This window comes from Phaethon aethereus, assembly GCF_964289735.1.
Source record: "Phaethon aethereus genome assembly, chromosome: 1".
Lineage (NCBI taxonomy): Eukaryota > Metazoa > Chordata > Aves > Phaethontiformes > Phaethontidae > Phaethon > Phaethon aethereus.
Genome location: NC_138575.1, coordinates 52248399 through 52320487, shown reverse-complemented (window position 1 = coordinate 52320487; position 72089 = coordinate 52248399). Strand labels below are relative to the sequence as shown.

The 72089-nt window shown below is 40.2% G+C and overlaps 1 protein-coding gene across 1 annotated transcript; it reads left to right on the top strand.

The window, feature by feature from the left end:
• Positions 1 to 20825: 20825 nt before the first annotated feature.
• On the top strand, positions 20826 to 67441 carry TMCC3 (transmembrane and coiled-coil domain family 3; the record flags this gene model as incomplete). Its single annotated transcript, XM_081997717.1, has 4 exons — positions 20826 to 20903; positions 61906 to 62804; positions 64313 to 64448; positions 66875 to 67441. 4 exons carry the CDS (start codon positions 20826 to 20828, stop codon positions 67175 to 67177), a joined length of 1416 nt encoding a protein of 471 aa, XP_081853843.1. The 3' UTR covers positions 67178 to 67441.
• Positions 67442 to 72089: the final 4648 nt, after the last annotated feature.

Sequence of the window (72089 nt, the reverse complement as noted above, 5' to 3'; positions counted from 1 at the left end):
TATTTACATAATTTTAACCAGTGAGTACTGACACAGATTTTTAATGCCAGTGTTGAGAGAAATGTGACATTTTTATCATTAGCATTATTTTAATGCACAACAAAAAAAGCTACAGTAATATAGTCACAAAATAAAGAATTCTCTCAGTGAACTGGAAAGATAAAAAGTTGGGCGTATCCAAAATAAAACAACAACATTGTCCATGGATGAAGGGCCAAGTTCTAACCTGAAATTGCTCTTTCAAGATGAACTCGTGGTGCCGATGAGTTACAGCAATATCCGGGTAGCGTAACCATACCTGTACAGCTTTGAGGGCAGCCGAGGGAGAAGGTGTGCCGTCAGCATGAGCAGCAGCACAAGGGACCCTGTCAAGGTTGGCAGTTGATGGGCTGGTGCACTCTGGGTTTCAGCTACACTCAGGACAGACCTCAGGCATCTTACACGTGGGCTGCAGCAGCCTGGGATTGCCACAAAATACTCTGGGAGGTGTGACTGGCACCAGGTCTGCTGGAACCGGAGCAGCATTCGTGTGGGTTGCGCGATACTTTTGCAATGCACTCCTTGAGTAGGATCACAGCTAATTCAGTTGGTGATTGCACTATGATGCACTGGATTTATTGCTGCAATGGTTTAAGACCAACTAGGATTGCAGAAGTATTGCAAACAACCGCACAGGTAGAAAGTAATAAACAGTTCTTAATCTACAGTCTATATCAGTATTTCTTCTGCATCATTATTACTTGGTGGGCTTTTTCAATGCCTACCAAAAATTAAGTAAGACCTTACTTTGCATTAGATGAGGAAATGAATAGAAAAATCTAAGTTCTATTTATGGCCCATTATCTGTGGTGGCATTTTTGTTAAATTCCACAGAATGGGGAAGCAACACATTCACTCAAAATTCTAGTTGCCACTAGAATAACTATTTGTCCGGAATACTATTTTCTGGGGGAGTCTAATTTATGCATTCCAAGTACTTTGCTGACAGATAGTAGTTCAAAATAAAGAACATCTTTTGCAGAAATTTAATCATTACCTTCAGCTGTGAATGCCCATTGCTCAGAGAAAATTGTCCCTGTAATTGTGCTACCATTTTAACTGTCACTTTAATTAAAGCTCTTCTGCTTATTGGTGTAAAACCAGGGACCATTTGTTGCGCACCTGAATCCACTGACTAAAATTAAGAAGTTGGAGAAATAAACTCCATGCAAAATGTCGGAGATGTATTTGAAATAGTAGTTGCAAGTGCCAGACTAACATGTGAAATCAAAGCCAAAGAGCCTGTTATGTCTCTGGGAGCAGCAGGTGAGGTGGTGACTCTGTGACCTACTTTGCTGCGCTGATTTATTGGCATTAGTCATCTCAGTAGCCGAAACCCAAAATTCCACATCTGTTGATATTGTTATCCAGACGTTTGTAAAGAAAATTTCATGATGGTGGTTTCAAGCATGGCTGTGATTTATCTCTCTAATTCACTATACCTGACTAGACTTGTTGTCCTACAAGGTTAGTATGTTGTTCTCCTTGACATGTTTTATCCCTCTTTTTTCAATTCTTTTTGCTCTGCAGCTTCAAATAGTCCAGACCTTTAAGAAAACTTTTATGGTAGTGAAATTCAGCAGTCAAATGTCAGGAAAAATATAGCTAAGACTAAGCTTGCAACTGGTGTGTGTGGGTCTTGTATTTAATTATTGATCCTAAATTATTTGAACTACCGTGTACCATATGCCTGCTTTCTTGGCAGTCTTAGAGTTTAGCCTTGTGAAGGAACAACGTTACAGCCTCCAAAGGTTAAGAAAAATGAGCAGCCAACACACATTAGAGGAGTTTTATAACAGTAGTGGTGGGTGGAAACGAGGTTGAAAACCTTTCTGTGCACCAAAGATGAAACACGGGTTTCTGTTGTCAGGGCTGGGAACTTAGTTAAAGACTGATTACCTCAGCTAAACTTAATTATCTTGTTGTATAATGATCATAAAAAGGGAAAGGCTTAGAAATACTGCCTTCACTGTCCTTGTATAAATGCTGGGCAAAGAATTACTGGCTAACATAGAAGTTGGCGTTTTTGTGTGTGTTTTTAAAAAGATTGTGAGAGAATTTAAATCTTGACTTGCCCTTACACATGTTATTTAACTGCTGAGGAATCTGGGGGCCACACAACCCGTGATGATTGTGCTAGGCAGTATAGATAAATCATTTACAGACTAGCAGTAACGTTCTAAAAATACTTTGCAGCTTATCAGTTTTATGACATGGGCAGACCCATAAGCTACAGGGTTCATATTGGATATGAAAACACCTTCCAGCAAGTTAGAGACTTCTGTGTTTCCTATGTTGCCATTTTCCAACTCACCATTGTCCTGTCCTGCAGCAGCCCTCAGAGAGATGGTCCATCCTGGGCTGTGGTGGTGACGGGGCTGAGGAAGAGAACACCTGGAGGTATTGCGTTCAGCTTGCTTTCTTCTGCCCTGCTCCAGATTACTAAAGGGAAGCATCAGGGGATGATTTATGTCTGACAAGAGGGATGGTGCAGTCCTCTGGGCCTCTTACAGTGGCAGAGCTAACTAGCCTCTCACGTGGCCATTTAGCTCCCATCTCTCTACTTGACACCTCCTCCAAGTACAGTGGTATACAGCTAATGGACCCTACAACCTGCCCTAGACCTCTGTTGGCTGGTGTGGGACTTGCGCAGCCCACTGCATCCCCCCCCGGAGGCTGGGGACTTTGCAGGTCGGCGAGAAGTCACGCTTGGTGTTGCTGTGCGCTCCTATGCTGCGTGTGCCAGGTGGTGCTGCCGTGTCCCACTGGCTCCTCTCCGCAGTTAGCATCTTCCCTGGGGAACGAAGAGCAAGGGTGATGGTGTATTAAAAACAAACATGCTTGTTGCTCTGAAAAATGCAAGCATATAGCCACTGGTCAAGTTTTCTCAGGCTCTTCTCTTGCTCTTCCCAGACTGCTGCTTCCTCCCCTGTGCTATTCCATGTCCTATCACTTTCTCCTCCCCATATGCCCAGATGATGGTGCAACGCATAGGTCAAAAGTAAGACTTTTGAATGAGAACCATGTTTACTGTAACAGCAGACAAGGGGAAAAAAATCAATAGAAATGGTTTTCTGGTTCACAGTTTCATTAATGTCTTCAGCTTTAAAGGGATTTGAGATTTTTGTGAGGTAAATGACCCATTGCAGGCTAAACAGACATATCAAGTTATATAAAATTTTCAAGGCATAATAAAATCTTCATGCACAGTCCTGCTCCTGGGGCTTTGAAAGATTACTGCATATTTCCTTTCCTGTTGCTATGTATTTTATTTTCATTCTTGGGAAGCATAGATGAAGGCAAAGGTACCAGCTGTTTTGGGAGGCTACCCATGAAGCAGGAAGGTTTTGTCAAAGTGTTCTAGATACCTCCTTCCATTATTGTTCTATCTTGCACAAGAGCAGACGCCAGGTACCATGTGCTCTCCTATTTTGTCTGTCAGTTTCTTATATAGGATTCATCTCTGCTTCTTGTGTAAAGGCCTCAAAGTAAGCCTCAGCTGCTAAACCTGTTCCCCTGTCCCCATCCCCGTCTCCATTTTGTAAAAATCATAGAATAGTTTGGGTTGGAAGGCATCTTTAAAGGTCATGTAGTCCAAAGCCCCTGCAAGGACATCTTCAACTAGAGAAGGATGCTCAGAGCCTCATCCAACCTGACCTTGAATGTTTCCAGGGATGGGGCATCTACCACCTCTCTGAGCAACCTGTGCCAGTGTTTCACCACCCTCATTGCAAAATGTTTCTTCCTTAGATCTAGCCTAAATCCTCCCTCTTTTGGTTTAAAACCATTACCCCTTGTCCTATCGCTACAGGCCCTGCTAAAAAGTCTGTCCCCATCTTTCTTATAAGCCCACTTTAAGTACTGGGAGGCTGCAATAAGGTCTCCCCGGAGCCTTCTCTTCTCCAGGCTGAACAACCCCAACTCTCTCAGCCTTTCCTCATAGGAGAGGTGTTCCATCCCTCTGATCATTTTTGTGTCCCTCCTCTTGATTCCTCTGAGGTCTTCCTCTGGTGCAACAGGCTCAGGGGCCTCACTTGCACCTCATCCCTCTAGCCTTGGCACGTCATCCCACAGCTTGTCGTGGGTAAGTCTGATATTATCCCCCTCCCACTTCAAATGCACCTGGAGGATTACAACATTCTATGTGCCCCATTAACTTCCCATGACAGACCCAGGGGTCCTGTACAAGCAGTGTAGCATCTGAAAATATTTGAAAACATAGCAACAGAAGGACGGAGCTGACGATGGTCCACTTCTTTTCCTCCTCAGATGAACTGGTGCGAATCAGGCCTTGCTGGTCATTTATCCAGGGTAACTGACATTAGTAATTAAGGCCACAGACAGATTTTAGCAGAAAAAAAAACGCTTAAGAATTTATCATACCATGTCAGCAGAGGCAACAATATCCCTTGGCAGAGTTTCCACCCACCCCATGAGTGGACAGAGTAGGACGCACGCCTGCATGCCAGCTCCTCGAGGACACGGTAGGTGACACCTACCACCCCAGCCCTCTCTTCTGCTTTTGCTGGAGGAAGGATCAGATGTGTAACTCCATGGCAAATGAAGCAATGTCAGACTGAAAGTGCTCGCTGTCCTCCGCCTGGGACAATAAAACACTTTTTTTGCTGGAGCTGCAGCTAAAACGTGTACACTGCACACTGGTTTTATCTTTTTTAGGCTTCCAGTGATCAATATACATTGAGAGATAAATGTTGACAAATACAAGCAGATTGTTTACATTAAGTTTTCTCACCTCAGGGCAAATTTAAAACATGGTACCACTGGATTACAGCTCACCAACAGATGCAGTAGATTGTTTCAGGCAAGCTTTCATGTGTCTTGCAGTATCACCTACGCAGCAGACTGCTGAGTTTTGTTGCTCTGCTTAGTATCAGTTATAACTTTCTCAGTGCCCACTTGCTTTTAACTTCCCTTGAAAACTGGCTGCTGCCACAAAAGAACCCAATTTCTGTTGTTGTTATAATATTTAAATGACATAGCATGGTCAAAACAAACCATCTGTGCTGACAAGAATTTCCATCAGTACACAGCTGAGGCATCAGTCTTCAGCAGCAGAAGTGACCCAGTTAACATCATCTATCTTCCTTACGATTTATTTCAAATTCATCTAAGGCATCCATCCCCTGTCTTCCATTTTTCAGAGAGGCTGACAGAAATGAGATTACTTGGAAACTGAGGGGTAAAATTTATCCTGTGCTGATAGTGCGAAAACACATGACAATACCCTTGATGGTGGTATGGAGCCCAACGGATTGCTCAGAAGGTTCCGTTCTGGGAACAGTGTCATCTCTGATTTGCTTAGCAGTATTTGTTTGTGTTATATTAAAGCGCAACTGCTCTAATTTTTGTATTTACATATAAAATAAAAAATATCCTTCACACTGATATTTGAAAGATGCCTGTATGTATCAAGTCTTTCAAGTAAGTTACAAAATCAAAGGATGCAGAAAGGTCAAGATTGAATATTAATAAAACGTTGCAGTAGGAGGTCTTTCAAACTCCCTGTTTAGCAGTGTTAAGTGCTGTGGCCGTATTGGAAAGTTAACTCTGGGTTTTTTTTCTGTTGTTTTGTTAGCACTTCACCTTGATACTCTCAACATCTCTCTTAAGGAAAGACAGGTTAAAAATGAAGTAAAAAGACCAAGTGGATTATCCAGGGAAAGTTAAGTTTTAATAAATGATGTATGTACTGTAGTCCTGAGTGACAGATAATTCAGTAAAACATCAGTGTGCCTTTGAAATAACCTTATGGAAGAGCTGTTGGACATAAATTAAGTCAATAACTTGTACATGCACATTTTTAAAATCTGGAAAATAGTTTCCGTGTTCTCTCACAGGTGCCATATGATCTGACAAGGTCAGCATATTCTTCAAAGTACTTGCATGAATAACTCGGTGTCTTTGCAAAACTATGTGAAATTCCAAGTACAAAGAATTAGTCCTGAGTATCCATTGCAGCAGGTATCTCACCTACGTGGTACTGACAGCATGATCTACAAGGTCTAGCTAAATTGTGATGTCTCATGTGTAGGAATCCCCATATGGCTAAGCAGCAGCACTATATGCTGATCAAATCCTTGATGATCAAAATCAGTTTAATTACTATCATTAGATTTGAATCAGAGAGGTAACATACATGCAGAAACCTAGAGACATACTTCAGAAATTTCTTATGGGGAGCAAACCATCATCATGTATATGGCTGTTAGGTAGCTTTTCTGCACTCATTCAATGAAATCCTAGTAAATAGAATTAGGAAAAACCAGCTAGAACAAATTATGTATTTCTTTCCTCCTCCTGAGACGCTCTCCTGGTGGAAGTGCACCTTGCAGCCCACCTATTAACATGGAAATGCTGCAGCTGCTCAGTATTAAAGCTGCAAGTTTTCATACAGATTCTCATACTTGTGATTCAGGAAATGATGGTATTGCATATTCTCTATTCTATAAGTGTGTCTATATCTATCTATAAACGTATGTATTTAGGTAAATAAATATAATTTACATATATAAATTCTGGCTTGAAATAGCTAGACAGACACAAGTAAGTGTGACTGAGGGCTCCACATCTGACTTTCAAAGGTATCCAAGTGCCACAGAATTTGTGGTGAAAAGAATTTCAAACTTACTAGTGGCTGAAAGCAAGATTTTATTGCACACCTCCAGCAGGACTATAGTAAACTACAGACACTGGTATTGCATCTTGCTTGAACGGTTCAGCAGAACATGAGAAGAACTTGCTCACTCCAATTACAGAACTGATTTTTTCCCTACTTTAAAGGCTGTCCACTATTTATTGAACTAAAACTCATCGGCAATAACAGAAGCTGTTGAAAATTGGTAATGCTCACAGAAGTTGAAAGGTTTGTCCCAATTTAGGACATTTTAAAATCTGTTGCAAGAAGTGATTACTAAAAATCAGCTCAGAAACCTCTCCAATCAACCTGTAACCTGCAAAAAGGTTCACTATTTTTTTCTTCTTGGGTCAAAAATGTCCTCCTAAAGACTGGTATATCCCTTCTCAAAGAAAACCCAACTGCCTGTTAACTTTCTTCCTGCTGATCTATTTTACTATTTATTCTCCATCCAACACAGTGACCAGTTGAAAACTGCTCAGGCTTTTGGCAGGCTGAAGTCAAGAAGGCACAATGTGAGTCTTCCTCCTACACACACTGCAGTGCCACGTGTAAACTGCTCACTCTGCCTATAAAATGCTGTAAGCACCGGGGAGGCATAAATTAATAACATCTATTTATACATATGCATGTCTGTGGAATACCTAATGAACAAAAAGTAGATAGCTTGAGCAATATACTTTTAACCTCAAAGTTTTCTGTCTAGTGTTTTTCTTATTTCTGAGATTACAGGGCAGTATAAAGACACAATGAAAATAGTAGGGATTCGTTTGCTGGAAGTGTCAATCACAGTTACTGAGGAATATTGGAAAACTATGGAGGGGGAAATGCTCCTGTACATTTATTTACCAACACATGTTTGTATGTGTGTGGATCCAGAAGCTACAAAAGGAAATGAGGGCTGTGTCAAGAAGTTTTGGGGGAATCAAGTCAAAAACAGGTTTGTCACAATGCAAACAAGTTGCAGGGAGTTTAGCTCAGTGCATGCAAAGAGGAAAGAAAAAGGTATCCATAAATAGAAAACATGCCTTGTAGGGGGGAAACCTGATGATTTGGGGTCTGTTAATCTCTTCTGTTTTGAAATCGCTGTATGATTTTCATAGATGGGCTGAAAATGTCTTGCTGAGAGCAGTTATGAAACATTTGTTTGTTTTTATTCTCATCTTAAGAGGAGGATTCACTTTAAGCTATTTAAATGCTTAGGGACATTGTTTAACTTTTAAATGTTTACTCTGCTGTCTGTCTCCATTCGCTACAGGGGAATGCAAGAATTCCCTGCTGATTTAGTTGAGCTTATTTACTTTTTTTCTGCATCAGTGAAGCTGACTTGTGTACAAATGCATCCTTATTTCTTACTATTGGATACCTTAGAAAAATAAATATGTTACCGTTTTGGGGACTGACCAGACAAAGTCCAAGATAACTAAAGGAAATTTTGTTAGCAGTAGCAAGAGGAAAGTTTATACAGATTTAGTGAAGCATCCCCTGGAGATGACATATTCTTAGAGAAAACAAGAGCATAGCTTTCCTGATGGGTCACTTATTTTAGCTACATATAAAGGTTTTTTTTCCCTTTTCTAGGAAACCAGATGATAGTTTGCATACCTCAGATGCTTTATCTCCACAGATGTTCTAATGCCACATTTGCATTGTTCTTGGTCCTTCAGGCGTTCCTTTTAGTTTTCACCTTTCCCTCACCATAATTTCAGCAGCTGCTATTATGACACTCATGTAATTGCTGATCTCAACTTCACCAGAAGATTCACTATGAAGCTTCCCGCTAGGTTTTTGCTTGGATGAAGCTTTTTGTTATTTTTCCAAGGCCTGAATGAATCATACTGTTGAAGTTCTGCTAGAAAATGAGAAAATAGTTCATTTTAAAGGTTTAATAGTTCATTTTGGGGTGTCCATGCTTTTACAGATTTCCATAAATGTTAGATGGCTTAGCATTTGACTGTATCCTCACTCCATGTCTTTCACAAAGATAATTAACTGTTATAAAGATCCACAGTATATTGATGTTAAGGGTCTTTGGATACAAATGTACCCAAGGTGCTATGACGCAATTAAACCCTTGGCAGCTAAGGATGGGATTGCACCATCAACTTCAGTCCTTACTTCTGACTTCTGCTAGGTTCTGCCTTCTGCCCTCAGGCATGATTCCCTGCCCACTTTCCTGAGTCAAGGCCACAGCTTGAGGAGCTGTGCAGCCAGTCAGATGAGGGAGCATATAAACCTAGTACATATGTATTTTTGCAATCCAGTAATTTATTTTGTTTTGACAGAGGTACTTTTCACCTGGTTCAGCTCTCTGAGCAGCCCACCATTGTTGCATCCTCATTACAACCCATCCTCAAAGATAAGATACGAGAGCAAACACAGGCATCGGAGGTAGGTGTCTCTGCCCTGATAATACATGCACATGTGGCATTACAGGCTGCCAGTCACCAACTCTCCACACGAACTGACGCAGTGACATCCAAGCAGCCAGTGGTTTTTCTTGCAGCTTAAGTACGTAGTATAAATAGGCCTCTGCCTACGTCACTGCCTGTGGGCAGCTTGCAGGGGTTGCTTCCAGGTCAGTGTCAGTAACTGGCCATTTCTGCTTATGGTCCTGGGCCCTCCGATACCTTCCCCTGGCCGTAGTTTCAAGGCTGCTGCTATCAGCCGGTGGCTGTGCTGTCGGGAGGCCCCACCTGTAGCTGGGATGGTTCTTTATCTACGCCCCAGGGGCAGAGAGAGGGAGAGAGAGAGAGCGCGCCCTTCTGCGGCTGAGCGAGCGCGCCCTTTTGCGGCTCCTTGCTATTGCTCTCCGTGCAGTTGCAGAGCTACGGGTATGTGACCAGAGCGACTTTGCTCACCAGCCAAGGCAGAGCTATGCTTTTCACCTTAAGAAAATCCTCAAACCATGCCTAGAGTTTCTGCGACACGAAACAGAACTGCTGGAAAATGATAGGCTATTTTCAGGAAAATAGCTCTTAAGAGTTTTTTCCTGTTAAGTTTTCAAATGGTGAAAGGTTTGTGATATGTTGTTTTAAAAGATAGAAAAACTATCTAGAAAAAAGATAATTGAAAGAAATGCAAGGGTTTGGTGAGTGTTAATGAAGAATATGCTTCATCGTTTTGTAATTGTATCACTGGAATTGGTGAGCATCAGGGCGAGTTGCAAGGCAGGAGCTTTCCCTTCATGTCCTACGTCTTTGCGGTAACACTGGTTTCTGAAGGGTTTGTCTTCATCTGTGTAAGATGACTTCTCCTCAGCTGAGTTACTTTGTCATAACTTTTATATGCCTAGGCCCTAGAACCTGTAATTAGTTATGATATACACCATGTTGCTATAAGAGTTTTTATGTTGCTATTAGAGCTTATATATTGCTCCAATGCTTTCTACTGAGACTCCTAATTACAAGTGTTTCAAAACCCATGTGTCATAATTAATCTTTATTAGCAGAATAGGAAACCTGGAACATTCAATCTCTCTTATAATACTTTAAATAAAATTGTTTATAAGGCTGTGTATGTGTGTGAGATAGATACACATAGAAATACAAGTAAATTTAAGGGAATATTGTAAAAGAGCAGTTTTACTAGTAAGTTTGTAATTATTATAGTTTTTTCCTCTGTTGTGGTTTGTAAGCATGTACCTGTGAGATTCTTGTTGATAATGTCATGCCTTTATACTGGGCTCGAAAAAATCTGTCTGACATCTCTAGAATTGTTGACTTGAAGCAGTAACAAAAAAAAAAAAGCGGGGAGCTGCTCGTAGCTCAAGCAGAGGCAATTACTTGCCGAGCTTCCAGATCAGACCAACCCAAGCCCTGCTGCCAAAATTTTTTTTTTTAGGCAGGAAGAGGGACAGCTTCATCTTTCAGTGACACTTGAGGCTAGCTGGTGATGGGCAGGGCTGAGTACACGATGGGCACTGGAAGGGCAGAGGGGTTTCAGTTTCTTCCAGCCACAGAGCTGGCTGGCTGCTGCAGGGTGTCTTCTGCAGCGCTGTCAGGCGTCTGTGGACACTGAGGTTCTCTGCGCTTCTGTGGCCTTCAGATTGCTTTACATATATATGCTTTATCAGCACCGCTGTATTAGTTAAGAAGGTAAGGAAAAAGAAATCCTACTCTTCATGGATATAACTTTAGTAAGAAAAGCTGAGCTACAATTATGCTGGGACAAAAGGTATTCATTTTGTTACAGATTATTATATTCCTATATAGCATAATTGGAACTTTTATTGACAAATGTCGTGTCTTGCCATTGCATTTTCTAGTGATCTCATGCTGTAACATTTTCCATTCATTGAGGTTCAGGGGGAAACTCCCCTGAAACGCTAGGAATCTAGCTTGTGTTGCTACAGTTTCCAAAAACATTGCAAAATAAGCTGCTTCTCATATATTCCTGCTAAAACTCAGGTCCCTGGTGTAAAAAATCATACTGTATGCTCTCTCATACATTTCACTGGTTGTATAAGAACAAAGCAGAAGACTTCAATCTTTCAAAAATTGTCCCCCAAATTTCATAATCAATAATAGCTTATGAAATTACAATTTTAAAAGGCCCAAAAGGGTGAGTATATCTTAAAAATTCAGACTTATTTTTTCTGCTTAAAAATCTGTATTCTCTCACAGACTATTCTGAAGCATCTGACAGCACCAAGATAGTTAAAAATAGGAATCATGTTCTATCTTATTACTTGCCTCTGTGGTCAACTAGTGGCATGTCTAAACTCACTAAATATAAATTGCCATCTAAATCATGATTCCAATAGTCATAATTTTAAGTTCTGATGCAGGAATGTATGCATACAGATGCTGCAGTTTGATATTGTTAAGAATGAATACTTACATGCAGGAAGTTATGAAGCTCTGCCCCTATTTTTGAGACATCAGTAGTGAGTGAATTTGCTGTGGAATATGCAGAAACATGTGATAAAGGACTTGTATATTGAAGCAATTGGCAAAACTTTAATCAATGGACTTGTATTTTTTTTCATAAAATACCTTATAAAATGAAAGTAAAATGAATGTAATACCTGTCAGCAAAACAGCGACAAAGCACATACAGCAAATACTTTATTCAGTAAAACTATCCTGTAGAATTATATACTAAAACACAGTAACAACCAAGAACAGGCTCCTTGATAAATTACTATATTTAGATGAGTGCTGCTAGAAAGCTATAACCTAGTTGCCATTACAGAAACTGGGTGGACAAATCCCATCACTGGGGTGCAGCTATCGAAGGCTACAGGCTGTTCAAATGGGACAGGCGAGGAAGGAGTGGTGGAGGCATTGCCCTTGACGTCAAGAAATGGATAGAGTGCTAAGAGCTGTCTCTGAGAAATAGCCACAAGCCAGCTGAAAGCTTACAGGTAAGAATCAGAGACCGAGGCAATAAAGGGAACCTTGTGTTTGGTGTCTACTACAGGCCACCCAATCAAAGGGGTTCTACTGATGAAGCATTCTCACTCCGGCTACAGGAGGCATCGCACTCGCAGGCTCTCGTCCTGCTGGGGGACTTCAACTACCCCGACATCTGCTGGAAAAGTAGCGCGGCAAGCTGTAGGCAATCCAGGAGACTCCTGGAGTGTGTGGAGGAAAAATTCCTATGACAGGTAACAGACAGCCCTGCCGGAGGGGGATCCTGGACCCGTTGGTCACCAACGCATGTGAGCTAATTGGTGATGTCAAGACGGGAGGCAGCCTGGGCTGCAGTGATCAGGCACTGGTGGAGTTCACGGTCCTGAGGGATATGGAGGCAGGCAAAGAGTAAAGTCCAGTCCCTGAATTTTAGGAAAGCAAACTTCCAGCTCTTCAGGGACTTAGTCAATAGGATCCCCTGGGAAACTGCCCTCGGGGACAAGGGAGCAGAATGGAGCTGGCGGATCTTTAAGGACACTTTCTGTAGATCACAAGAGCTCTTGATCCCCAGGTGTAAGAAATCAGGGAAGGAAGGCAAGAGACTGGCATGGCTGAGGGGAGACCTGCTGGGCGAACTAGAGGGCGAGAAGGAAATGCACAGGCAGTGGAAGCAGGCACAGGTATCCTGTGAAGAGTACAGGGATGCTGCCTGGTTCAGTAGGGATGGGGTCAGGAGGGCCAAGGCGCAGCTGGAACTGAACTTGGCAAGGGACGCAAAGAATAATAAGAAGGGCTTCTACAGGTATGTCAGCCAGAAAAGGAAGGCCAAAGAAAGCGTTCCTCCCTTGATGAGCAAGGCTGGCAGACTGGTAGCAACAGACAAGGAGAAGGCTGAGGTACTCAATGACTTTTTAGCCTCAGTCTTCACTGGCAATGTCTCTTCCCACACCTCTCAAGGGGATGGATTGCAAGATGGGGACTGGAGGAGCAAAGTCCCTCCCACTGTAAGAGAAGATCAGATTCAAGACCACCTGAGGAACCTGAGCATACAGAAGTCTATGGGACCTGACGAGACGCATCCTGGAGTCCTGAGGGAATTGGCTCATATAGTTGCCAAGCCACTCTCCATGATATTTGAAAAGTTCTGGCAGTCAGATGAAGTCCCTGGAGACTGGAAAAAGGGAAACATTGCACCCATTTTTAAAAAAGTATCAAGTAGGAACCTGGGAACTACTGACCTGTCAGCCACACCCCTGTGCCTGGGAAGATCATGGAACAGATCGTCTTAGAAGCTATGCTAAGGCACATGGAGGTGATTTGAGACAGCCAGCATGGCTTCACCAAGGGCAAGTCCTGCCTGACCAACCTAGAGGCCTTCTATGATGGCGTGACTACATCAGTGGACAAGGGAAGAGCTACCAATGTCATCTATGTGAAATTCTATAAGGCCTTTGACAGTGTCCCCCACAACATCCCTCTCTGTAAATTGCAGAGAGTTGGATTTGATGGGTGGACTGTTGGGTGGATGAGGAATTGGTTGGATGGTCGCAGGCAGAGGGTAGTAGTCAACGGTCAATATCCACATGAGGATCAGTGACAAGTGGTATCCCTCAGGGGACCGTACTGGGACCAGCACTGTTTAATGTCTTCATCAATGACATAAACAGAGGGATCAAGTGCACCCTCAGCAAGTTTGCAGACGACACCAAGCTGAGTGGTGCGGTTGACATGCCTGAGGGATGGCATGCCAGCCAGAGGGACCTGGACAAACTCGAGGAATGGGCCTGTGTGAACCTCATGAGGTTCAACAAGGCCAGTTGCAGGGTCCTGCACCTGGGCTGGGGCAACCCCCGGTATCAATAGGGGGATGAAGGGATTGAGAGCAACCCTGCTGAGAAGGACTTGGGGGTACTGGTGGATGAAAAGCTGGACATGAGCCAGCAATGTGCGCTCACAGCCCAGAAGACCAACCGTAGCCTGGGCTGCATCCAAAGCAGCGTGGCCAGCAGGTCGAGGGAGATGATTCTGACCCTCCACTCTGCTCTGATGAGACCCCACCTGGAGTCCTGGGTCCATCTCTGGAGCCCTCAGCACAGGAAAGACATGGACCTGTTGGAAAGGGTCCAGAGGAGGGCCACAAAAATGATCAAAGGGATGTAACATCTCTCCTATGAGGACAGGCTGAGAGAGTTGGGGTTGTTCAGCCTGGAGAAGAGAAGGCTCTGGGGAGACCTTCTTGCAACCTTCCGTACTTTAAGGGATCTTATAAGAAAGATGGGGACAGACTTTTTAGCAGGGCCTGTAGTGATAGGACAAGGGGTAATGGCTTTGAACTAGAAGAGGGAGGATTTGGGCTAGGAATAAATTTTTCACAATGAGGGTGGTAAAACACTGGTGCAGGTTGCCCAGAGACGTGGTAGATGCTCCATTCCTGGAAATGTTAAAGGTCAGGTTGGACGGGGCTCTGGGCAACCTGATCAAGTTGAAGATGTCCCTGGTCCTTGCAGGGGGTTTGGACTAGATGACCTTTAAAGGTCCCTTCCAACCCAAACTATTCTATGATTCTATGAGTAATGGGAGTGTGGTGCTAGATAAGTATAAATCGATGGTTGATACAAATTTACTTAGTGTAATGCAATGCTATGTTTTTTTGTTTGCAATTTCCTGTGTTTAAAATATTTCTTGTGCAAATCAGGCACTTGGAAAATCCATGCTAATTAAACATAGTGACATTTGGGCTTTTCTGCTTGGTTATGTTAATCTTTCATGTCTCTGTCACCCAAATCAGAAATTAATGTCATATGTTTAAGTCTGTCGGATTGAGAAGTAAACTGGATGGAGCTTTCTGTTTTTATTATGCTCATCTTAAATGTGCTCTTAACCATATTTATCTAATGGCTTTTATTAATGTCTGGTAAACCCATGAGGTAACTGACTAAACACACTTCCCTGTTCACTTGGTTCACCTGGTTTTGAAGGAAAGCTTTCATGTTGCATTGAATTAGACTTAGCAGACCCAGAGTTAGATGAGTTGCAGGTGACTGACTTCAATAGTGGTGAGGAAACTTGAGCTTCATGTCCCTGTAACGTACATCTCTAGACAGAGAGTTACAGTAGTGAAACCCAAAGGGTTGCATTGTAACAACACATGCCAGGAAGAGGTGTAGGCTTACTTGTATAATCATTAATTTTTCTGTCCTCTCATAACCCATCTGTGTTTTCTGGTTGATGTCAGAAGTCCTAATCCTGCATTTGACGTTGTCTCTTGATGTGGAAATAATTGATGTCACACATTAGCATGACATAACTTACACAGAGCCACAGCCATGCAATGTACATCATACACAAATAAAGTTGCCAGGTTTCTATCCAGCACAATCTACAATCTCTCTGTGCAACCATAAGCCACAAACTGAGCTGGGATGTCTGTGAAGCCACGGCCATAAAGCAGTAGGGTGAAAGCTGTGGTGTACTGACTTACAGAGCCTTTAGAAGCTCAGATGTCAGCTACCCGGCTACATGCCACTTCAGGGGGGCTGCATGCACTTCTCTGAGCAGTGGGTGGAGGTAGCACATCCTGAAAGCAGTTCACGTGCTCATGGGCTATGTCTAGTTTGAGGGTTTGGCTTGCTTCTTTTAATTTGGGATAAAAGGTCGCACTGATGTAACCACCGGGATATGCAGTAATAGGAGATTCAGGCTGGCTGTCTTCTGGCTGCAGTCTGAATGGTTTTGGATGCAAGTTCACATTCATGTTTTGGAACGGGGTACACATTTTTGTGCCAACAGGCTGCAGCTGTTGGTCCTGCATACCTCATGGCAGTATCAAAGTGGCTGATTTGGGACAGACAAGCTGCCTACACTTATTCCCAGAGGGCCCCAAATCACAGACTGTGAGGCAGAAGAAAATTTGTAAGCTGATGAGCAGCAACTGTTCACATTGCCTGAGGGAGACTGCTGTACTTGCCTCTGCAGCATGGGTCATCTCTAATGTAAATAGCTGGGCTCCAGGAAAGTTGTTGGGTGTACAGAACAGCTGGCATTCAAGTCTGCTAAAAAGGTGGCTCTTACTCACAGCATTTGAAATGCAAAACACTGCCACCATCCTGTAGGTACTGTTTGTACTATTGCTGTCACTCGGCAGCAGCAATGAGGAATTATGTAGCAGAAATTTCCTAGGCTGTACGAGAATGAGGAAAGGGCTTGAAATTGCCTCTCATCACACAGCAAAGGGACACAGGATAGTAGGCAGGGGAAAGGAAGAAGAGGGAGAACTTCTGTTACCCTCAACTGGAATTTTTCACTCCCTTCTCTATCCTTCACCCCCTACCACTGCATCTCACTAATACACGATGACAGTCTGAGTTTTGGAGTTCTTTTCCTGTGTAGAAAATGGGTACTCACAGGGTGTCCATGGCTGTTATATCCTGAAAGCACAGAAAATATCTCTTCATGAGGAGACGACAGGTGAGGAGAGGAGTTGATTTAAAATTTTAGTTTGATATCTGAATGTTTATCAACATCTGAATGAATGAATACCACAGCTTGGCAACGCAATCTGTAAGTCCTAGTGTCATCCCTTGATAGTTTGTGCTGGGTACAGACAAGTGGAGTATCTCCTTTCCCTGTGGGTGTGAAAGGCTCATGCTTTGGCAGATAAACTGAGAACCGTGACAGTGCACTCACGGATAACTGCAAACCTACGTCACTCAGCACTGCCCCATTTGCCATCAGATTTAGAAATGGCACTGAGAGGCTGTCATCACATAGACCTTTTCTTCGAAGGGACCTTCGCCTTCTTCCTGATTGTGCCTTTGAAATATATACTTGACACCATATGTTTAATTTCTCCTGACAACATCAGAACACAACATTTAATAATAGCATTTTAATTCTGCAAAGCTCAAGGTTCTCCACAGAAGAAAGATATGCTGTGCTTCTCCTTTTACAAATGTGGTAGTGGAAGGCCAAAGAAGTAAAGTAAATTGCCAAGATCAAGATTCATGATAAAATTGGAAAGAGAACAGGGACAAACTTCAAGCCAGCCTCCTAATGATAGGCTTTCCATGCTTTCCATCTCCATAAAGGTTTCCTTTCTTGTGACACTTCCCAGTGTGTGTGCATGACCCTATCTATGGGATTACATTGTGTGGGAGTGGGGTTTTTCTAGGTAATCCCACTGTCGCCACTGCCACTTCTTCTCCCTCCATGGACTATACATAAGTCAGTATAGATAAATCATGGCCCACAGGTGGGACTGCTGTGTCTGCTGTGCATGATCACGCAGCAGAAAATGGATGGCAAAGATGCAGTTTTCACAGGGAAGGTTGAGACAGGAGTTGTCTGTAGAAAGCTCAGGCTCCACCTGACAGGCCTGCTTTGGGCAGTGCCTCTTGCTGCCCCACCAGAGATTTGATTTTCCTAAAACAGGGCAGTGCAGGCAAACCCAATATTGATGTCTGTCCCTCTGAAAGCTGAATACAGAAGTGTACGCCGTTGTACCATGATCTTAAGACTAACCAGACCTTCTGTTCCTAATTGGCATTATTTTTTAAAAGGTCAGTTTAAAAAGATAGCCAAAACAATGTAAATATCAAGAGTTCAGCATTTCCAGTTAAGCAATGGAAAAGGATGACATTACTCTCTGCCTCTAAGGACAGCTGGGTATTCAGTGGGGGACTCTGAGGTATTTGAACTTTAAAATTGACACAGTGGATGGCTGGGATGATTTAATGCTTTTATCATTAATTTAAACTATAGGAATGAATTTTAAAAAGTACTTTGAGGGAAGAATAAAGGATGAGAGAATTCATCTATGGGCTACCACTTCTATCTATGTCACTGCAAGTCCATCCTCATGCTCCTGCCAATACCCGGAAGGATTTGCTTTAGTGGGTTGAAGGTTCAGTTAAGAGTAGATGCTGCGTGTGGGAAGACCATTTATTTAAACTCTGTGGGCTTTTGAAAATAAGAGCAAGAGAAGAACCTGGTGAGGCTGTCAGAAGTACCATGATGTGCAGTGTTCTGCCATGTTCAGGGAGTCATGTCTCTGTTTTGGAATGGGGCAGGAGAGCTGTACAAACCAACTGTGTGTGTGAGAGGAGGGGGAGATGTCTTTGCTCAGCCAAGCGAAATGAAGTGTGTGCTGCAAATACGCCATAGCATAACAGTCTTTCTGCACCTGCTACAGGCCAGGAAGGACCTACTGGCACGTGTGTGAGGGGAGAAGATAAAGGGGGAAAAGATCAGCCTTCGGCCAGACAATTGCATGGCGCCATAGTTTGAATTTACGTTCTGAAGACACTAAATAAGATGATTTAACTCCAACATATGAAAAGAACCATTTTTCTGCTCCGCCATGACTTGCTGCTGGGTGCAGCAGTTGTTCCCTGCCTCTTTCCATCCTGAAGAGAAGTTTCATCATTTTGTGGCTGGTGTGCTGGTATTATTTAAGTAAAGCTGATATTATTTAAATAAAACTCTTAAACTTTTGAATAAACTATGATTTATAATAAGCCTTGTATTACCAAAGAGCCAAATAGTTGAAGCCTTTTATGTGCCCCTTTTCCCACTACTTACCCTCTTTGTGCTTTGATCAACTACATCTGGCAAGGCTTAAAAAAACTCCTGAAAGTTTCTGAGGAAATAAGGATGTTTCATCCTAGGTGCTGGAAACTGTACAGCCCCCTTTGGAAATGTGCAATTATGACTTCAGTGAAAACCCCAAACCCACAACATTTGCCTATTTAATTTCTTACTGACCTTTACCTCCAGAGTTCTCCACCCTCTGGCACGCTTTTATTCATGAATTAACTTTGATGTCTGAGCTGAAGGACTGAAGAAATCCAGTTCCCATTTTAAAGCTTGTTCCCAGCAGCCTTCCAAGTTCACTTATCTCAACTTATCCTGTTCAGCTGCATAAGAAGTATAGGAAGGATGGCAAGTCATGGCGTGTGCAGGTATCCTGTGTTAGTTTGGTTACTTTGAATACTGCATTGGGCAAATAATGCTTCCCTTAGTAAACCCACTCACTACTTAATTTGGGATAACTTTGCAAAAACTGGTGTTGAAGAAGAAACATCTGCCAAGAAGATGAGGTCTGGGATTTATTTTTACTTTGGAATATCAGGTCTTTCATTTCTGAAGACCTTGTTACGTGAAAACACTGAGAAGGCCCTTGTGTCAGCTAATTAATCGCTGATAGTAGTTTCATCACAGAACCATAAGATTCCAATAAAAAATGTAAATGGTGTCAGAGAAATATTTTTTTAAAGCTGCAAGCCCCTCCTAGGATAGTTAGCTATGTTGATTTATGTATGCTTATGTATGCACATGCCTTGGGACTGTTGCTGTCTCCAACTAGAGAAAAGCAATGTGACTCATGCATGAGCATCGTAACAACTGTACCTAAAAGGTGACATCCTGCTGCTGTTGCAAGGGAGTCAGTCTGAAGGAACTCCAGATTTACTTTGTGTAACAAGGTAGAAGTGATAACCCAACTAATCTACCCATTCCAGAAAAGAAAAACTGTACAACTTAATGAGCGATTATAAAAACAGTATTCTACTTACACTTTTCAGTAGTTTAAAATATGTTAAGTGTTACTGATATAAATGCATTCCTCAGCGTAGGCATTCAGAAGATAAACGCAAAAATCAATCAGGAACTCCACTCAACTCAGGAATTTAAGTACATTGGCATATGCATGCCCTGGAAAACAAGTTTTCCTTGGGTGTTCACAAGTAAGGTTTGAAGCTTCCCTGTGCTAGGATGCTAAAGGATTTATCTCATATGTGCAATGTGCAGAAATGGGGACTGAATTGGTTGCTGTGCTCCACTTTGGAAAATGCAAACCCTGATTATTTAGTCAGTTTGGCAGAATTTCTATAACTTCTTCATTGTGGAAACCTCTAGGTATCAAGGGCTTTATAGCAGCAGCATTCAACTGCATCCAGGGTGCCTTATTCTACCTGAAACAGTCAAAACTTTACAAGTGAGTTTGCCCCAAAAAAGACAACATACTTAATACTTCTGGTTTCTTCCTTTCTTTCCCTTTTGGACTTCTGAAACTTTAGGATTTGCTATGTTTTGTGAGGTTTCACTGTAACCACGGGGTCTAGATTTCTTTTAAAAGAAGGGGAGATGGCTGCTTGATGGTAACTCCCTCCCAGAGTTGGAGCTTTAGCAAAAAGCCTGAACCAAACCATCGGTTGCAAACAGGAGGAATGGGACTGTCACCCCTCCATCCAGCCTGCTGCCCCCTCAGCAGCACCTGCCCTCAAAATAAAAAACTAAAAATAATTTAAAAAGCGCGATTTATGGCCCAACCTCTCTCGCTAAAACTCGCTCCTACGCTCTTTTCCTCTCAGCCGTCGTCCTTTTTTCGAAGGAGGGGGAAACACCACAGCCCCGACTCCCTCACGACCCGGCCGTTAAGCGCCACAGCGGCCGGCCGACGCCCGCCAAGCCCCTTGCGGCGGCAGCCCGGAGCGCTGAGGGGTTAATCCGGGTGTGCCGGCTGAGGAGAAGCGGAACGGCCGTCGCCGCGGTGCGGGAGGGCCGGGCACGCCCGGAGGGGCGTGCCCGGCCCTCCCGCACCGCGGCGGCGGCCGCGAGCCCCCTCAGTGCCGCGGCCGTTGGGCTGGCGGTTGGGCGGCCGTTGACGGGACCCTGACCTGCGCGCGGGCTTTTGGCGGGTACCACTGAGGAGAAGAAGAAGAAGAAGAAGAAGAAGGAGGAGGAGGAGGAGGCGGCGGCGGCGGCGGCCGGGCAGTATGCCGGGCAGCGACACGGCGCTGGCCGTGGATAGGACGTACTCGGACCCGGAGCGGCACCGGCGCCGCAAGGTAAGGGCGGGTAAAGCGTGTGAGGGCACGGAAAGGGCTATCGGGGCCACCCTTGGAAGCGGACGGCCCGTGGAGGTGAGGGTGGGGGGGCTGCCAGGTGGGCCTGGGTGCCCAGCTCTGAGAGGCAGCCACCAGCCTGCAGCGTATTCCCCAAGAGGTCTCCGCGTTTGCTACGTTGTCGATCTAAAGGGAAGGTTTGGGGTTTTTTTAATCTGTGCTTTTTTCGTATTCCTACTCGAAATACTCCTTGGTATAAGAAAATGAAATGAAACTGGCTGTTGACATAACAGAAACCTATGTTCAAGATATATTCACAATAGAAACTAGTTGGAGGTGAGAGTAATAGAGAACTTACTCACCAAAGTCAACAGCGCTGATGATTTAATGAAGTGACTCTGTGGCTGGATCACACTGGTGGATATCTAGTTTTGGTCCTGTTTCTCAAGGTCTCTGTTTAATAATCTGGAGATCAAGTGATTGTATCTAGCAGGAGTGAACAATTATCGTTCCCTTCCTGAACTTAATTTACAAGAAGGCTGTGGCAGGGATGGAGGTCAACAAGAATAGGTGTATCTGTGTGTGCTAGGGATAAAGTAAGAATATACTGTATATCCGTGATGTATGGCTTTATGGGACAGTTTTTCTTATGATCTGCTGGCAAGTTCATCTTTCTTTACCTTACTCTTTCGATGGTTTGTTCATACAATATATGATAACCATACATAGGCAATGCTCGTGATCCTTTCATGTCTTCAGTAGCCTTTGCGGTGAATGTCATGCTGATGAAGGCAGTTGGCTCTCTAGTTCATGCAGATTTCAAATTCTTACCTAAATGGCCAGCTCAAAACAGGTGTAAAACAAATGGTGCTGTCTTCCTGTGCACTGCAGAAAGATGTGAAGAAAAAGAAGGTTGCTTTAGCTGACTTGGAATATCAGCAGAAATTCTCTTTTCTATGCTCAGATGAGATTCTGCATATGTCAATAAATGAGCTTTACAGTTTGAAGTACAGATAAGCTATTTGTGAAGGAAAGCAGGGGTTTGGGGGGAGGGTTTTTTGTTTGTTTGTTTCTTTGTTTAAGTTTGGTTTGGGTATTTTTTTTGGCCTGTTCTGCACGTTAGCTGTTCTTTCCGTCTTTCTAATTGACAGTACTGGAAAGGAGATGGTGTGCTTCAGATTGTTGCTACATAATGAAATGTTTTAAAACCAGGTAACCCTATGCACTGTACCTTTACTACTGGAGTCTACAATGCTCTTCATTCCATAAGCTGGGTGTACATGCTTACATGCTAGTCATAACCCAGTTAAAAATGTTATGTATTTCATTTGTTTTTCTCTTTGCAAGTTGAACTAAGTAGTTTTTCTTCATTGTTCTTGCTGTAAGAATAATGTGCTACCTAGCTTACTGTGGCCATGGAGGAAAGTTGCATACCTTCAAGGATGATTTTTGGTATGTTTAAGAGTTAAACCTGAAGCCTCCACTCTAATAGTTTAGCTGATCTACTTAAAAGGATAAAGTATCATGGCTAACATTGTGTTGTGTATTGTACTTGTGTACTGAAGAATAAAAAAAATCTCATGCTTAAGACAATTTCATGAAAGCATTGGCCTTTTCTCTGATTTTGGGTTTCTTTTCATCAGGATTACCCTATTCTTCCCTTCCTGGGACCATGAGAACTGGAAATGTAACTCTGTAACAAGTTTGTAGAGTTGTATGTAATTGCCTTGCCCCAGGGTTTGGGCTTTACAGATTGACAATATAATTGCTAGAGGTGGTAGGCAGTAGGTTCTATGTTCCAAATGGTGACAAAAGCTTGCATTAAATCCATTTATGCTTACTCTTGACAAGTAGGAATTTTTCCTGGCTAAATTGAATAACTTCAACATTCCTCTTACTGCTTTAAGCAGGGGGATGGAAGTGGTCAGGCGCTGGAGCAGGAGCAACTGGTGATATTATGTAGGAAAGAAGCAAGAAAGCAAGGTGCTGCTTTTCATTTAGAAACTGAATAAAAAGCATCAGAGCAGCTGGAGTTAAAGCTGTTATTACCAACATTCATGGAGAAAAGCAATGCAGAGCATGAACACAGCAATACAGAGCTGAAGAGAGGGTGCTCAGAGAACCTGAACAAACTAGGGAGAACTGCTTGTGTGAAGAAAGTCTTGGAGTTAGTTTTGTCAGCAGGATAGGTACAGTGAATAGTAAGGAGGGTGAGACAGATACATTTAATAAGGCCTGGGGGAAAGAGAGGCATCAAAGCAGTTGTTGGATCTCATAGCCTGTATAACATAGGCTACTGAGTCCCATTGTTGGGTGAGCAGGTTTTGAAGGACTTCTCCAGCCCTATAGGTTACTGCCTGTGTCTTTCAAGCTCATCTAACGATTTTTCTTATGAGAAAGTGAAACCTTTTCCAGGGACAGGCAAGAAGACTGTTCCGAAATTGCAGCTGTATAAATGATAGGAACACATCACGAAATGCGGTTTGCAGAAGTGCTAGAAAAATTACTGTGAATATAGCCTTCTGAGTTTGTAAATGGTAGAATGTGAGGGGAAAAGGATTTTAAAATTCCTGCTGCAGCTAAAAAGTTCTTCAGTGTAAGGCAAGAGGTCCTTTCGATACCTTTTCTTTGAGGCTCTTTGAGGTATAAGATATCCTGGGCCGTGCTAATAACTCTCCAGTGAACCATATGTCACATTTTGTGCAAAGATCCCAGTGCCTGAAAGACAGAAAACACTTTAATGAAGCACAGCTGAGTCATTCTTAACATGGGGGGAGTCACTGCTGCCTAAAGAGGCCAAGTATTTTGAGGGAGAGGCTGGATTCCTGTTCTCTTCCTTGGACGAGTCACAAGAAAGCCAAGCTATGCAGTGCATGGCAGCACAGAGTGGGGCATAAAACTACTGTTGCTCATAGTGTAATGGTATCAGTGCCTTACAGTTTTGGTATTATTTGGTGGGTTGAGATTTACAGCTGTGTGGTTACCTTGGTTCTGGGAAATCATCCATCCCCAGCTTTAAGAAGGGTGTCTTTCCAGGAGACTTTTCCTGCCTCTTCTTGTCAATGGTATCTGGTCACTATAATCTGGATTCCTGCAGCTTGCTCAGGTGGCACAGGTGGAATCAGTGTGGACAACACAGCTGTGCAAAATGTTTCAGTTCACCTCTGCTGATGCCAGTTGCTGTAGCTTCACTCCTTCACATCCACTACTAGTTGGTTACTGCAACATTTTGAAAACTAATCCAGATCTTTTCAAATCAGAACCTAAGCCATGAATTAGGGCAAAATTTGGGAACAAGGGTTGCACTTTCAGCTGTCACACACCACATACTGTTCTTTCTGGAATGTAGCTTGCAGGACACCTAAAGAGTGTCATAGTGCTTTCTTAAGGACTTATTTTTGCAGTAAGTACTGTGGGAGACTTGAGGTCCTCAGATTCTGGCTACACCGTGCTTCTTAGGCAATGAGTCCATGCAGAGGTCTGTGCAATTACAATAGTAACATTCCTGCTCAGACTAGCTTGGCTATGCTGATTTATGCCACATTGTGTCAGGACTGCCTTTCAAGCCTCTATTAAAGCTGTCATCTCTGAATGCTCTCCAGGTTGTCCAATTTAGACCTCAGAAAACCTGTGTAGGCAATTTTTTTTGCTGCCGATCAGAGCATTGCTCTTCACTCTTAATCTCTTACCTGTTACAGTACAACAATCCTCCATGTTTCATCAGGATTATAAATGTATATGTATGGCTTTGTAGGAGAAAAATCCTTTTCTAGTACAACTAAAACATGAGGGTTCCTTTAATGCATGCCATCGGAAGTCTGTGCAGTGATACGTCCTGCTTTTAACAAGTACCAGATGCTTTAGAGAGAGATGCAGGAAATCCTAATTATGTAATTTCTTGCACATTGGGACCTATTCTGAACTTTCTCTTACTAGTGGTACACTTATATTTGAAATGGTAAGAATTCTTCCTTTATTTAAAAACAAACAAAAAAACCCCATGTACCTGGAACAGATGTGGTTTATTTATCAACAAATAGAGAATCTTAATTTCAGTCATTTGTACTTTCGGCCTTAGTGAGACTAGCAATAGAATCATTGTTTTGTGGATGAAGTAATTCTTACGTGATCACACACACACAAAAAGGCTTACGTTAAAAAAGAATACAGAAATCCACTTACTTTCTAGTGATGAAAAAACATTCTGTGGAATGTCTCTTCTCATTTTCCATGTCTCATGATCCCTCTCATTCATCTTGTCTATAAGCAAGGCAGTCTTTTTAATAATCTCTTCTCGTATGGAAGGCTTTCTAAGCCTCTAATCACTTTCATCATCTGTCCTTGGATTCCCTTTATTTCTTAAAATCCTTAGTAGTATGCTTAGAGGAAATAACATAAAGGGACCTAGAAGGATTAGAAATGTAAAAAAACCCAAACAAAAAAACACCCCACCCACAGTTTTAGGAGAAAGGGAGATTTAATCTCCTGGTGTTCCTTTAAATGGAAAGATAGCTGTAGAACAAATGCTTGTTCTGGGCTTTTGTGACTTGTAACCAAACCTCCAGATAGTTTATGCTTGAAGAACTTATGCACACTTTTCCCACAGTTCCCTTATGTTTTGACATGAGGTGAAGATAAATTGATGAGACAGAATATTGTTAAGACCTCCAAGCATTGGTTTTAAATTCATGGTGCATCTAGAAATGTGTGAAACCTGTTAAAGAGTAGGCTGCATGATTCAGGGGTATTGGGAATAAGAGAGGGAAGCCACAATTGTAATGTGAACCCAAAAAGACAGATTAGCTGAACTGAAGAAAATCTTGGCTTGTTCATGGAAAACAGTAATCATGTTTTGATTATTTTGTCATTGTAGAACTCTTTGGAAAACTGTAACTTCTTCCTTTTTTTGCTACTGCCAGAAAGGAATGTGAGGAAGTTCACAAAGCTGGCATCTTTTTTTGGCATACTTTAAGTTTTGGGATCAAATACATAAAAAAGCTAAAGGTCAAATGTTAGGTGTAATTTATTGCTGTCAAACAAAAAAAGGGGGAAGTTATTGCTGTACAGCTTAGTATAGTATTGCTGTGCTCCCTTGATCCTGCAAGGTGAACCGCTTTAGCAGTTATAAGCCAGAAAGGTTGTATTTTCACCCAATCCGTCTTCTCCTTTCCAACCCAAGACGACAGTTTTAAACAGTAAGTAGAAGTAGGGATGCATGTTCTTTTCAAGGTTTAAGCTGATTTTTAGGTTTGGAAGTTTTATACTTGGACCTTTCATAGTTCTTGGTCTCCATCTAGAAAATTCGTGTCTGAAGATTGTGCAGTGTCTCCTTTCCTTTGCTGTGCTTTTGATTCATCCTTATTGCAGTGGATGGTATCGCCTGCAGGACTGGAGCATCACCTTTTGAAATGTTAGGTATGTTAAAAAAAAAACAGTCACTGGGGGAAAATCACCAACCGCCTGGTTTGCTTTCTTTTTGAAGGACATGTAGTTGTCCTTTTGTCAGTTTGCCAATGATGATGTAGGGGGATGCCAACAGCTCGAGATCCATAGCTTGCTTATTGTCGTCATCTCCATAGGTAAGGGTTTAACTAGGCACCACCTGGCATGATGCCTGGACAGAGGCTGACCCTTGAAGGTTTTGGCTAGATTTGACATCTAACATTGTCCAGGCTAAAAAGATTGCCACTGCCCGTTGTCTGGATTTAGTTTTTTGGCACCATTAGCGAGTGTGTAAGTTTTCATTTTCACCCCCACAGTGAGTGTGGTTTTGGGAAAAACTTGTGTGGGAGATGAATTTCTATGTAGTGTTGGGGAATGGTGGAACATAATTCTTGCTTTTCATTTTTGTATCCAGACAGAGAAACTTTGCTAAAGAGCATTTGCACTATTGCTAATAATGGTTGCAAGTATCTTTACTATTGAAAGTTTTCTGCTCTTCCCTTAGACTGAAAGAATAGCAGAGGATTAATAGGCAAAGCTAAAAATAAACCTGCCATTCTAAAGCCTTGACATATGGGACCTGGTACGCAACTGGGATGGCTTGTAGCTGTGCAACTAACCTTTTTAGACACTCAGCAAAGTGAGAACTCCTCTGAGGCAGTTTTTTGTATCATCGTACACAATCTAAGCTTTAATTTAGGGACAAAGATGAGAGTAGAGGGATGTCTCTACTGGCTGAGGTATAAAGAATATTTACAAACTGTGAGCTGTGGTGCTGTTATTGTATACAGATGAAATGCCGTGCCTTTCTTTTTTTTTTAAATTCCCAAAATTTCAGAAAAGCTTAATATTGAGAGCTGGCCCACTTCATTATTATTCTGTTTAGGTGTTGCAACTGGACAAAATTCCAGAGGGCAGAAGTTATAGAAACCACTGTTACTAGTATTTTCTTAGTTACCTCTGTATTGGACACTGAGACTATGATGTACTTCTTAATGGACTTTTGATATAAAATATTTGGCATCAATTCTAAATTATTCTTAGTTAACCTTTACTAAAGTAGGCCCTTTTTCTTGGTTTATCTGTTTGTGTACAGTTCAGTAACATTTACCTTCCTTTTCTAAACTTTTGTTTCAGTAGCTCTGGATGAAAAACTTATGTGGGGATGCAAATAATTAACACGATCCTATTGAGTTAAAATAAAAATGTGATCCAAGTAGTGCCAAGTCTACTGGAAACTTTTGATTGACATCAGTGGCCTATGGAACCGATCTGAGATGAATTAGAACAGCCTTATGCAAAATTCTCTACGTATTAATTGTTTTTACAGGATGGTAGATGCTACTTCCAGTTCATATTATAGTCTCATCTAGCTTAAATCAGGATGGTGTAGGTGGGTTTTAATCTTTCTTTTTGTTTTGTAAATAAATGCTCTTGTAGTGGGCTTGGCTAAAAATATATGGAAACCTGTTTAGTTTCCTGGCAAAAGTTGTGAGGAAAAGAGCAGCCTCTGTGTGTATGTATATATGTAAGGATTGCAACAATTAAACACTCTGATTATCTATGTCATGTGATTTTTGTTGAAGTTAATAGGACTATGGCTTTCAAAAAGGCTACTCGCATTCACGAGATACTACACCATTGGCTTCTCAAGCATTAAATAAGATTTTTTTTTTTTTTCTCTTGACTTGCTAGTCCCGTGTTTAAAGCAAGGCTTTTCAGTTGAAGATGAAGCATTATGGTGGAAGTTGGTGTTTTAAAGATAGGGAAGACTGCAGTGCTCTGGAGTCAGTTCATATGCGCAGGAGGTATTGATTTATAAGGTGAGACAAAGCCTTATGCAGAACTGGTGGAAGTGTAAGTCTTCCATTCCTGAGAAAACATGATGTTGCCCACCACCACGAAAAAAGCAAGTAAGACAGCTTACAGGAAATGTGAGGAGTCAGTGCTTTGGGGTCTGTAGATTATTAGTCTTTAAATCTAGGTGAATTTCGAAGTGGGCTTTCAGTGCTACACTACAAGAATTACTGTGACAGGAAGAGAAGCCTTGTTAGGATAAGTTGATGTAGCAAGTTTCTCTGGTTTTACAGCATTCACTCCTCCTTTTATTCCAAATTATTCCAGTACACGTAGTACATAAATTACAATTAAGCTAGTGCTCATTGTTCAAATGTAAAATGATATAAATATGCAGAAAATGTGCTGCTTTATACCAGCATGTCTGTACAGGTGAGTGACGCCCAAAGATCAAACTGACAGACCAATTAGAACTGACTCTTCACATTTTTCTAACTCAGGGCAGTACAGCTTAGTAGCATACTGCACTGTGAGTGTGCTAAGGACTTCCGAAGATACACTGCTTCACCCTCACTTCCCAGGAGATCATTTTAAATCAAATGGGAGGTGGCTGTTTGTTGGACTCTAGTGGTCATTGGCTGTGTTTTGGATTACAGTAGACAAGAAGCTTTGGTTGAAGGCTGCAGACAGCTGCAAGGAAAGGCGGAAGCTTTGGAACCGAGTAGATTCAAACCCAGCACTAGGATCAAAGAGATATTTAGTGTTAGAAAAGCTAAATGAACAGATCCTGTTAAATGAGAGTTACCTAGATTGGGTGTGAGGAACTCTCCTTACTTAAGGAGGGCCAAAGACTTTTCACTGTGCAGTCATTCACACTCACGCACCTCTCCTGTCTGCAGCATTGCAGGTTGCCACTTTCACCCTGACAGCTTTCTGAAAGCTGCTCAGAGCTATCTTGTATCAAGTTCATTAACAGCACCCTAGCATGGGGCTCCTTCACACCCACTGTGGTCATATTGTGCTTACAGATTCTGCACCCCTCCCAGTGCCAAGTTTCGTCATTCCCTGTCCCAGGGCTGAGGGGTGGGGGAAGCATGTGTGTGTGTGTGTGTGTGTGTCTGTGGGCCGCTCTCAGCACCTTTTGGGCATAGTCAGGGCAATAGTGAAGATAGTAGGAAATGGATGGAAAGAGGAGTAGAGGTTCACATGCTCTCGTGCTCTGCCCAGAATGGACTCATTCCTGCTTTCTTGCTGTCTCACTCTTTTTTTTTTTTTTTTTTTCTTTTTTTTTTAAGAGAAGCATCTAAAGTGGTGTAGATGCTGTAAGTGTGACAGAATTTCATCTGCAGTAAATTTTGAATGGTACTGGTCTGGAGCCTTTGAATCTTTGGTATTTGTGCTGTATGTGGACACTGAATTATCAGTGTCAATAGTGTCATACCAGTCTCAATATATTATAATTATTTTATTATTATAAAATAATAAATTATCATTATCTTATTTAAGTCTAGAAGACACGTGAGTTCAAATCTGGAAATTATAGCAACCAGAAAAGGACAGGAAAAAGGCTTTTAGCTTTTAGGTGTTGGGGGTGGGGCACATATTAAAAAAGCAAAGGAAGAAAAGGTAATAAAATATTGTTAGTGTGAGAGTGACTAATACAGTAAAAATATTAAGCAACTAATGTACATTGCTCTTGTAATATGTCTTCTTGTTAAGGCATTTTGTTGAAGGAAAGCTTTGTTAAATGTCAACTTCTAGAACCCTTTCTTTTCATACCTGCCTCAATTCTATTGTTTACCAACAATGTTCTGATACATTGGGTTATGAAGAGGATGCATCCTGTATCACATGCCTTTGGATTCTCTTTGGTCTGGTAAAATAAACTTGACTGCACTTATTGGGTTATATACCTGGCTTTGTTTGTTTGTTTGTTTGTAACTACCAAGAAGTATCTGCGATGTATTGAAGCAAGTGTGAAAAATTGGATTTGGTTAGAATCAGGCTAAAAATTTATGCCAGAGGTCAGGTGTAATTTTCTTGTTTCTCTTCTTGACTCCACACAGATGATTTGAAATTAAAATAAAATAAAATGCTTTGATACTTGGTATTACTGCAGTTACTGATGCATGTGCATAATATGGGGAGATATGGCTCTTACTATGTTAGGAATCTTTGTTTTAGTAGAAATTTTGGCAGGAACAACAATCTGTGTAATGATTGTCCCCAGTACTTGTTGCCAGATCAGCAAAGTATCTCTTCACATGATCAGGTTTCTGATTTCTTTCTTCCCCCTTCCCTTATGTCCAGAAATAGTGGTTATCTTTGTTCATTCTCCCTCCCCCCATATCTCAAGGAAGAAATCTTGTTACATCTTGTCACACATAACCAGTCCTTTTTTGGAGCAAATTACACAATTTCAGTTTTGACGAACAAAAGAAGGATAACAGCCTGCTCCTAAGATAAAAGTTAAAGGGATATTCTTAGGAGTCTCTTTTAAAGCCAGGTAGTAAATGGCAGCAGACTGATTCAGTAGCTGCCAGGCTCCTGTTGTGCTAAAATGTGTCCAGAAGGTGAGTTTGCATACTCTTAAGTTGTCCTGCTAAGCTTTTTGTGAAGGTCTCTACAGTAGAACTCTTTCTTCACAAATGAATTCATGCAATGGGTGACACTCAGGCTCTTCTGATACACAGCATCATCGCAAGCAGGTGCTGCTGGCCCTGATGGGGGCCTGTGATCTGTATAAGAATTAGGCTCTTTCTGTCCTGTGCAAGCGGCTTGGATTTGGTAGAGCTTTGTATCAGAGACATGGGAAGGCTGGGGGATGAGAGAGGGTGAAGGTATTTCTTAACAAGACCCAAGGAAGAGTTAGGAAAAGGAGAAGAGTGAAGACAATGAGATCTTTGACAATCAGTGAGAGTTCCTCCTCTGTTTGCCAGTAGGTGTATGAAGAAATTCTGAGACTATCTGTATTGGCCCTTGCATGTTTTCTTCCTGTAAACTGTATGGATGTGGTACTAAGTAATTTGTCGTGGGAAGCACCAAGTAACATTACTGTCAGTAAGATGCTTACTGCTGCTGATAAAGGAGGTGTGCCATTATTATCTCATTCCATTGTGTCTTTCCAGTGATAACTCCTATGGTATTCTCTCTGTAGTGCACAGATCTGTGCAAATCTTCTATTCCTGATAGTTATGAAACTGGCTCCCTATGGATTTCTACCTGAGGAGCATCATTGTGTCTTGCAGTATAAATCTAATGTAGAAAAAAGATGCACTTTTCTGTGCTTCCCCCCACCCCCCTTCAAGGAACTCTCTCTCTTTTTACCAAGGAACTGGGAAGTCTTGGATTGCAGGTAAATATTCAGGAGAATGAATAAGACATGAACTGACAAAGCTCGATCTAAAAGTGATCAATTAGAATCTAGTGACATTTTTAAAACCTGGTGTCAAACTTTTTTTTGTGATTTGTTGATGCCAGAAGCTCTGCTATTCTTTTAGGTTTGGGAAGCTGGGCTTTGAGTGCAGTAGTTAACAAATTTTTCTTTCACAAAATATTTTGACCTATGTTGCCACTTTACATTCATACATACTCTAGATGGAATTTCTCCCTTACTAGTGAATATGTACATTACATTTTAGCATATACACAAACTGCTTTTTAGTTTTGAAGAAGTACTCTTGCAATGAAGGTACATGCACTTGCAGTGTTTTGAAACAAATACCCAAGCCCTTGTTTCAGTTAGTTTTGTTTGGATTTGAGACCGTCAACTAGAATTATCTTTGTGTGTGACCGCGCCATTATGTGGTGTGGCAGTTAATGTCAGAGAAGGTTGAAGTTCAGTGACTTACTTGAAGAGTATATATGTTGTGAAATGAAGTCTACACCAGTGGTGACAAGGTTAGCCTAACACTCTGGTGACGTGGGTTCAGGCTACTGTGGCAGCTTTCAGCCCTTGTGTAACGATGGGAGTCATTTAACCTCTCTCAAGAGTATATGATTTCTCCCAATGTGCACAAGGGAAGGGATAAATACTGTAAAGGATGCGTATTTCAGAATCATTAATCGTCTGGATGAAGTCTAAAAAAAAATAACCCCTGACTTTTTTTGTGGCGATCCAAAAATCTGCAGTGGATGCATGTTCCTGCTTTCCACATCAGGCAGATTTTAAGATTATCTGCCATAGGGGCTTCTTCCCCCCAAAATAGTATAAGTCTTGCATAACTTTTGAAATTGGACATCTGCTTTTATGGCAGTTGTGTAGGGCACCCTCTGTAGCTGAGAGGGGTACAGCTCTTGCAGGTGATCTGTGTTGATTTGGCAGAAGCTTAAAAGCTTAAACTAAATCACATACAGGTGAGTATCTGAAACTGGGTGAGACTAAATCCACTCTAAATACCTGTGTAGCAGTGAATATTGCAGGCACTGCAGAAAAGATGCAAATTTTACTTTTTTTTCATGCATCTTAGAATTAGATGTATGTACTGAATCTCTAGGCATCTGTGCCAAATCAGCTTTACTCTTGAGTGGGACTTAAAGTTCCTTTTATTAGGCAGACAAGCAAAAGGCTTTTCTGGCTCTGCCTCTTGCCTCTGAGTCTTCATTTCACTTATGTGTAACCGTACTGTTTTAGGAAAACTTTTTTGTTTTTACATCTCTTGTCTTTTGCCAGCTTTGCCATTATGCATAGAAACCATTGGTCTCTGGTTGCTCAGAAATTTGGCAGTACAGGCTGTTACCTTTTCTTTCCCCTCTTCTCTCTGTTTTGGCTCAATAATGATTGTTATAGAGTGCTCCTGCTGTGAGTACTGTACAGAAATGCATTATTTTTCTCTGTGTAGTCAAGCCAGAATTAAATTGTGGAAGGGTTGCTTTTTTTAATAAAGGAAGAAAGGTGAAAAAATACCAATGTGTGACTTGGAAAGAAGGAGAGTAATCTTAAGTTTACTTTATTGTTACCGCAGGAAAGTAAAAGATTGCTTCTGTAAATCTGCAGGGCTCTTTTTACTTCTGGTAGCAGCATGTGCTTCTGATAACGTTAATTTTGGCAGTGTTTTTGCACTTTGTTAGTGGTGCATTGAATTGGAATTAGACTGGTACTGACTTCCATCTGTCATCTTGTGGGAGGCTTGAGGCTGCAGGCAGATGAGACCACTACCAGGGTGTTCCCATTGGCTGTGTCCTGCTCTCAGGTAAATCAGCAGGACCACTGGGTAATTTCAATGGTGCAGGATTAGGCCTTCTGCAGATGCTACTTGTAATAACTTCATTAATGAAAACAGGCATTTATGAACTTAGAGCATGTCAGTAAGTACTCATAAAGAGAGAAGCTTTTAGTGATAGGAACTGGGAGCACACAGCCACACTGTAAAGTATTTGTATTGTCTTTTTATTGGTGTTGCTAATGAAAAAAAAAATTATTCTTTCAGCAAGGTAGGCATCGCAAGGTTCAGAAATTCAGAACTTGATTTTTAAAAAGCCCAAGGCAGAAATTTCTATAGGAATTCTTAGAAAGTGGAATTGGAAAGTGTGATTGAACTTGTTTCTTTGTGTATATATGATACTACTTTGTGTTTGAAGCTATTTTTTTAGTACATTTTTCTCTTCGTTTGAGGAGTTCACCTTGGTCTTGCCTAACCTACAGTGAAATATGTAATGATAGGACATATTAGTAAGTTTATTATTCCTCATATGTCTTTTAGGCCTCAGTCTACCTTAAACTTTTTGACAGGTTCTGATAATTAAAATGAATCCTCCCTAAGGAGCAGGATTCTAGTGTTCTAAGACTAGGATGTAAAGTTGTATAGTGTTTGAGCATATGCAGCGAGTCTTCACATCCTGGCAAGAAGTGCTGTCTGGTAAGTTTTCAGTGTCACCTTTACATGTTGTTTATATAAGACTCACTTCGTGCTCAGACGGTGGCAAGAATTAGTGCTGTCATGTTCATTTTGTAAAGTGGGTGTGGCCGAAAAAGGAACCCGTATAGCACAGTGGCAGGGGTAGAAGGGCAAAGACGGATAAAGTTAGAGGTGGAAAGACTGTCTTGGAGTGCCGCTGTTGTGTTAAAGCATGTATAGAATTTGTACTCAATGGCTCCAACAGAGGTCCAAACTAGAGGGTGCCTAAGAAAATACATAACTTGCATAAATCCTGGCCTTCCAGAGGTGGATGATACTGTGTCCTAATTCCTTTGAAACTTTTAGTCTTTATGAGGAATTTCTAATTTCCTCTATTCCAATCTTCAGCGTAAGAATGCATTAGTTCCCCTTGTAAGTGCTTCTTCAGCACAATCTGTCAGTGAATTCCCAAAACTGTAATGTCTTTTCAGAATGTGCCCCATAATCTTCAGTATATGATTGCTTTTGCTATTCCTGAATGGATGTTTTGAAGAGAATGGAGGAAGGAGGAAGCTGGGGGAAAGAGGAAATTTCTGTCCTTTACCTACAGGCTCAAATCAGTGTCTGAGTTAAGGAAATTTGGGTCTGATGCTCATCCCTCCTCAAGTGTAACTGTGTAGTTCATATTTGTGCCTGCTTGCTGTGACTGACAGTATGTAGGGAGTTGCAGCACTGGTCCCTGTTCCTGCAGACTTATCTTGCCACTTTCCCTCACTTTGTCTTTCTCTAGCAATGAGAAAACAAAGGTTGTTCAGCCTTATACCATTATTACAGGTGTTGATTGAATTAACTTGTACTGAAGTTGTTAATAACGAAACTGAAATCTTAACTGAGGACATGGGTTAGAATTTGCATATTTAAAAGTAGAGAAAGTAATTTTGTGTGTAAACCAGAACCCTCATACTGTTTTGTTTTGTTTGGATTTTTTTTATAACATTTATGTCTGATTGTAGGAAAATAAAGGGCTGCAATTAATATGTAGACTGCCTAGTAAGAGCTTTAAAACGTCACAGAGTTAAATTCATATTATTAATATCCCTTGCACATTGCAATAGAGTCTTTAATTTCTTTTTTTTAAGAAGAAATTTTTGTCTCTGATTACATTCAGTATAGCTTGCTAATTTTAGGGGTGTGAACTCTTCATGGTTTAGTGAGACAAAGTTTTAATAGCTGCGTTTGAATACTCGTTTAAAATTTATTGCCGTATGTTCCTCTGTAGGGCCAAATGTGTTGCTTATGATGTTGCTCTCTTGATGACCAACAGGCTGATGGACTGATAAATCCATACTTTTATTAAAGTAGGGTTAGTGAATTGGAAATAGGAAGAAATTCTCATTCCAGAATGATTTTGAACAATCTCATGTCTTCATATACTGAATCGTTGTATTAGTGTGTTTTAATGCTACAGACTTAGAATTGGGATGGAAGTATTGTATTACAGATGAGGTTTTGAAATTTCCATATAAGAGGCAGTGAACTTGCCATATATTTTACTAGCCAACACCTGAAGCAATATCTTTATTTCCTGTAATAATTATTATTTGCTAAATTTGGGGAAGCTTTAATTTTATAAGAGTAGTGCCTGGTACCATCCAGTGCTGTGACTAATACTGGGAAGATTCAGCTCTGAGTGCTCCGAGACATTTGTGATAAAGTTGCGTCATTCTCTGAAATGTCTTTTCCTCCTGGGGCAGACAGGTCTATCTATTGTCATTATCTTCGCAGTAGCAATAAGATTTAGGAGACAGTCATGTTAACAAAGGTACAAAGTGTCCTCAATTCAACATCTCATTTCCAAACATAAAAAACCCTCAGCATTATCAAAAAAGCAAGCACATCTGCTGTGAATGTTGAATGCTCAGAAGTGTTCCTTAGGCTAACAGTACACTCAGCTTTCTTCTGCCTGAGTAGGCTTTGTATTGTTTATTCAGCCCTTTGTCATTTTAAGAAGGGAGAATGACTGAAGATGATGCTCATACATTATTTGAAATTTTAAGTATATGTTATATATTCTGCATCACTTCTGTATACTTTTTTTTTAGAAGTGAACAAATTGACAATGTGAAAATATTGCAATGTTTTCATATTTGAACTTCCCAGAAGATATACTTCTATTTTTAATTTCCTTATTCTGAATTATGTCTATTAATCCCACTGTTCCCACCAAAGTAATGAACTATCTCTACTGTATAAAGCTCTTCTCAGGCAAGGTATGTTCGTCATGCAACATGGTGTGCTCAAGATACCTTTTTTTTTTTTTTTCTAAACTGACTCGGAACTCCGTGTTCTTGGTATGCTAGATATTATTTTTGCAGGTGTCAAATGAAGTTTCCTAATTGCTAGACATAAATTTAAAATGACCAGTTTGCACCAAATATGTATTTTCAGTAGTAACAATTTTAGAACTGGGGTTGTCTGTGTTTTGTGGGAGAGAGGAAAAGAGGACAAGGACATCATTTTATTGCCCTAATATATGCCATTGTGTGTTTTATTTTGTTTTATACATATGTACACACATACATATATATGCATGTACAAAATATTTATACCCTTTCTATATTTTACATATTTCACCTTTCCTTCCCTTTTAGAAAAGCGAGCAGAAACAGAACTGAAAGATAAATGCTGTACTTATCTTAGAAAATCTGGCTGATCCTTGCCTCCAGTGTTCTGTCTGTGGGGAAAAAAAATCATTGTAAAATGCATGGAATGGGTTTTTTTTTTTTTTAGTGTGTGTGTGTGTGTGTGTCCGGGAGCTATATTTCATACCTGTTCCCGCAGTTTTCCATGCCTGGGAAAACTTGTATAGAAATTGTACTTTGTCCTTTCATAAGGAAGTTGATAAAGTTGAGAGTCTAGGGGTGAGGGCTATGAGGATTAGGAAGTTGCTGTTAATCATCATTCATCTGCAAGCTACCAGAAGAGAATTTTATTGCTGTTGGCTCAGGACATACCATCTTTTGGGATTTAACAGCCAGTATGAATTACAATAGCAGCATGTATTAATTATTTAAAACATTAGTCTTTCAGTGGCTAAACTGCTCCCATTCTTGCATGTGACAGCATGACTTTAGCCAAAAGTCTCATAAATTGAATTGCCTATGGTGGTTGTAGTGCTGACAGAATTTAGATTTGGTAACAAAGAACCTGTGCTATCGTATCAGCATATATTTTTCATCACATTACAGAAAACCCAGAAACTGTCCAAACAGCGCTAAAGATTTCTCATAAAACCTGTCTAGAGATTAAACTGATGGATCATATTTCAGATTCTTCAGGAAGTTTTTCCCAGTTTCAAGCATGCAGATTTCCCATCATCTCCTAGACTAACATTTCTCTTCTCTTACCTCTGCATCCATTTCACTTTGGACTAATACATTCTTAGCTCTTCTGTCTCATTATATTTTGTCTTTCTTTGATACCTTTGAATTGTTTGTTAAGAGATTCAGATACTTGTTTCCAAAGTATTTACTTTTTTAATCCCTTAGAACTTGTAACAGTATGTTCCACTAAATAAATAAAAAGAGAATAGGTAAATTCTCCATTGAAGATAAACTGGGAATGCGATTAGCCTATTTAGGTTTGTGCCTAGAATTTTAATGTTTAACTTTGTCCTGGGTGTTTGGCAAGATACTGGTGTTTAAGAGTAGAGGCAGAATGGCAAATCAGAGTGAAAGTATAGAAATGCGAGGTACTTGTAATCAAGGTGAAAAATAAAACATGGGCTTTGTCTTCAGTCTTTGTGCTGGAGAGAAAACTGCAAGGAGTTAGCAGGACTAAGCCTGCTTCAGAAGAATAGTGAGTGTAGGACCTCTTTGTAAAAGAGAAAGGAATATTCCAAGTAAATAAAGGCCTTAGTATAACCTCAGTGACATGGAAGGCTTTAAAGCAAGTAGATCTCTGAGCAAATTTTGAAGGAGACAGTAATGAAAGACTTGGAGGTAAATAGAAAATGAAATAAATTTAACTTTTGGTTTAACCAGTGGTGGATCCTGCCCGTTAATATGGTCTGTTATCTTAGCAAAGGTAAACACCATGTCTGCTGATTTCCCAGTGCTTAGAATATGAGTGTGGCCCTGAGTCAACCTTGCTACGGTGCCACATGATAAAGAGTACGTGGAGATTTCACAGGGGACAGAGAGATAGAAGAGAGTTGGGATTAGAGATGGTTAATAATCTTGCAAAGCATCTGGTGTAATTTTCCTTTAAGGAAAGAGAGGAAGTTTCTACTATTAAATTAATTTTCATTTAATGTATATCATCCTGCATGTATGTGCCAATAACAGGGATAAACGGTTGAAATCAATTTGGGTGTAGAAAAGAAAGATCCAGCTGCAAGTAAAGGTAGTAAATGAAGATAAAAGTTTTATTCATGGGAATAATGATGTTCTGAAATTACTTTCCAAACTCAAGTAGCAGTAAAAATACATGACGACTATTGAAAGGAAGCCTGATAAGTTTATGAATCTAACTTCAGTGTTAGGAGCCAGGAATTTCCTTTAAGTCCTTTGTTTCTGTCCTGGAAATTATTTTACATGTTTCCTGAGGCTTTTGCATCATTCAGGTCTGTTGAAGTGAATGTATTCTGTCTAATAATGTGACAGGAGACTAGTGACTTTAAAGGTAATGAGCCCAGATATCTTCTGAAAATAATTTTTATGTGTCCTCACTGGCTACTTATCTGTTCTCATATAGGCAGTGAAAGTCAGACACAATTTGCCCATTTCCACTGTTTGGCCTGCTGATAGTTGAAGACTTTCCACAGAATATGCTCTTATGCCCACCTGCAGGGACAGAAAGGTTATGTAAGGGACACCGATGAAGTTGGAGCCATTGTGAAGGACAGTTAAGGACACGGGAAGAAGCAGAAAATATTCTGTAGCATTTTAGGGACTTAAGAGAATCTGAGGGTATGGAGGTGTGGGTAGTGAGGTGATCTGGGAACATGTTGCTGGTGGTGTTTCTGTAGGAAATGAGTCTAAGGTCCATGTGATAATGCATTTCATTGGTTTTGCTGAGCTAATGCTTCTGTTGGATTGTGAGGGATTGTACAGCAGACTGTCCCTGCCACTTCTCTGTCAATTTGAATGTGTCCACAGGAATACAGGAATTGTTCCATTCTGATATTCAGGCTAATCTAAGGCTCAAGTCTTTCAGAGGTAGTAGATAATCTCACATTTTGGAATGCTTTCAAAAATTCTGTTTGTGGTAGAGAACTGTCAGGTCCCCTATCTCGCGCTTTTCCATACAGAGGAATGTGTATACACACTTGTATTTTGGTTAAAATGAAATTATTATGTTAAACTGCTTACCTAACAATCCAGTCCTTTTAGTGGTGGGTAAGCCTTAATTTTGCTTAATGGTGTTAGACTAGAATACATATTCATTGTAGACCTCTGCCCTAGTTGCTGGTCCTGATACCCTCTAGATGTATTGGAAAAAGCTGTATGATGGGCAGTGTGCTGCTGGAGTTTGTAGCCTGGGTAATTTAAGCCAACTACAAATTACTGCTTAAAAAATAGTAATGTGGTAACACATCAAGTTGGCCACCTGATGCATAACTGGTACTTATTCAGCTGCCGATTGTCCTGGTTTCAGCCAGGATAGAGCTGGTTTTCTTCACAGAAGCTAGTGTGAGACTGTGTTTTGGATTTGGGATGAGGAACTGTTGATAATGTGCTGATGTTTTGGGTTGTTGCTGAGCAGTCAAGGACAGTCCAGCTTCTTGTGCTGGCCTGCCAGCAAGCAGGCTGGGGGTGCACGGGAAGCTGGGAGGGGACACAGCCGGGACAGCTGACCCAGACTGGCCAAAGAGATATTCCCTACCATCCGATGTCATGCCCAGTACATAAACTGGAGTTGGCCGGGGGGTGGAAATCGCTGCTCGGGGACGGGCTGTCGATCACTGGGTGGTGAGCAATTTCTGTATTGGGCATCACTTGTTCTTGTACATTCCTTTGTTGGTATTATCATTGTTGTTCCCTTCTTTCTTTCTGTCCTATTAAACTGTGTTTATCTCAACCCACGAGGTTTTTCCTAATTCTCTCTCCCATCCCACTGTGGGAGGGAGAGTGAGCGAGCGGCTGCGTGGTGCTTAGTTGCCGGCTGGGACTAAACCACGACACGATCAAGATCAAGTGTAATGTGTGCCCTCTGGTAGTGTCTATCCCCACAAAAGGCAGTTTTATACTCCAACTTGAATGAAGTTTTCATATCAGCAGAGTAGCAATGAATTGACAAAAGTGTGTTAATAGTGAAAGCTCTATTAATGATCTGCCCTGAATGCTTGGGTAAAGGTGCTCTAGCATCTTCCATCTCTCATGTTGGAGTGTAGAGAGAGCTCTTGTAGGAGCATTGGGAAGGCAAGTTTGATTTGAACACAACGTCCCAGCAAACTCTTGTGCTCTTAGGAGCAAATAAATGGCCAGAGAAAGCACTGTGAAGGAAGGCAGATGACTTCAAAATGAGATGGAGTATCTTTGGGAAGGCAGAATATGTCAAGTGAAGAAGCGTATCTTTGGGAAGGCAGAATATGTCAAGTGAAGAAGCGGATATTGACAGCAAACTCCTTTGATCTGGTGTAGTGCTTGGTGTTACTCGAAGTGCTTCCTGCCACAATTGATGTGCACAGTTATTCTTGTATCCATTGCATTTTGATGTGCCTGTTTCCTATCATGCCATTGCTCTCTTCATTGAGAACAAGTGCCATAGGACATGTTTGTGTTGATGTGTATAGAATGTGTCACTGAAATTTTAGAAGAGGGCTAGTTCCTTTTTTTTTTCTCCCTCTGACCATTTCCATGGTTGCATTTGTTATTGGAAACTAAAATCTTAGTTTTTAGTTTTAAGCAATTGTTGGTCTTGTTTTTTTAATCCATGTTCCATGGGTTAATTTACGATTCACAGAAGATGAGTGTTAACTAAATTTGGGCACATGCTTCATGTGGCAGGGAATAAATGGAAAATTCTTGTCAATCTACATTTTGAATTCTCTCTCCAAGAACACAGCGTGTTCATTGCTGTCTAGTGGTTTGTTTTTTTGGCACACTTAATTCTGTTTGACAGTGTTTTCTTGTCTTCAGGTGCATAGTATAGTGATGTTCCTGATAATTTTTTCATGCTTGCGAACGCAAAAAGCAATTTACGTTAGTCACATATTTACTGCTTAGCTGCCACACTGTGTGGAAGAACGGTCTTTACTGAAGTAACTCTGATTGCTAATTCTGAAACTCTGGATCTAGGTGTCTTTACAGAGCTCTGGGGGTTTTCAGTATGCTTCATTCCTGTGCATGACACGAATATTTCACTTTCACAAGCACTGAAGCAAGAAAATCATGACCTTCATAAAAAATTAACAAATGTTGCTTTTTTTGGAATGGATTGTTGCATAGTATCTTACCAAGTGTTAAGTGTTTAACAGCTTGTCTACGCTTAGTGCACTTTCATTAAAAAAAAAATCAGTCTTATTTTTAGTAAGTGTTGGGCTTTGCATACAAGACTGGATATTGCAGGTAACTTTTTATCTCTGGTTCAGTTTTTCCTTGCCAAACTTTAGACATTCATGTTAAGATTCATAATCTGAAGAGCTGAAGTTTCAGTTGATAGAGAAATTTTTTTCAGAGTTTTCCTATTACCTTTTCTAATACCTGACATATAGAGTAGGTTTGTGCAAGAAAATGTTCCCAAGGATGTAAGCTATTTTGTGCAGATACTTGCTGTCCTCTGAGTTGTTGATGAAAACTTCTTTCATAAGTATATTTAATAGAAAAAAAAAATTGGTAGAGTTTTAAAATGACATGGAGTGCTCAGGTATAACAGTTAAAGTTGTTGTAACCAACAGCTTGGGGTTCTTAAGTCAAGAAATGTGTGCAGAGGAGTCTCAACAGTGACAGCCTCTTGTGGCTTGATTTCAAACTGGAGTGCCATCACCTTTTCAGTGGTGAATTATTTAGGTATATAAGCCAATTCCAGCCTACCATGATTTTAGACTTAACTAGATGGCCTTAGTTGTGTTATGCATTTACTGAAGAGCTATGGAAATCAGGTTCTGTGGGCAGTTCATTTAAGCACTTTTGGCTTGCATACAATACCATTTTTCAAGTTATTCCTGTCAATATTAAGTAGTGATGGATGTGGTTTATGGTAAGCTCCATTCAGGTCATGGCTGGTGAGGAACATTACAGCACAATTGATCTTTTAATGAGAGAGATGTGTGGCTCAAACCCTGGTGATTAATAATGCACTGAAAAAATGGTCCAAAATATGGCTTTACAGGTATAGGATAAAAACTAGACTCAACATGTTTCATAGAAATAGTGCAGCATGAATAAGCTTCTGCTGAACTAAGGAAAGGAGTCCGTTGGACACCTTATATATTCCCCACTATCTTGTTTGATGAGATGCTTGGGAGCCTGAGGTGTTTCTGAGGTGTGCAACCTGATCAAGGCCTCTGTGCCACCCGAGGCAGATTGGCCCCAGCACTTTAGGGGCCCAGGGAAACCAGTTCCCTGTTGAAGAATAACAAGAGCAAGCTCGAGAACACGAAGCAACATGCTGGCATTCCCTCTTTCAGTGACAGTGCATTTCTTTAAAACATGTCTGTGGTGTGAGGACAGTTTTCCCCTTGCTGGGGCATGTCCTCACTGTCCTACTCTTTTCTGGAATCCCTCCATAAATGTCAGGGTCCAGTGACCAGAGTTCCTCAGGAGAGGCTGAGGACTGCCATTGTCTTAGCTGTAAGTTTGATGGTTGGGGTGTCTTCCTTCAAGCTGTGAGTTTGAATGTGTCTGAAGCTGAAGAGAGCCTGGAACCCAACTATTAGTTCCTTGATGAACAATCTTAACTGAGAAGCAAGCCCAACAGGTTATTTCTTTCCCCATGCCTGCTGCTGAAGGCACATATGACTAAACACGTGATTCATCTTTGATGGAGTATTTCTTCCCCATTGATTTGTGCGGTGAAGTCATGATAAATTTTGCGTCTGAATCAATTCCCTTGGCAATAGATTGTTATGACAGTGCCCCCGTTAGTGGACTGTTGTGAAGTCACTGCAAAGAAATCCCTGGAGAATGAAGGAATAAACTCTCAGGAAAACAGATTTTAAAGCATGTGAAATAACAGGAAAAAGAATTCGGGAAATGACTGGCTAAGTGCATCTCACTTGAAACAGTGACATTTGCCTTAGTACAAAGTCTTCAGACTACCTTTGTTAGTTCTCTTGTAGGTTAGCTCTGTTTCAATTAGATAAATTTCCTTTGAAGTATTACTTACCATCTTTCCCATCTTTGTTATTTGAGTGGCACAAAAGACAGAAATATGTTGGTGACTCTTTTCATTATATAGATAACACACAGCTTTAACTTATTCTTTTAATTGCTGTAAGATTAAAAAAAAAGTTTAGCTAAAAATATTGGGAAGTGTCATTTTATAGTGCAATTGCAATCATCTCCCCTCATGCGGTATCTACAGTACAATGCTGTGGTAGTTTTTAAAGCAGATGTTATTTTTGCTTAATAGGCAAGCAGCAGCCTGGATAGCCTCATGAGTAGATTATGGCCGATAATAACTTGGTACTTAAGCTTTCAATGTTGGCCTGGGTTGATTTGGGTTTTGTTTGTTTTGTTCGGCTTTTTTATGTATGATCTCTTTCATACTTTTTTTTGTACTTCTGAGAAGTGATGGCGCATACACAAGAGACTAGAGAGGAAAAAGTTTCTTCCAGGTACGGGCAGGCTGATGGGGAAGGCTGAGTGTCAGAGCTTGTTACAGGGCTTAGAGCTGCTTGTTCCGCATTCACATTGGTTCTTACTTCTGCAGCTGCATCGTATTGCTGCTGTTAAATGACCATTAGACTCCTAGAATTAAAGCTGCTGTTGCTTTCCATGTGAAGTTATGTAGGCTAAAGAGTATCTGCACGTTTGATAAGGCATCTTTTGAGAGACTGAGAATGACCTTCTTGTCATTGTGAAAGATTTTGTTTGGATAATGAGATTATTGTCTTCAAATTTCCTAGAGTGAGTGGATAGTGATATGATTTACAGGACGTTGTACTACTAATGACAAATTATATACTTCTGTTATAAATGTTATAAAGCTAGATCCTAGCTTCAAGACCCCTTGGCTCAGAGATGAGCAAAATCTAAATTGAGTCAGGAAATTTTGGGAGTAGGTAGATCCTGTAGAAGTTCTCAGTTAAGGGAAGGTACCTACCTATTACAAGGTATGTAAGCAGAAAAGAGGGAGGGAAGCTGTGACAGAAGGAACTGAGAACAGAAGAGTTCACAAAAAAGTATATAGAGGTAAAGGAAGGGTGGAAAGTGGTAAGGGGAAAAGCCTGAGCTCATGTGAGGCCGAAACTCACACCATAGAACTCATGGACCTGTGCTTAACCAGATTTGAAGCAAAGCCCTTGTATGTGGCATCCTCCAGGAAGGAGCAGAACAGGTCCTCCTGCAGTATCTATTTGTTTAAAAAAATTCCAGGCCTTCCTGCTTCACTCAAAATAGTGACTGGTTCAGCTTCTACCTGCCAAAGTGGCTACCATCATCATTCATGGCTGTCAGCCATGCCATGGATGAGATAAAGTGAAGACATAAGAGCTTAGGTTATGATTTGCAGGTAGCAGAATCACTATGTGCAAGGTGTCAGATGTCTGTGGTATCAAACTGAGGACGAAATTTCACTTGAGGTGGCTGCAGGAGCTATGTGGCATCTAAATGTAAGCAAAGATCAAGAGTGTGTGGTTGTAAAGACACACTTTGTTTACTTTTGGCCTAACAGGAGTCCTTGAGTGTTTGAACAATGAAAGCAGTTGTGACACTTGATCTTCTGTGGGTGGGAGATCACAAAATCTTCATCTTATGAACACATGCTAAGCAGGTTCAGGAGGCAACACTGACCAAAAGGGAAATAAATAGATCATGTTTTAATACTTGGAACTTGTGATTGGTTTAAAAGAACAATGTGGTGATTAATTTTTGTTCTCTTCATCTCTGGCTTGTATTGCCCACCAATGTGTCTGTGTGCTTTGGCAGGGGGCGGGAAGGCAAATTCCTATGGAGTAGATCATTGAGTACATCTGGCATGAATATCTCAATGCAAGCTTTGAGATACAGTTTGTCACTGGGGCTTCTCTTGCAACTAGTGGACTTATTCCAGGATTTACCTATTTACAGGTCAGAAGTACAGCTCGAGTCATTCCAGCAGGTTGTGCCAGTCAGGTATTTAGAACTACCAGCTATAACTTTTAACTTCTACTATTAACAATGAGAGCTCTTTGGAAGGTGATCATACAGGCATAATACCCCAACTTTGATAATTTTACTCTAAAAATATTTTGACCTTGCTAGACTTGCTTACTGTAAGGGATATTGGCAGGCTGCCAGTCTGTAGATAGTGATTTTATATACCTTCACATGTAGCAGCCTCTTATACCAACCAGTCTGTTAGCACATTTACTGGATCAGTTAGATTTTCTTTTATAAAAAGAAATCTGCTGCACTGGGAGACTTTATCTGACTGCAAGATAAGTACTTATAGTTGGGTCTTAGTATTCTAGGCTGTAACAAAATTTTTCTGGTGTCTTTCTTATGTAGTGTCTACAGTGTCATTGCTGCATGTAATAAAACTGTAAACCTTCTGGAACAATGCTCTTTCCAGGAGGTATTTCCAGGAAGAGTCCTTTCGTTTCCCTACAGATAATAATAAAACGATAAGAAAACTTGTGATCAGTTCTGACATAAGTTTTAACCCTAATACATTAGGTAATCAAATATCACAATATTGTGATATTTTAAACATAGTAAGAACCTTTCTTATCTGTTACCTCATGTGGCCTAGAAGCCATCTAAAGAACTTCAAAAGCGGTGTTAAAATGGTATAATTTTTTTATTACGCCACTTCGTAAGTGTCTTAAGTTACTTACACTCTGCTAGACCACAGCCCCAGCTCTGCATGCTAAACAAGAATGCATGCACAGCATTGTGCATGAATCTGTTAAAATCTGTATTATGGAGTCAATACCAGAAACTAAACATTACCTATGTCACACCAAGAGGAGTGAAATTGCTTTTCAATACATAGCTAAATAATGACAAATAGTTGTTTTTGCTAGTCTATTTATACTACTTTAAATGTGCTTAAGAGTTGTTACATGGATATACTACACTATAGTGGTCCCAGTATCTGTGGCTAAGCGAATCTGAAAATGTTTGAACATACAGCTGCTTTTGTTTTGGTGAATCTTTGGCTTTCAGCTAGCAGACAGCCCTAACAGGCTTTTTCAGTAATTTTTACTGTATATATTGCTGTCAGGCTATATGGCTATTGTCTAAGTATTGTTAAATTACACTGAGGAACATAACACCTGGTGTATTTATTTTTGTACTGACTTCTATTTTTATAACACCCTCGTTAAAGCAGTAAAGGAACAAGAAAGATAACCAAAAGCAAGTAAAAAGCCTCCAGACAAAATGGGATGAATAATTAACTACCTCAGTTAAAATGATGCCATGTTGCCTGATTAGTACCAGAATCATACGTAGAGACAAACTTTTTAAATCTAAATTTGGAGAGCAGGTCAATTAAAGAAGTTACTTGTCATTTGCTCTTTTGTTGGGGTTGGTGGGGTTCCTTGCATTCACATTTTGCTTCTGTTGCATAGAAAGTTTTTGGCCTGTGTAAATCACTGCAACTCATTAAAGTTTCCCAAAGCACTTAATGAAGGTTTGCAAATCTACAAGCTCACTTCCTAGTTGACATAGAATATAAGCCATTCAGGCCACTTTGAGTTGCTGAAATGTTAGGTGTTCTTGGTTTTAGCTTACTACCTGCTTTCCCCACCCGACCCACAAACCTTTGTTTTATTGTAAGCAGTGTTAAGTCTGCAGGAGCTACTTTTAAAGTATATTTCTGTCCAAACTTAATGCTGGTAGCAAGTGCTTTCCTCAACTTTGGAAACTAGTTGATACTCTGGAACCAAAATCTGACCTGCAGCGAGGTTGGTGCATGTTACTCTTGTGTACAGAACGTGACACCTCTAACCTGTTTCTTCCACTTGCTTACCTGCCAGCAGTCTGCTTTGATTGTAATGTGCATACCAAGAACTAGAGGGCATAAGCTGAAGTAGCTTCCATTGCAGTTTGCACTATAATTTCTTTGTCAGCCCTCTATTTTTCTGAATTCAGAGTTGTATCATCAAAAACTTCTTGACACAGCAGTAAATACAAGTTGTTCTGGGAAGGGAGTCTCTGAGATCTAACATAACCACATCCACGTGGCTCCTGAATTTTTGGCCTTGGCTGTACTTGCGAAACCGGACATATGATGTGGAATTTTCAGTGAGGTAATAGGTAAAAGCATTCCTTAGAAATAATGAAATTTAAGTTGAGGCATGACAGACTTCATGGATGAGCAAAGAGCAATAGTTCAAAGAAAGAGCGGGACTTGCTTGAGTAACTGTTGGCATCATTGGCTTGTAAAACAGCTATGGTGTGATTTATGTGTTGCTCAAGCTTGTCAAGTAACTGACTACAGAAAGTTGAGTGTATCTGTCAGTCTAGTTAGGATGAGTATCTGGAAAATGTTTTTTCAACACGTAATACAGTATAGAATATTAACTCACTGTGTGGAAGTTGTAATTAGGCTAGCATCATGTGGCTAATCTCACAGGAGGCATATTTTTGAGGGTTTAGTGGTGGATATAGAGCATCATCTGCCTGTTGAGACCACTAAATATCTGATTTATAGACAGTAGTTTATGCTGGTTAAATTACTCTAAGGACATGACCAAGTGAGAGATAAAGGGAAAAAATATTTAAACAATTTCCTAATGCCTAGATCTTTTACAATGAGGTATGAGGTCTCCTGTGTCAAATGTTAGGCTGTTTACTACAGGATTGCAGAGCCTGTAGTCAAGAAGAGCTCCCTGCTCAGGTACAGAGCTCTGGCTCAGTGCAGTGCCAGTAACTGTGGTCAGACTCCAAGGACAGCATGACTCTTGTCTGCTTCCTTTCCCACTGAGCTCTGCTTTGTTCCTTTTTTCTGTGCTGTTGCTATGACTGAATATGGTAATATGTTTATAAATCTTTTACACCAAAGCCAACCATGTGATAAAGCATATCCTTTTAGACTATCTGAATGGAGATGTAAGAGAGGAAAAAAAGAATCTAGTTAGAAAGTTCAAAGGAGCGGGAGGCAGGCAGGCTAGGAATGGAATATAGATTGCAGCTTCAATTCTAATCAAATCATATTGGTGAATAGGCTGCTAACATCTCCACAAACCTCAAAATAGAAAAATCTAATATGAGTTTAATACGTAGGAACTAGCATTAAAAGAGAATTGGCAACTAGCGTTTGTGTCCATGTGCTTTAGAGAAACCCTCTATGTTTAACTTGAATGTAAGCTGAACACATGCCATTTTCTGTTGATATTTTTTCTTTAAATGCTCTGAATTAAGATTACAAGCTGCCTTAAAAAAAACATCAGGCTTATTGCAGTATTTTATGGTGTAATAAAATTATGTGGGGAAGGTAGGTAGGGAAGCACATGACAACTTTTGTATCCTGCTTTAAATGGTTCAGTTGTGCTCTAATAGCCAAAGAACATGGGGATCAAACTTACCTGAGTTGGGCAGCCTGTTGCTTCATACAGAAATATTATAATGAGATGAGTGTAACTGTTTGACTACGGCAGTGGCTTGAGAGAGGCTCTCCCAATTCTCCATAGTTAAGTAAGGGAGGCAGTGACTTTTAAAGAAGCTGAAAAATAACTCTTAAAAATGCTCTGAAGCATCTTCTGTTGTTTTCATACACTTGGCAGAGAAGTTGATTGGTGAACTCTGTGACTCAGCTCCTGGAAGGTGTAAGTCATGGATGGCGAGCGTTTATATGACAACTTGACCAAGCAGAAAAGCAATAGCCTATGCTCTTGTTTCAGAAGTGCATAATTGTTATTGCTATCCCAGTCTAGCTAACACAGATTATGGCTATATAAGAATCTAAAATATCTATTTGCTTCATGGACTTTTTGTTAAATACAATATGAATAACTCCTGTTACCATTCCTGCTTAGACAATATTGGTAGCTTTATGTTTCTTCACAGCATGTGAAGCTTACCAGCAATGCTGGAAGAGATTCTCAGGATAAAACACAGGTCTACACTAATGTCTGACTCGAAAATTTTGGTTTTATCCTATGTATTTGTACCCGTTGATTTACCCATCACTGTGGATTTAATAGTAGACACTACTGAGAATATAGCAAAATCCATTCTCTTTTAAGATTGTAATTTATTAATTAAGCAATATTATCAGTTGTTGTGTCAAGTAGCCATTTAAATGTATGGCTTTTATAAAATCATGTGCTTTGGATTTTGCAGTATCCAGAATAAACACTTGTTGTTTGTGTGGTGTAATATAAATCATCACTATTATTTTAAAAAGACAAATTGTTCTGGGATAGTCTTAATTTCCTGTATCTCCTTTTGTAAGACTCTTAAGAAACACTAATGCGTACATTTGCAATTTTTGTAAATCTTGGTAAGTATTGCATCAGGCACAGTATATCCCAGATAAAAAGCATGATTAAACTAATTTCAGATAAAAAGGTGAAGTTGCAAATATTAGATGAGCAAAAGCAAGAAGATATGAGGAAAGATACAATTGAAAAGAAAAACATACAAACTTATAACATGACTAAGCACATAACTGTCAGTGTAGATATTATTTCTGCAGCGAGGTATACTTGTTTCTATTTATGTAAAGTTGACTGTACTGCAATATTCTAATGACAATATTAACGTTTCTTTTTCAAAAAAAATCTCAGTTTGATTAGCCAGTGGTCCTCATTTGATATGAGCCTGTTTTGTCTTTAGACTCTTAAATTATGGTTAGTATAGCATCTGGCCATATAAACATCTTGGTAAAGTAAACCTCTCTGAACTCTAATTATGTTTCAACAAATATTACTTGAAGAATAATTTTATCATTACCTGAGCAACGTTATCCCAGAGCAATTAAACATTGTTAGTATTGCCCTATTTGATTAAATAAATAATCCCTCTGACACCATCGCTTCCTCTGGAGGGCTAGGTCGAAACACCCAAGATATCCTTAATGATGCTGAGATCCAAATTAAATTATGACTCTGAAAACATTTATAAAGGCCTTAATCCCTTCTGTCTTCATAGTTAGAGTTTTAACAAAAACACCTGAAAGGCCTTGAATATGAAGGACAGGAGCCTATAACACTTATCCAAAGGCAAGAAAAGGCAGTAAAAGCAATCCAAGCTGCAAAGCCATAGTGGTTTCTCATTTTCTTACATGGTTCTTACTGTTGCTGTTGCATTATCAGTGCTGCCTTTTTAGCCCTGCTGTCTCCTATGATAGTTCTTGACTAGATCTGTGCCACATAGAGCATGATTTTGCATAAACATCTTAATGTAGCAAAGTTGCATAAAGTTGGTCTATAATATTTTATCAACCCTCTCAATTACAATAGCTAAGATAAGGAGGTTTAATTTCACTGTATTAAATGACTTTTAGATTAGCAATGTGGTTTTAGCAGATTAAGACAGACCAACCTGAACACAGTTTTTCCACTGAATCTATTCTGCTCTATGCAGTTCCATGTGCTATGCAACTCTACAGTTTCTGAGCACTTTCCAGTAGTCTGTTAAACAAAGTCATTACTGTTTCTTGGCTGTGATTCTCATTTCACAGTTCTGCATTTGGGAGTGCTTTTTGTGTTGGATGGCAGAGAGAAAGGAGGTTTTTCTTTGGGTTTGGGTTTTGGTTTAGTTTATGAACACTGCATTTGTGCCCAAATTTTGTGCATAATATACATTCCTCTGTGTATTTATACTATATAAAGAGATGTTCACCAAATGTGCCCTGTAGTTGGAGTAGAAGGCAGTGAGCTTTGTAAAGAGCCTTCAGTATCTGCAGGAGTTCATTCCACTCTTGACATTTTATTTCTGGCCAAACAGAGATGAATATATTTTCAGTTTGCAAACATCTCTGAGAGGAAAAGTCTGCTTTTATTTGCCAGTACTGCCCTGGCAAATACATAACTGTTACTACTCAAGCTTGTTCAAAATGACATTAGGGGCTTTGTATCATACTCTCAAAATTTTGTGAATCCCTGTTAAGGTAGTTGTTTAAAAAATAGTTTCTTTACCCCTAAAACTTAAAAAAAATTGTGATCTAACACGTTTGTTACAAGTAATATGGTGACATAAGTACAATTTAACGTAGTTTATCTTCTGAAAGTGTCTGAATTGCTATCTCAAAGTAATTCAGCTTAATAGAGCTCACTAATTGGGGAAGTATGTTCTCAGAATAGGAATATTTTTAAGACTAGGTAACAATTTTACTGTAGGGTTTTATTCCCCTCTAACTGGGTGAATATCTTTTGGTTTTCTTTTCAGTTAGACAAGCCTTCTGTATTTTGGTGTTTTAATTAATTAATGTTGTCTTATTGACTTGTGGAACTTCTCTACAATACAGTTTCTTTTATGGGTCGAGATATCTTCTGTAATGTGCATTAGTATTTGAAGTGTATGGTATATACAAAAATTCGAAAGAAAAAGGGAAAAAATGGAGTATGGAGATGACCCATTATTAAGTACAAATAGTAGGTTATTTCACTTCAGAAAAATTGATGTAACAGTCTTAGCTGAACTTGGTTCAGGGAGAAAAGACTGATAGGAATGTTGCTTTTTTTTTTTTTTTAAAGCAAACCCCCAACAGCTTATAGGAATAATTCATGCCAGTACAAACTCATAAACATTTTAAAAGTTTGTGTGAGAAACTATTCAAAATCATGTGCTATAGGCAGTGTTTTAATGTATGGTTATTTCTTCAAGACACTTAAGCTAAAAGTTTATTAAAATTTTTTTGGAGGCTTCTAAAAGGATTTCTTCCTTTACAGCTAACAAATAGGCAATTGATGCACACACAAAACATGTTTTTGGAGAGCGCACAAAACACTAGCTGCAGTAGTCATTCACTCTGTGTTGCTATTATGTGCACATGGAGCCCCTTCAAAAAGGAGGATTCAGGGAGATCTGCTTGTAGAGGTACATTCAGCTTCAAAAGGTGTGCTATTTGTGTCTTTTTTTCTGGAAAAAATATCTTTTTTTGTGAATACATGTCTAATTGTAACTATTTGAATTGATTGTTAGGGTCTAAACTTAAAATATCCTGCCAAAAGCAGGTTCTACAGAAAGTGCACATCAGCTGAAACATTGCCTTTTTTTTTTGTATGTATAAGAAATTTTCTGTGCACTAGTACTTGCTTATAATAATAATAATTTTATGTATATTTAAAAATACTTATAAAAGCCTATTTTTATACATATACATGAATATAAATAAGAAGATAGTAGGCATACAAATAATATTTGAAGACATTTCCTCCAGAATAAGAACTGCCATAGTTGCTCTTGAGAAGATTTGATTAGTTCTATTAATAAATGGAAAGCATCATCTGTGACCCAGTTTTGTAGCATAGTCATAGCAGCAGAAATCCTTGTTCCATTATATTTTTACATATGTTATTTATATTAACCTGGGGGGCAATGTTTCATTTTCTTCAAGGAGGAAGATAAGCAAGGAATACTGCCTGAGCAGAAAACTGTGGTTCTGTCTAATGATTTATATTGCTCCTTCAGTGAAAAGAAAGGAAAATATTTTTGTTATCTTAAAAAGAAATGCAAATAAGAAAGCGCTTTAAAGTTTCTGTTGTTGTGGTCTTCAGGAGGTAGAGGCTTAAATCCACTGAATCTGCAGAGAATAGTTGTACTTACTGCACTGCAATTAAGGTGTTTTCTCTAGAGTTTATTCAGAGCTGTGTTAATCAGTTATGTACAGTATCTTAAAACACCATTATTGCAGCAGTGTTCATGAATAACAAATGACCTGTATAATAATGCATCTGTGTGATTCCAGTTTTAGTTGTCCTTATCTTGCATAATGAAATACAGTTTTGTTAAAAATAATTTTAAACTTCTTTTTTTTTTTTAAATAAAACCTTTCATCTCTCTCTTTCTTTTCTGGGCTTGTCTTCTTTCTTTTTTTCTTTATTTCAGTAAATGTAGATCATGAAGTAGGGCCAAAGTTTTTGATTTTTGGTGGCCCAGTTTCCCTGCAGTTCTCTGCCTTGGGGCTTGTTTGTGGTATTGGGTACAAATACAAGTCTTGGATATCAGGTGTGGAACAAAAAAAATGCATGTGTGTCATGGGGCAAATAGTGCAAGTTTGCTTTTGTATATAAGTAATAAGCTTTAAAAAATGAAGTTGCCTTTTGAAGAGACGTACTAGTTATCATGGAGAGGTAAATAAAATGCTCTTCAAAATCCTTTCCTGAAGAGCAGCCTGAAGTGTAAGGGCAGGGGTAGGGTAGAGGAGAAGGGAAGGAGAGACCTCGTGGTGTTCAGCAAGTTAGAGAGATGGGAGGAATATCAAGTACGTGTGAAGTCTTCTTAGAGAGGGATCAAAGCCGCAGCTGTAAGCCTTCCAGTAGTTCCCATAATAGTGAAAAATTACATCTAAGCTGCTTAACAGCCTGTGGTTGTTAATCATGTAGTGTAGTGAAACAGACCCTATCTTTTGATCAGGCCTTCATATCAAAAAATGAACTGAAAGTCCTGTGTATAGGCAGACCTACTGATGTAACAGAAATGTATTTTTGAGATTTTACTTTATCAGCCCAGTGTGGCGAGAAGGGGGGAAAAAAGGCAGAAGCCAGCAGGCTCTTTTGAGTAAGTGACTCAGTTCATGTACAGGACAAGATGTGATTGTTTATATGCTCAGGATGTGCTGCTGCAGCATTAACGCAAATGAAAAGATCTTATGCGTGATGGAGCTATTGTTCTCTTGTTTATAAATGGAAGTTTTGGAATGGTTAAAACAAACAAAAGACCCACATCTTAGGTCTTTTGCCTATGACGGCCAGTCTAACTGGATTGAGTGTTTTTTCTCTGAATGGTAATACTTCCAGAATTCCCTGCTACTGTAAAATCTTAATGTTCCTGTTGCAAAACAGGTTTTATATATATGTTGCCAGCTCAAAGCAATAAAAAGTGATAAATTAGACTTTCTAAAATCAGTGTTGGATTGTGGTTTTGATTTTTGTAGATCTGCAAATCACATATTTAAGATTTCTTTAACATTGTCTGTATTTGGGGAGAAGGAGGACTTGGTTGTTGACTATTAAGTTAGATGTGGGTGTTATTTCTCTGTAACTGAGGGCAAGAAACTTAGTAATATTCCCTGGAAATATCTTGTATGATTGTACAGTTCCAGGAGCTGGGATTTCAGGAAATGCTTGGACAGTCTGAATACCAATGAAATTAAGAGTTGACCATGAAACAGAAAGAACCTGGTGGAGGGAGCAGGTGACCTGTTGTATTTTTATCAACATGGAAAAGATAATTTGTGATGTGAAGTTAGATGAGGGAGTCATACAAAGGAAAGCACACTCTAAATCACAAGTTGTGGGAAATCAGAAGCATATGCCATAACTGTGAGAAGTGGTTAGTCATGGCAGAGATGTGGCGGGCTTTTTATCAAACTCTCATTCATAGAAAAGGATTTAATAATTGAAAATGTATAGCAGCTGGCTTTTTACAGAGTATTTCACAGTATTCTGGGAAATTTCATTCTTGCCATCTATTTGAACATCTTTAGAAAAAGAAAGCTTATTATTGAATGGGAGGGGAAGAAAATCTGTAAAAGCAGGGGGGAAGCACTTATTAGAAACACTAAGAGTAAGTTGAACAATTAGTCTAGAAGAAGAGATACAGAATATCTTGCATCACTCTTCAAAAATATGCCACCCCTACACTGATTCATAGTGCCTGTATTTTGAGGGATTTGTATCAGGTGAAAGGCACTATCCTTCAGTGGGAGTGCAGGCTTCTCACAAGCACTTCTTGATGGAACCACCCGTGTGGCACCTGGGACTCCCAAGTATTTCCTTATATTGCCATGGAAACCTGAGACAGAAGGAACATACACATAAAAGTGATATTTATTTTGATTTAAGAAGTTTGGAGAGAGTACTTCAATGACTCCTTCTTAATTAATGGCACTTATCTAAAGAGTGGGACTGATCTGAAGCAAAACAGTTAACTGTGGAGTGTGGAGCCCATTGCCCGCTTAAGTAACTTAAGCATAGTAAATCTGGGTATTAGTTCATTGCTCTGTTGTTTTCCCTAGCTGAGACTGTGGAGGGGGGGTTTGTTGGTTTGTGGTTGTGGTTTTGGGTTTTGTTTTTTTTTTTACTTGACTGCTGGACAGTAAATGGAAAGTAGCTTGCTTACTTTTATAAAGGCCTGTTGAAGTTTGCAGTGTCTAGGCACAGAAGTTGTTTGTATTGGAATTGGTTTGCTCATGTCAGTTTTATGCTGTGAATAACCTGGAACAGGACTGAGTATGAGTTGTGACATGGGAGATTTTTCAGTGGATGTTGAAGGAGCTGGTGTTAGCAGTGAAGCAGAAAACTGCCTCTTCCCCCCATTGTTCTCTTCTCCTGTTGTTGGTTTAATCTGAAATTGTACCATATTTAAAGACTTATTTACACGCAAGCAGTGACCTAGCTAATTTGGCCTTAGTTCACAGAATCATTAAGGTTGGAAAAGACCTTTAAGATCATCAAGCCCAACTGTCAGACAATTGTTAAAGTTCAGTCCTTTAATTAGAAATTAGATAAAAGGTTATTTCTGGGATACTCCTAGTTTGAACTGAGCATGTCCATAGGATTTGAGGCAAAACAACGTTGGCGTGAACTTGGCTGTTTGGGTTGCAGGTTATACATGGCTATTTGGCATTGACTAAATTAGACCAAGAGAATAAAAGCTGTCTTTCTAGTAACACCAGAACTTATGTGTATATGCTTTGACATTGCGTTCTACAGAGTTTGTGTTAAAGCATTTTAAACTTTTTAGTTTAAGCAAAAAAAAAAAAAAATTACAAGCACATTTACATCTTTCTTGAGGTGCCTGTGCTTGCAGTCTCAACTCTGTGGTACTAATAAAAAGAATTAAAAAGGAGGGAAAGAGAGGTGATCACACTAACCCTGAGAAGGTATGCGTTCTATATCTGAGGGCTTACCTCGTATGCTTAGCTGCTTAGTCTGTATCTGAGGTCTTGCTGAAGTTGCTTAGCATAACAACTGAATTTTTATAATTACCAGACCATGTTGGCATAATGGAGAAAATGTTCAAAAGTATTGAAAGTCCTACAGGCTACTCTGCCTCTGTATGAAGCCTTACTCATGAAATGGCCTTGAAGCTCCCCAGACTTTGAATATTCAAGAGCAGATACCAGCCAAAGGGTATCTGGGATTATCTTTGACTACTGCCTGGAATAAACCCCTGATATGTGTTAGTGAGATGCCTTACAGCTTTAATGTTTGTCTTTTTGACAGGTGATAGAGAAACTGTTGATGGTCAAAGAACAACCTTCTGTGTTACTTGACTCCATCAGCATTTGCCAGGTGGTTTCAGACAAATCACTTACCCTGGATCTCCGATTTCCCCAGTAAAAAGTAGAAGCAGAGTTTGCTGTCTTCCTCCATTCCTGTATTCTCAACCCTCTCCATAATTATTCATATGATGTTCTGCATGTAGGTACTTCTAGATGTTACTATGAAGTAGCTCTTTAAAAAAACATAAGCAGCAGGTGTTTTGCTGTAACATACTCTACAGCAATTTTGGGGGCTGATTTTATATAACTTAAAACCGTTTATGATGATTAAGCACTGTTTTAAGCCTCCCCTGAAGGACTCTTCTGCTGTGGTTTTTAAGTGGATTTGAAAGAGACGCTAAAACTCTCTCCCCACACTGTTTTCTGCATTGGAATATACTGAAAAAGTAACAAAACCTCCTCTGCATGCTCTTTTACCCATTGGAACTCCTGTGCTTCTGGTATATGTATACTTATTGACAAAAAGAGAATTACTCCTGATTATTTTTGTTGCTATTGCTAAACCCTAAAAGCTTTAGAGCTGCATTAATCCTACCTTGTATGTTTCTTATGGGATTCTTCTTCTAAGCACTAATCAGATACCCCTCTAAAAGTCTTGCAAGATAGACTTAAATTGTCATCATAAGCTTTTGTTTAGTTTGCACAGCTATGACTGGTGATGGTAACAAGACTGGGAAAAGAAAAAGGAAAAAAAAAACCCCACCTTTAAGCTGAGCCTATTTGAATGAGTAGATCACTTTTGTATCTTCATGGTTTGCTTCTGTTAGTGAGACAACCCAGATGTGTGCTTTCTGGAGCTTAAGGCATATATGCAGTCAATGCCTGTCTCGCAAATGCTTTTTCTCTGTGCTTCTTTCAGCCACTTCCTAAAAGACTATAAAAGAAAGCTATGAAATAAACAGCAGAATTCAGTTTGACACCTGAACATAGGTGGTTGAGCTCTCACTTGTCAGGGGAGAGCTATTGACACAGTGGAACAGAGGAAGTGATTCATCTAAGCAGCCATGGGATGTGAGCCTGAGGGTGGGCTGCATGCTCTCTATGCTCTATTCACTACAGATTTCTTTCTCCCAGATGGATCCCACCCAGGCCCTGTGGGGAAGAAATAACCTCCTGTGTCTGCTTTGCATTTTGCAACCAGAGGATATAATGGCCGATCTACATAGGGTGTTAAGCATGATGTTCTTGCCCGTTCAGCAGTTCCTGTCCATATGCAGAGCCTTTCCAACACTCGTGGCATTTGGGCACGTGGGGCCTTTTGTGCTCTGAGTGCATTGTTAAGCATGGTCTGCAAATCTGAGCGTTCAGACAGCAAGTGAGCAAACATGTGGATGATTACAATGCCTATAAAATCCCTATCCTTGCTTCTGTGATTGGGCTTTCAGAGCACTATCATGCTCTGAATGCTTCTTTCTCAATAGCAGGTTCCCTTTTACCCAGCCCTACACTTACCATTTAAGATGGAAAGTTTACCTTCCAGTTCCTGTGTAATGAAGCCTTCCTAGCAGTGCGCCTGTGTTCATTGCACCAAGCAGTTATTCTGCTATCCCTTTCAAAGCTCTGGACTTTGGCTTGGGATGGCCTGCATTAAAAGCCTGGCCATGCAGACAGGGATCTGCTTGGCTCCTTGGAAAAAGGGAGGTTGGGGCAAAATGAAGTTGCTTTACCTCTGAGAGGTACCTATCTAATCATCTGTGGTGTCTGGCTCTGATGCAGGTAAGGAGCCTGAATTGCTGCACTCCTAAATCAGTCTTCTTAAAAGCTAGTCTCCGAGCAGCACAAATGTAAAAATTAGCTCTCAACTGGGTTGTAGCAAAGTGCACATGTGAACTGCTCCGTAAAATGTAGTGGTCACTCCAAGCCCCAGATTTCTTCTTTTGTGCTAAGGTCATCTATGGCTACCCCAGTAACCATGTGTAAGTTGTTTTTTCCCTGTTTTTCCTAGAAGCCAGTTTCTGGACATGTCTCTGGTATTTCCTCAGACTCTGGGCTGGTGCGTTGCCTTCCTTGTGTTACAGCTTTTCTTGGGACTGCTTCCTCTCATCTATTGCTAATCCCCAACTCCCTGTTAATTGTTATCTTGGTAGGAGAGATGTATGATGATTCCATTCTTTTTTTTTTTTCTGTAAGTGCTTCACACTTCCAGAAATATAGCTGGTCCCAGATAGGTTGTTTTGGCTTTTGTGGTCACACTGTGTGTGTATATTTTTGTTTGTTTGTTTTTCTTTTGGCAGGCACAATGAAACTCTTAAAAAAACAAATCGATCTCTCAACAATTTCTTTATTACTAACAGCTTGGTGCCCTTGTCAGGTGCATGTGTCGCAGAAAGAACAGTGGCAAGGATGGCATTCATCATCTCTTCCCATAGCATAGCTGGAAGAGCACTTGTGTAGTTTGAGGGGGATGTGTGTTCAGTCCCCTGTGTGTGGGAGGATTTCAGCCCCCATCACAGGAGAGCGTGCCAGTCCCTGTGGTGATGAGGTAGCATCTGACAGTCTTCTGCTCACTACAAAGAACTGGGCATTCGATACAGCAGGAAGTGCAAGCTACATTTACGGTGCTTCAGGAAGGTACACAGAGGGTAATTCTTCTCATCTCAGGATGAGACTGTTGCAGCAAGGAGGATTTGGGACAGGATCTGAGATAGGATTTGAAGTTGGACCTCTGGTGTCTTTGGGTAACATTAGTGTTGAGCTATAAAGCAATCACAAGTGGATCTTTGCCAACCTGTCCTACTCATCAAGATAGAGATATCTTGTCTAGAGATACCTAGGTCCTCCAGTGTCTGCTTGCTTCTGATTTAAAACAGAACAACAATAAAACTCAAAAAAACCAAAATGAACAAACCCCCAAAACTAGCCCTCTCCTCTGCAAACCCCCACAAAAACAGCCAACTAACTAAAAAATAAACCCCACCCAAAACACAAAAAACCCTACCCCCCAACAAAAAGGTGTATTACAACAAGAGAAGATTTCAGGAGCCTCTGTTTTTTGACCCAACCGTGTATCACAATGGCAAGAGGACAACTGCCATTTTGGCCAAATACAATCAGATAGAGGAATGTCTTGGATATGACTCTTCTGTACCCTTGGTAAGCTCTCAATCCAGTAAGCTAAAAAAACCACTCCTAGTAGTGTTTTGGGAATTTAGACACAATTCTTTTTAAACTTCACTGAATTTAAACTGACCCTACAATTAGTCTTACTCATTTCAGAAGTAGATTTGTCACATGCTAATTGATTTCCTCAACTCCAAAAGCAATGCAATTTTCAGCAGCTGTATTCCCTCAACGCTATTGTTCTTTTTCTCTCCATGAATGTTGTGACCTTGAAGTTCCGGGAAGGTAGGGGGTGCATGGTGATGATAGACCTTGCTGACCGCTAGAGACTCCAGTGAGGGAGAGGACATAACGGAGAAGGGATCTGGTTTGGGCTTGTATCCAATTATTACAGTACATTTTTAGACTATTTTGTACTAAGGAAGTAAACACTTAATGCTGTGTAAAGGTTAGAGATAGACCCACCCATTCTTAGAATTATGTCCAGCTTGTCCCGAGTGACATCAGTGATGGATCCGTCTTATGTGTATATGCAATTTGGTGATTTATTACAGCATAATTTTGTGCCAAAGCTTATTAAAAAATGTCTTATGTTGTTTCAGGAAACTATTGTTTTATACTGAGCTTTTTTTCTTTACTGAACTTGTTGAGACCCAGTAAATCTATTTAAAGAGATATTTGCAGTATGGGGTACGGACCTAGTATCAAAGCTTTTCAGCTATTTGCCTTGATTGTTGGTTTAGGGTTTTTTTGTTGTATGAGCCTTTGGAAAGATACAAGTATCCTATGTTAAACTATTTTTGCTTATATTAAATGCATATTTTAGCTATCACAACAATTATTATGAGTTATCACTTTAAAAAGTGATCTGTAAAAGTGATTTTTTTTTTCCTGTTAGTTATATTTCTAAGACTTGTTCAATTAAAAAGAAAAACCAATAAAAATGGATGTTAGTTTTGACACTTGTGATGTTTGTCACTCTTTAAATTAGGTGTTATCCTGAATATAGAATGCCATCCATGTGTGTCATGTGCAAATGCTAAAATGAGATCTCATCAATAAACTGTATTTTCTGTGAAGCACATATGACTGATTATATTAGATCATATACAATTTTTATATATTTATAAAAATCATTTGCACATCTTTTTAATAATTAAGCATATGGCTCAATATCAATTATTTTTAATGAACTGGTAAAGTGCAGAGCTATTAGGCCACAGCACTGGTTTAATCCTTGGAATAGAGTCTGAGTCTTAAAGGTCACCATTAACCAATATTTTTCAGAAGAAATTGTCAAGTCCAGAACTCTTCAGTTTGCACTTTTCAAGTGTCCATTTTTCTTAGAGAGTGGTGAATGTGAACTTTAATGTTACCAGTTTTGCACCCTGAGCAATGCAGTAGCAAAAGAAGAAGAAAAAAAAAAGTACTGTAATCCTCAGTAATATAAAGCTATGACTATAAAGCAGGAGTAGAGATGATCTTGTCTCTGAAATGGTCAGATACAGATGCAATTTTATGGCTGTATTACCCCCTCTGTGTTTGTAAACCTGACATGATAGACATAGGGTGAGGATAGTTTCCCTGATCAATCTTTGCATGAATCATGTCATTAACAGTAGGATACCACGTCTGGTTCCTGAGCCTGTGTTTTAAAGGGAGTACAGGGATACTGGAGACAATTTCCACAGACAAAACTATGCAAAGATAAGAAAACAGCCTTACAGCAATGCTTAATGATGTTTTGATGTTTTTAAACAAGGAAAAGATTGAATGGTGATCACTGGACATGTATGTGCACATAGGTCTTGCTGCAAGATCTTCAGTATGATAGACAATAATAAATGGTCTAGTGGAAAATCAAACTTTTAACATAGGATGTCAGGCATTTTGAAGCAAAGAGTAGTTAAAGCATTTCACAAATTCATCTGTAAAAGATATTTTAATACAGCTTCTGCCATGTCTCTGCAATGGTCTTGCCTGAGCAATTGTATTACTTCCCTCTGGTCTTAAAGCTCCGAAAACCCGTTATGGCTAGAGCATTCGTTAAGCAGTCTCTTAGATGTTGCGGTGTCTTTAATGAAATGCACCTTCTTTGTCACAGAGGCTAGCATGAGATGCTAATAGGGATGAAGCTACTCTGGTTAGGTCATTCTTGTCTCATGCCTCTCCCAGGGCTTTGACTTTATATGAGGAAATTTCTATCTTGCTACTATAAGCTATTTTACATTGTGTACTTCTTGTAATGACATGTAGAAAAGGAAACTGAAAGTTGGATTTAAAAAAGTAAAACTCCACTTCCATTTATCTATTTTCTTTCTCCTCAGGTGGAAAGACATGACATGAATACCCTGAGTTTACCGCTTAACATTCGCCGTGGAGGCTCTGACACCAACCTGAACTTCGATGTACCAGATGGGGTCCTAGAGTTTCACAAAGTCAAACTCAGTGCAGATAGCTTGAAACAGAAAATCCTCAAGGTTACAGAACAAATCAAAGTTGAACAAACAGCTCGAGATGGAAACGTAGCTGAGTATTTGAAACTGGTAAACAGTGCAGACAAGCAACAGGCTGGGCGCATTAAACAAGTCTTTGAGAAAAAGAACCAGAAATCTGCCCACTCCATTGCCCAGCTGCAGAAGAAATTGGAACAGTATCACAAAAAGCTCAAGGATATTGAACAAAATGGATCTTCCAAAAGTACTAAGGATACTTCCAAAGATAACCTGAAAGATATTCAGCATGGAAAGCCTCGTACTTCTGGGCATGGAACAGAAAGCAGCAAGTCGGGTGTGCCGGGTGTTTCCTTGACACCACCTGTCTTTGTTTTCAGCAAATCTAGAGAGTTTGCAAACCTGATCCGAAACAAATTCGGTAGTGCAGACAACATTGCTCACCTCAAAAATACCTTGGATGAATTTCGTCCAGAAACAAGTTCTAGAACGTATGGGGGCAGTGCCACCATTGTTGCCAAACCAAAATATGTTAGTGATGATGAATGCTCAAGCGGGACCTCTGGCTCAGCAGATAGTAATGGGAATACTTCCTTTGGTCCTGCTGTGGCAAGCACCCTGGACAGCCAAGGAAAGCTTTCTGTGATTTTGGAGGAACTAAGGGAAATCAAGGAGACACAGTCCCAATTAGCTGATGATATTGAGAATTTAAAAGCACAATTTAAAAGAGACTATGGCTTTATTTCTCAGATGTTACAAGAGGAAAGATATAGGTATTTTTTTTTAACTGTTCTCTTGAAATTACTTTTGAATGGGTATAGAAGCTATTTGGAAAGTGTAAATATGGGTGTGTGCTTGTGTGTGTGATATCTCAGAAGCAAGAGGAAAAGATAATTCCAGTCAATATCTGGTACCAAAATGTTCCAGTCCTTCCAATAACTGAAAATACATGTAGAACATTAATATTTCCTATCAAATGATGTGGTAGTTCTTTGCCTTTTGGAGAAGGCTTGTCAGAAAATTCCCTCATCTGACATCTTACTGGCATATTGTATTATGTGAATACTGTGTATAGGAGATGCCAATTGTTATGTAACTGGTGGAAGAATTCTGATCTATTGCAACTTGAAAATGCTAATCAGTCTATGGTGTAGCAGAGCTGACTTACAGCTGATAAATATACCCTTTAGTCCTGAGTACCTTGTCCAAATACTTCTCAGACACATTGCTATCTTTTGGATGTGATGTCACTTTGTACCCTGGTGTAACACAGAGCTGTGAAATGTAGCACAACTTCCTCTTGAATTTGTTACTTGGTGATTAATTCCTTTATTATCCACTGTGGGAAGTGAGATGTGTCCTACAGAGGGTTTGTACCCACTGTACCTATATCCCATTTGTCATATAGCTTGTTAAAGTAAGTGTTGTCTCTTGAAGTCTTTACTCCACTAATGGGCAAAACCTCAGTACGAATTGCAACGTTTAATGTTCCCCTTGTTTACGCTTCTTGAAATACAAGGGAGGGTTGGATATCAGGTGGTAACATGGGGGAGGAAAGAACAGAGCAAATCGTGTACTGCACTTAGGACTTGGTTTCAGGAGAATGCAAAGCGGCCTTTTCTGACAGCTCACTGCCATTAATATCTCAAGCCTCCTGCCACCATTTCCACAGCTAGACAATTTTGCCTCCATCGTTTTTATGCCAACTGTAGCATTTGCCTGTTTGTGTGTTAAACCAAGTTATAAACTTGCCAAAAAAAAGTATTTTGTTTTCTGACGGTTTAGTTGAAATGGTTTACTGTGAAGAGACATGCCAGAACAGGCTGTACATGAACGGCAGGACCTTGCAGTTGTGTTTGAGAGAGGATCCAGGGAACATAGTTTTCCTTTCACTACTGGTGAGCTGCTAACTGGCTCAAGCTTACTTATGAAACCGTATCTCCCTGTTGAAATGAAAAGTGAGAAACGGAAAAGTGAGTTAGCCACTCACCCTTAGCCACTGTTTATAGTTCATATAATTTGCCAATGATGTACAAATATTTGCTTTTTAACACCGAGTGCCAGCAAGGAACACTCAAGCCACACAAAGGCTTTCAGTTTGCTCAATAAATGCTTATGGAGAGTTTCCAAACTTTTTACTGATTTATCTTTGTGCTCTGTAATGCCAGTCAGATGGATCTACAGTACACTGAGAAGTTAACTTTTAAAATGTGCAATTGTTTTCATGATTTAGCATTACTTGAATAGAAGGCACTAAATTTAGACCTTTTTTCCTGATAAGATATGAAAGATTGGAAGACCAGTTAAATGATCTCACTGATCTTCATCAACATGAGACAGCAAACTTGAAACAAGAGCTAGCCAGCATAGAGGAGAAAGTGGCGTATCAGGCATATGAGCGATCACGAGATGTTCAGGTACCTTTTTTCTTTTTTTTCTTTTCTTTTTTTTTTTTTTTTTTTACTTTTTTCCCTATTCATAAACTTCTAACATTTCGTAGAAATCTTGTATGGTAAAACACTTGCATCTTTCTACATCTTTGTATATAAAGAATGTGGGGAAAGATTTAAGCCCATGTTTTGTCTGTTTTAAGATTAAAATCGAGCACATTTAAATTGATGACAGTCTCCATTTGTTTCAGTGAGTTCAGAATTTTAGCTGCTGAAATTGTTGATATAGCCTAGGCATACTTCTGGCTGAAGAATGGCCTTTTTTGATCTCCTGCACCAGAGGAGGAAGGAATTCAGTTACCTCGTGTTGTGTAAAATGCCACTTTTGGCAATGTCCTAATGTAACCCTCTTGCTCAGATTTTCTTCAATATGTAGTCGTATCACTGGCAAGGTTTATTATAAATTAAGTTTAAGGTTAAAAAGTAAGAGATCTAATTCATAAATAGACTTGTAGATTTGCCAGTTATAATTTAAGAGTTTTACCCTATGGTCACAATTGCCCCTATAGACAAAGCTGTAGTGTGTGTTCACCTCCGAGTGACCAGTTGTAGTCACGTCTGGCATCAATCAAAACCTAATAATAATGTCTACAAATTTGTCCTGGCAGCATGTAGTGACATACTTAAATGCTTATATTGTATATAAATATTTATATAATGCATAATATTTCTGCCCAAAGTCTGAGCAAGTGGTGAAAAATTGTTTTGCCTTACCGTGGGTTTAAATTCACTAACAACTAAGGAATGCTCAAAACCTGCCTTCATATTATCTCAGATGGTATAAAAAAAACCCCCAACCCTGTCCTGTGCACCCCTGTGCCCACATGTCTAAAGGTAGAGAGCGCAGGTAGCAGGACAATCACACTGTTTCCTGACTGGTGTGAGAGTCAGGAACCCACTGGGCACAGAGCGGGAAAGGGTTGGTGCTGAATCTAAGCGTATCATAGGTGTTAAAGAGGAGGAGGTCCCTTGTACAGGACTTCTTTCTGTGAAAGCATCTTGAGGATGTAAGAACTGAATGAGCCCAGAGTTCTGCAGCAGAAGGGCTGTGAAATGTTCGCTAACTCATTAGCAGAACCCTGGAGGGGTGTCAGAGACTTTTAACACTAATTGAAGTGCAATGTTGATACAGCCTTGTCTCTTTTATCTCTGTACAGTTGGGCCTGTTTAAACTTGTCTATTTGGGGGTTTGGCAAATAAGCTAAAATAGAGTAAAAGCATTTAAGTTGTGGATATTTTAAGTAACAACCTAACTTTGGAGCACTCTGTCCTTAAGGGATGGGCACATGGTTTTTAAAACACTTGCTTAGCCTCGCAATGCAGAACGGCGGGTATCAGACTTCTGCAGCTGGACTTTCTCTAAAGCAGCATGAGATGATTTAAGAATAATTTACGGTCACAGTGGGAGAAGGACCAGGAAAGTTCTTCAGTGTGTAGCAGAGACCGTGCACAAACCCTAAGAGGCTTTGTGCCACCTATTAAGAACTGTTTTCTGTGTATTATTACTGATTCCTAGAACAGCGAAAGGAAGCCGCCTGTTGTAAAGTGCTGTGCCACATGCTTTGCGCTGACTTTGGTACCTGGTCATATGGTAAGCTGGTTCAACAAGGGAGAACTGACCCAGTCAAAGAAAGCTGATAACTCTGTGTGCCCTGGCTTTGTTTCTTTGTTTTCACACAGAGTATTGGGTTGAATCAGCTTACTGTGTGATCAGGTAAACAACCCTGCCAGCGCAAGGAAAGTGGTTGGAGTTTAAGAATCCTGTAAAAGCGTCACCACAGATTTCTCCACTGCATGCTGCCCACCTGGGGTGTGGACTAATGAACATTCACACAGACAGAGGGAGAAGGCAACCCCTTACTGAGGGCTCAATCCCAGCACTGTACAATGGGTGGCTTTGAGAGCAAAAGTGATGTAGACCAGAGAGGTGGTGTAAACCAGATGGTATATGTTGCACAGTAGAGTTAATTAGTATCACAGCAAGCCTGTGCAACACTAATGTTTTCTATAATGTATACAAAGAAACTTTGATGCTGTTTTAATACAGTGAAAGTTGCCATGGCAACAGCTTTCCCAGTGCTTTCTCTCATGAGTGTATGCAGGAAACATTATCTGTTGTACGTTAGAGTAATGATACTTTTTCTCAAGCATGAAAAATGTAAAAACTACATTTTGGACAGTATTGTCAGACTTGATTATGCCTGAGCAGGCAGCGATACACACCTGCAGGTATGTTAAGCGCATTTATTTTTTAAAAAGTTGATGGTTCATTCAAGTTTTAGGAGTCTCTAATAAATTACACTTCTCATCTAGCTGATGGATGGCTCTGCAGCTAAAATGGGAAAAGTGGTGTACATAAATACAGCTGCCCTAATTCTTGTTTCTGTCTCCAGGAAGCCTTGGAATCATGCCAGACCCGGGTTTCAAAGCTGGAGCTCCATCAACAAGAACAGCAAGCACAGCAGTCTGAAACGGTTAATGCCAAAATGCTCCTGGGGAAATGTATAAATGTTATCCTGGCCTTCATGACTGTCATCTTAGTGTGCGTTTCTACTATTGCAAAGTTCATTGCTCCTATGATGAAGAGCCGTTTTCATATCATCTGCACTTTTTTTGCAGTGACACTGCTGGCAATATTTTGTAAAAACTGGGATCATATAATTTGTGCCATTGAAAGGATGATCATACCAAGATGAAGCTGCTGGTCTGGCTGCTTTTTTGGTTTTTTTCCCTCCTCTCTGTTTTTTAAGTGCTGTGTGTATACCAGTTTTGTTTTTCTTTGTTAGTTTAAATGTGCAGACTGGATGGAGAAGGCTACAAAAATTCTTGGACTTTGAAGGTGTAAATACATAAACGCATACTCATTGGCAGTCACTTGCCTATTCAATCAGATTGTGTCTAATTGGCTATGTCTGTGACGAACTGCTCACTTATGTTGGTCTTCTGCCTTAATCCAACAGGTTTTTGACTTTACAAACCCACACCCACAAAAGATGGTATGGTGCTCTGGGAGGGATCCAAGCAACTGCAATTGTCAGGTGTGCTTTTTACTAGACTGGAGTGCAAAGAGTGTGATCAGGAGAGAGTGCACCATAATCTGTGTCAGCCCTGTTAGACTAAGAAATTAATTTTTAACCTGAATCCAGCTAGAATGATAAACCAAATTATACAGTCATATGTATGAATATTTCTTGATTCTAAGTGAATGGGTATCTGTATATGGGGTTACTAGTTTTCAGGACCAGCAAAACTTAATGCCTCTGCTAGTAACCCTTTGCACAGAGAGTTTATTGTTTGTAAATTAGACCAGTGATGACTATTGACCACAGTTAGCGGTTGTTCTATCCTGGCACTGTTCCTCATCATGCCTGGAAAACACATAAATGTGGCATAATGCTTCCAAAGATGAATTGAATGACAAGATCTCGGTGACACTTTGTACAGGAGTAAAGCAGCAAGTAACTGGTGGGTAAGTTGTCATGCAGACCAAAGCACTCACTGGCTTCAAGCCCTGAAACCTGCAAGGGGAAAGGGGCACACAGAAGGGCAAGGTTTAGGTTAGCCGTTGTTAGCACTGAATTGTTGGGGTGCTCTAACTGACTGCAAGGCAGATAGGTGGTGGGACTCTGGATACAGTGGATTTCTTTCTTGTGTCCAATTAAGGAATGTGGAAGAAGCGTGAGGGAACAGGTCCTTAAGGGAGCAAGGAGTTAAACTTCTGTAAATATACAAACACTGTGCAGACTCTCTTGACAAACATTCCTGAATTTATATAACGTATTAGCATACAGTACCACTACTAGGAGACAGGGTTGGTTTTGTGTTCTTACTGGAATTTATTTTGCTTGATTTAAGAACTGCAAAAAAAATTTCCCTGAAATCTGCTTGGTTTTCAGCCATGATGTAAAATGGGATCTTTAATAAAAAAAATAAACAACCAAACCACTACAACCAGAATCCTTCTCTACTCTGCTTTAAATAACTGGTGACACTGTCTTTTTTTTTTTTTAATTTATTTGATATTCAGTGTTACTTACCTTGAAAATAATTGTCACGACAGATGTTCTTTTCAGTTGCAGTATTTGTTACGCTGGTTTTACAGAGGGGGAAAGAAGATTACTTGATGTGTACATTTGTATCAAGTGCAATAGTTGGTGTAGAAATTCAGAAACTCTTATTCTGAGGAAAGGCGGGGGGGCAGAGGAAGAACTTTGACATTTTACCTCAATTGGATTAACAGTGAATACAATTACTTTTTTGTGGCTTTAGGGGTTGAAGAAAGGATGGAATTAGCTGCATTTAGAAAATTCAGTTAAAATACTTTAAAAATCGTTAAAGAATTCTTTATATGTGCTATGTCTTTGAACAGAGAAATCAGGAAGGATTGTGCTGGCTTGCAGGCACAGGAAATGGATCAGATTGGGCACACCCATGTTATCCTAACCCTGCCCTGCCTAATCTTCAGAGGAAGGTGGAGTGGAAAGCAAAACTCCTGCTGAGAGTGACAGGACTTTATAAAGCCTAAACTTACCAATTGCTTTACCTCTGGCTGTGTCAGGAAGAATTATTATATAGATACATTCTTCTTTTCCTTAATTTTTTTTTTCTTCCTCTTTGCCTTTTCCCTGGTATTCCTGGTATCCCCTGAAGAAGGGAAGAGAGGTTACATATAAAACTCTTCTATCTTAATTGCTGCATGTGCTCCTGCTGATGTTCAGTTCAGGAAGACCTTTCTTCTCACATTTCTTAACCCATTTCACCACTGTATGCCTGCATTGTGCCAGACCCCACCTTCCAAGCATCTGCACTTAGCCTCCTTTCACAGCCAGTGCATAAACTGAGGAGGCTATGAGCTGCTTCCACCAATGCAGCTCATAAACTCCTCTTCACAGGAAGGTCCTTTCCACAATGTTAAAAAGACTAAACAAAACAAAAAAAAGTAGCAGCTCTTTCCTGGTCTTTATATCACAAGAAAGGGTTTCCCTTGGTTTGTTTCTATGCCCTTTTGATGTGTCCTGAGATCCTCTTGGTCTTTTCCACTGTTTTAATATAATCTGTTCCTATCTTCATTTTTGAAAAGGCGTATAGTGTTTTTTAATAGTCTGTACTTTCCATTTCTTTAGCCAATGAGTGTGCTTCTGTTCAGAGTCCCTTCCTTTCTGAAGTCTTCTCCTAAATTCCCCCACCCATTTTATTAACCAGCCCTGTGACTGTTTTATTCCACTCATTTTCATAGGCCACAAGATTCTACATCCATTACAAAAAACCTAAGAGTCTTGGTGCTGATTCCCAGACAGCTGTGATTCCTCCTGGTGTTTTTGTGCCATCTCTATTATAATCTCCCTTCCTCCATTCAGTTTGCACAGCCACCTTCTGGTTTGGCCACTTGAGAAAACACTGTTTGTCTAGCATTTTGTTAAGTGAGTTCAGAGGGTACCTGTGCAACAAATACCACATGTTAGTATTTTTATGTAAGAAAAACTCCTTTGCTAGTTGCATGGTTATATGTTTAAAGATATAATCCTCCCAGTGCTAGTGTACGTAGTTAAAAGTGTAATGTCACATAGTCTCAAGGTCAGGCAGGAAAAAGGTTAGTCATTTTTCTTATAACAAAGGAAGCTGGTATGGTACAACCTGGGGAGGTGAAGGCTTTTGCTCCAAGGGTATCCTATTACAATCCTGGAAGATGACCTCAGTGCAAAATGAGGGTAGAACATAAAATCAATGGGCCTACGAAAGACTGCTTGCTGTCTTGATAAGATCTGACTGGGTCCAAATTGGAAACAGAAGAGTCTTGCGTTTCCATATTGGCTTTGTATATGGCAGAGAAAAAGCTGTAAAGGCTGCGTAATGTTACTCATGCAAATTAAAACAACCCTAATTGGTAAATGGGCACAGCACTGCTCTTAGGTTATTTTCCCTGCTGGATTTAAATCACTGGAGGATGTGACACACATTAAGAAATTAAAAGAAGAAGTGAAGGGTAAAAGCCTGCTTGTGGGTGGAACTGCCATAGTTTTGCACAGGGTCAGGCTGCAGTGCGAGGAGCACTGCCAAGCAGAAGGCCACCCAAAGGGGAGGCAGGTCTCCTCTTCTGCCTTCACCCTCCCATTTCTTACCTTGTGCAGACCCTGCTGGGTAGCGCATGCCATGTTAGCTCGCTAGGCTGGAAGAAAAACCTAGTGAAAGATGGGGATATTTCTCCACACCTAGAGACCTAAAGGGCTAATGGACAGGTCTTGCGAGTGCCAAGCAGGGACAAAAAGGGAAACGAGCCTTTTCCTTTCTTGCTGCCCCTACAACTGCGCTCTAGGCAGCCTCCCTGCAGAATGATGGGGCAGCTTCAGCCGAGGAAGGTTCTTCTAACTTTTGCCTACAGGGAACAGATACAAACGGCACCAGGATGTGGTAGTGCAGGCGAGCCGGCGGTGTCGGTACCTGGCGTCAAGTGCAGGCTGGTGGCTGGGCTAGCCAGGGCCGATGCCTGTCCCACTAACTTCAGTATCAGCATCGCTTCCACTGCTTAGGCTGGAATTATATGAATGTACTTATCTGGCCTGTGGTCAGACTTCTACTTGCTGTGAAAGTAGGCCTACGCCATCCCAAACTGTTGCAAGACCTGTCTTAGTGAGAACTTTGTTCAGCTTCTCTGTCAATTAATCAGAGAGTCACAGAACAGTTTGGGTTGGAGGGGACCTTTAAAAGTCATCTAGTCCAACCACCTCCCTGCAAGGACCAGGGACATCTTCAACTAGATCAGGTTGCTCAGAGCCCCGTCCAACCTGACCTTTAACATTTCCAGGAATGGAGCATCTACCACCTCTCTGGGCAACCTGTGCCAGTGTTTCATAACCCTCATTGGAAAAAACTTCTTCCTTCTATCTAGTCTATTATTAATCATGTTCTTGTCAGGATACCACTTACTTTTACATTTTCATACAACACATTAGACATTCTTAACTCCTCAGAAGTCTCTAAAACACTCCCACTCAACAAAAAGTTGCCAGACACTGTCTTTTCTGCTTGGTGTTGCCTGGTAGTCAATTATTTCACTTTGCTTTGGGAGTAGTTTCCCAACGGAAAAGCCCTTCAGTTAGTTGTTAATACCTGTTCTATAGGCTTTTGGCAGCTTTTTTTCCTCAGAGTTTTCTGAAGATTTAGTTTCTCATGAAGGTTAGCGCAATTTTCCTGATCTCTCCCATGTCAGCATTCAGGTCTAAGTTAGGTTTCCTCTAAAACTTGTATAATGGATCCCTCCACCAGCTTCAACTATAACTCCATTGTTGTTGAACATCCAATTAATCATGAACAGCACTGAATTAAGACCCAGTGTAAATTTCTTCTCCTTTTCACTTTACGTTATAGGTGTTCATGCAACTTCTCATTTTACTGCACTCCTGTGATGTATACCTGTTCTGAATTCTTAGAGAAGCACTATCAAGACTGCTTTTTAGTTCAGTATCAAAATGCTTGTATTATGCAGTGCCCCTGCTGCAGGACTATCACATATAGAGCTGATAACTGCAGTACATTAAGGATATTTAAAAGCCAATGGTTTTCCTTGAACAAATCATGACTGCTTATCTGGGGAATAGAAATTCAATCGGT